The sequence below is a fragment of the Nicotiana tabacum genome, chromosome 1, assembly GCF_000715075.1.
Source record: "Nicotiana tabacum cultivar K326 chromosome 1, ASM71507v2, whole genome shotgun sequence".
Classification (NCBI taxonomy): Eukaryota; Viridiplantae; Streptophyta; class Magnoliopsida; order Solanales; family Solanaceae; genus Nicotiana; species Nicotiana tabacum.
In genome coordinates, this window is record NC_134080.1 from 2,824,129 (window position 1) to 2,884,793 (window position 60,665).

Genomic DNA, 60,665 nt, shown 5'->3' on the forward strand with positions numbered 1-60,665 from the left:
TACCTTTTTATCGTTAGCCTCATTTTTCTTTTCTCCTGGTTTGATCCGTTTAGTGAGCTCCTCGAGCATTTTCATAATGGTGGGGTCAGTTCCTGATTCGTTATCATTTGATTTGTCCGGTATACGCTCGACCCTATGAATCACTTCTTGTGATGCATCAAGTTCGATTCTGCTTGGCGCTCGATCTGATTTTGGAGCTGCGCTATCGCAGCTTGCTGAGTCTGCAACATTTCAAATTATTCGAAGGCTAATCCCGCCTTCTTCACCACTTTGTGCATTCTGATTGGCTGGCCGGGCGTTTATGTGGACACTATTTTCAGGGTCAGCGCCTAAATTTTCATGAATTGCAACACGAGAATTGACAACAACTGGATCTACAGTCTGTGGTCCATCGGGATTAATTGACTGGAGGTACTCCGTTTCCTGGGGCGACTATATGCTCGTTTTCACCATGAAGTCCAAGGTCGGTGTCTGTGTGGGTAGGCACTGCTTGAGAGTTTGACATGTTGATTCCTGAAATCAAAGATACTCGAGAACAAGTGTAAAAACAATGTGTTTATGAGGATTAATACTAGGCAATCACTATTATCCTTAGCCCCATGGTTGGCGCCAAACCGTTTACCCTAAAAATTGGATAACAATTAAACTTATAATGTGATTTTAAGGATATGCGATTTCACCTAATACCAATTGATAAACGTAAAGATAAGTGATGCAAATTGACAATAATATAAAGCAAACCAGCGTTCGGACAGAGCTTTGAGCTCGAACACCCTCAAGCTAATTATGCAAGGATAATTAAAGACACAATAAGCTGATGAACAAGAATGTAAGCTAAAAAATGTTGTATTACTTTTATATTCGTGAATGTAAGGTGTCTACAAATGATGAGACTCCTCTTTATATAGTAGAGAATCCTAATTATGGTAAAATTCTAATTACAAAAGTAAATCACATGATTAGGCTAAACAATCGCCTTTGATATGATCTGTTCCTGAATTTCCGCCGTGATCTTCGATCGGTTACGGATATCTCGCCTTTCCGTTATTGCGCTTCGCTCAAAGTCTTTCATATGTGGTCCCGATCGCTGTTGGCCTTGATCTCGACGAGCACCTCGATTCTCGAGCTTGATACTTTATCTTCGTGTTCTGGCCTGTTCCATTACGAGATCGACCCTCGACGTGATTCCCTGGTCTCGATAAAACGACAAAATGGGGCAAGCCAACCGAATACAGAATTCAAGAAATCATTCAAAACCACTCAATAACGGGTTCATCAAAACACAGGTACAAAAAGTTTTGCTACACCATCCTACCAAAAAAAAAAAAAAGGAGAAAAGAAAAGAAATCCAACATAATAAACAAGATAAAATCCATTAAAAAAACAAAGTTCAAGATAAATCTCTCAATCTTACGTTAAAGAACAGATTTAGCACTTCTCCGAGCTTGCCTTGTACGATGGGATCTCTTCTTTTTAAGTCGAGAATGGACCCTTTTTATCCCATTTTATAGGCACTGTTTATTATTCGATCAATTAATTCCAATTAGATGACCACTTGTATATAAAATCAAATATGATCAAAGGACGTGGTGCAGTGGATTGAGCTGCTCTTGGCCTCTGGTTCGAGCCTTGAGTATGAAAAAATTCTTGGTAGGGAGCGTTACCCTCGAATGGAGCCCTACCAGCGCGAATCCGGCTATAATCGGTATCCAATGCGGGTACCGAATACCGAGTGGAAAACCCAAAAAAGAAAAACCATAAGACTTCGAGGGGTAGTCAAGTCATTGAAGAATAAAATATAATAATCAATTATAATAAATTTGAACTTCAATATAGATGATATTAAGTGAATTCTTTTCATTGGCGCATATTCTATAGGAATTAAATATATATGATAAAATAATATATGAACTGAATCTTGCGATGTTAGGGAGTTACTTTTGATGTCTTAATGCAGTGGATAATATGAAGTTCATAACAAAGATGAGTTTTTGGGTTCTATATCAAAGATGCAGTCAAATCTATTGCATAAAGATTGTTTCCTTGTCTATCCTCATAAATAACAAAAGAAAAAAGGTCCTTAGTGTAAATATTTTTTTCCCTTATGTGTATTTATAAGAAAGTAAAGAGATTAAGATGTAACAATAATAAGTTACCTTTCGTTTCAAAAAGATTAAAAGTATAATATTAAAACCGGGTTGTTAGTGGCCCGGCCCGGCCCGATTAACACTTATTAGTGGCGCAAATACCCTTCCATAAAAACAATAAAAGAAATTAGAAAAAGCTTCGAATTGAAATCTACATCTTTTTTTGTCCCTTTTTATTTTCCCGCCTAAATTTCGCACCAAAAGGTCACTAATTCTCCCCAAGTTTCTAGAACCATCCGCAGTATTACGAGGAAAAATCGCCGATTTGCTATCTGCTCGGCGACAATGGGAGATGTGAAGAAATGGAGCGTGACGTACACGAAGCATCTCAAGCAGAAGCGAAAAGTTTATCACGATGGCTTCTTAGAGCTTCAATCCTCAAACCACAAGGTATATTTTCATATATCCGTACTTAGGTATTCTATTTTCTCCATTTTCTCGTTTATACAGCTCGAAATATCATGTTTCAAGTGACTTGAAGGAAAAAAAAGCGTAAATTAGTTTAGGTGTTAATAGATGATTCAATTTGACTTGAGATCAGGAGGCTGATTTAGGATTTGAAGTTAGTGAATCCGATTAGCACTGTGCTTACTGCTCCTTTTTGACTATGAGTCTGGGCTTATTATATATTCCTACATACACATATTATATGTATGTGTGTGTATGTGCGCACAGACTGTTCCAGGATTTAAGATTGATAGGTTGAACCTTAAAGGTTTTTAGCATTGAACCCATTATATTTTTAAAATTCTAGATTTAGACTTTAGATATAGTATTTGTTGCAATTTAGTGAAATTTTATATAAATTCTTGTTCAACATCTAACGTACTGGGTTTAGATGAACCCGGTGTCGGAAGATTACATCCGACCTTGTATGTGCGTATGTGTGTGGGGGCTTGGTGCACATACAGACATAGAAGGGCGGATACACATGGTTACAAGCGGTGTCACGTGGCACCGCTTCAACAATAACAACAACGACCCGGTAAAATCCTACAAAGTGGGGTCTGAGAAGAGTAGTGTGTACGTTGACCTTACCCTTACCCCGATAGGACAGAGAGGCTGTTTCCAATAGACCCTCGGCTCAGGAAGATAGAAATAAAATAAGAAGAGACAATTCATCAGTATCGTCAACATTAACCATAGAAATAGTGACAACATCCTAAAAAATCATAAAGTAGAGGACATGCAATAACAATAACCAGCAAATAAGGTCCGGAGCTATATAACCAGCAATTCATCACGTGACACCGCTTCGCGGCTTCGCGGAAAAAAAATTCACTAAATATATCTATAATGATAAAAAAACTGAATAACGCTTAAATGCTATTACAGTGACACCACTTGAACAAGTGTGGTGTTCCAGTCCAATGGTAACATAGTTCAGTTATGTTGGTGAGTGTTGTGGGTTCGAATCTCTGCACATGCTGAGTTTTAGGCACATTTCTTACCTTTTTGTTATAATTAAGAAGAGTCCTAATCCTAGTGACATGTGATTAAGAAGAGTCCCTTGGACATGCAGACGCATTTTAGTGGAAATCCAAGACAAAATTAAGAAGAAAAAAAGAGACAAATTACAATAGTGACTCTAAAAAATTCAATATTAAGGATAAAATATTAAAAATAAAAAAATCTGTTTTTAAATAAATTCTTAACAAATATTCTAATACGTCAAAGGTTTCCCCAAGACATAGTTTATCCTCTGAGTTTGGTATTATAGTAATAAAAGTTTATTTGTTCACTTTAAGTGTGACACCGCTTATACAAAATTCAGCGTACGCCACTGCATACATACATATATACATACATGCAGGGGCGGATCTACAGTGTAAATTGGGGTTCACGTGAACCTATGGTCTTCCCAGCAAATCAGTTTTTCCATGTACATAATTTAAAGAAAGGGTCTAATATTAACTTTGGGAGCCCATGCTCTATAAAGCTAAGTGGTTCACTGGTTGTCTGGTTGTTTTACTTTCCCAACAACAAGGGATCGAATCCCTCTTGGGATTTTCTCATCTTGCTGTTCTCTATTTGTTTTTTCCTTTCTTTCATTTGTTTTTCCCCCTAAAATCTATTAGTCTTCCTACTCCGAATTTATGCTAACCTCTATCTTAATTGCTTAGTCTTCCTACTCCGAATTTATGCTAACCTCGATCTTAATTGCAGTCTCTCGATTAATTTTCTCTTTACCCTTTTTGCTTTTTACTGAATATTAAATTACACAATAACTTGCTTGAATATTTTTGTTTCAATAATTTTTTTGGACTTTTGTCTATAATGTTTTATTGCAACATATAGTTTATTTTGTAAGTAATTCACATATATAGAATTAGTAATATGTTAAGATTTTTTGGTGTTTCTTTTTGCACTAAAATTTGCACAAGTTTTAAATTTTACGGTATTAAATTGTTATTAGCATTTTATTTTTCCTCTTTATTTTGAATTTTGATGGTAAGAACTGAATGGTTTAAGAAGTGTATAAGTTATCTCTTTAAATAATATTTAAAATTTACAATAAGTCATAAAACACTAAATGTTTCCATATCTATTGACATTGTTGACCAAAAATAAAAAAATAAAAAAATTGACACTATTTACAAGTATCAAATTTGGTTAAAGCCGGTAGTGCACCCATGGACTTAAAAACCTGGATTTGCCTCTTCATACATGTAAAGTGTGTGTGTATCAAATTGATCTCTAATCTTAAGGTAGAAGGCTTGCAGTCAAGCAAACTCTTGTTATCTTGTGCACTTTTATCTAGAGATTTATGGGTCAATCTTCATAGACATTAGCGGCATGAGAATATGTATTAACTTTTATGAGCTGCTTGTAAATAAAGCCTCAGTAAGACAATGCCAGCCTCTCTAGCAAGGCAGATCCAATTAGCAGTGGGTGCACAATCTTTATAGAGCATGTCCTGTATAAGCTGCCTGAGTTCTGTTAGTGCCGCTATAAAGGAGTCCACTGATACACAAACAGATATGTTTGGAAGGGGGTTTGCGGACTAGTTTTGACTGTTGAATAGAAAAGGGCTTTCATGTTCTGCAGTGAATACATTGTCAAGAAATTAGGTATAACATCAAAATATTCTGGTTCTTTACAGGCCATGCTCTATGATGATTGTGAGAAGCTGTTAGGCATCAAGATTTTGAAGAACGATGATGATGTCAAAACAGGCGAAACACTGCCATTTGATTCTTACCTTGTTGATATTGGTGATCCTCACGGCGATTACAAACCTATACCCAAATTAAATACTAAACTGATGAATAAGAAAGTTCCGGTGGAATCTGGGTTACTGCATTCTGGGAAAAGTTCAGCTGCTGTTGGTACCACTCAACTTTCTTTCTTTTGTTCTTGGCAGTTGTTTATAATTTGATGTTGTTCTTCCTTTTTGTAGTTTGCACATGATTATTATTTTTCTTCTTTACTTTTCAGATAATAGGAAATCTAATCTGGGGAAAAGGAAAGCAACACCAAGTAATCTAAGCCCATCACAAAAGATTATTAGAGGTTAGTCAGATGATTCCTGTCCTGCTTTTTCCGTGAAGTACAGTAATGGGTTATTTTTTCTTGCTTTTATTAGAGGTTCTGACATTATGGGATTCACCGCATGAGTTCATGAGGGACTGTACAAAGATATGATGTCCATTGGTTGTCTCTGATTGTGAGATTATGGTCCTTATGGGTCTAATATGAGTCTGAAAGTTCAAGCGAACCTTTAGTAACCTAATTTATGTCTTTTCTCTGTTACTGTTACAAGGGTGAAATATATCAATAACTAATTTCAACTTGCAGAATTCAAGAAAAGTGAAGTTTGCAAATATGGTTCTTCTCCAGGCTATCTCGATACAACAAAGTCTAGCACAGAAGGTAGATAAGTACTTTGTGCAGCGATATAATTTTCTTGTTTCAACTTTAGAAGCTTCTATATTTTTTCTGCATCTAGTCTAAATTTAGTAGATCTAATTTCTCTTTTGGTTCATCCAATTTCCTGAACTGAACTGCTTAAACGCTTTCAAAGCATTTATCTAGTACTTTCTCTTGGTACCCCACTGCCTGTGGAAGTAAGAGGACATTTGGAGCTATAAAGTCAAAACAAGAAAATCACTTTAGAGTGGTTCTTTTGTTCACTTTATCATCTTATGGTCACTCTTCATAATCTTATGTTCACTCTTTCAGAAGGGCTGCATCCCTCCCATTTCATTTTCAAACCATTGCATTGCTGGATGTTTCTTTATATACCTGCACACAACCAGTCTTTCATAGAGACACCTTCTTTTGTAAAGAGATGAGCTTGTTCATCTTTTCATTGGGTTATGAAGAGGTGGGATTCTATGTTTCTCTCCTTCATGTGTTCACCTTTTGGATTTTGAGATACAGAGAGATGTTGGCGACACTTCTCTCTCTCTCCCCCTCCCACCTCTAGGTGATTTTATTTTAAAAATTGCAGTAAAGTCATCCAAATTTGAGGTGTTTTATTTGAGGTGTGACATATTCTAAACAAAAGTCCTTTCTCATATCTGAACTATAATCTGGACCAATCTCTATCCGCAAATTACTATTAAAAACATTCTGTCATCTTCTTCTCTTAGTTAAATAAACCGGCTAAATAGAGATGATAATGCAAGTGCTGCTGGCTATCATGTTTCCACTTCTGCATTTGAAAAACCAGTTCTCCTAGATTGCATTTCCTCTCCATTTTCTGTATTTTGTGAGAATGAGTTTGTATTTTGATTGTTAATTCAGAATGGCAGGTATTGTACACCACACAAATAACTCAAAAGGCAAAGAAGTTCCATGATGGGTATTTGCGACTTGTGATGTTTGGCTCACATGGCAAGCAGGTTGCTTTCTGCATTATTTCTTGTCTAACTTGCATGGGGAACACCTTCACTGTTCAGCATCATCTTGTCATTAACATCTGTGTGCTTGGACCTTCTCAAAGTATGATGTTGCTCCAGTTTTTTTTGTCTAATTTAAAATCTGTGTTAGAATTATTTCACCAATCTTGCGCTCCCCCTCCCCAGGCCAAAGCAAAAAGCTTGCTGTTGCTTGCGTATGAGAGCAATATAAAAAATTAACCTGTTGAGCCAATGTAATTCCTTTATACAGTCTCGCTAATGCAAGAGTCAATGCTGTATTCTGAATATTTGAGAACTTACTAGCTTACACGTATTTGATAGCAACACTGGATATTGCCTCCGTATATCTGGAGAGTTTCAACCTTGAAGGTGAATATGACCTCACGCTTCATACTTCTGGTCAAGGCATGAATTAGAAGAATAACATTTTTGATCTTTAACGAAAATTTATTACTCCTATCTGTTCACTGTTGAACTTCCAAATAAGGAGGCATGCCAAGAGCCAAGAAGGTATTGCCAGGGAACTAGATGTGGAGCAAAAGGAAGGGGGAATGAGAAAGAGAAGAATAATATATGTTAGAGTTGGCTGTTATGAGGAGGTTACAAAGAAGACAAGTTTGAGCTAAAATATGAAGGATAGTAAACAAGCAGTAGGCCATCTCCTTTATATTTTCATGTTCTGTTGTCCCAAAGTCTCACACGTTAATCTCACAGCTCTCACACCTGAAGCCAGGTCTAAGTAAGTTGCTTTCAGTAGCTTGAATGCATCTAGTTCTTAAGATTGAAAACATTGGATGATAGTAGAGAGGATTCCCAGATTTGGATGGCCAGTAGAGATAAGAAATACTACGTTAAAAGCTGCTATAATCTTCTTCAACAACAAACTGGGCAGCGGGAGGAATCATGGCCATGGAAGATGCTTTGTGTCACGACCCTAAACCCGAACCCGGTCGTGATGGCGCCTCTCGTGAAGACAAGGCCAGCCAACTAAACCCAATTTACTTGTTAAACCAGTTAAACAATATAAAAGCAGTCTAAAACATGCTTTACTGATAATAAGTAGCGGAAATACAACCCGACATAGCCCTAACCGGGGTGTCACAAGTCACGAGCATCTAACAATATTGAAACCTCAAATGTAACTACAAAGTTTTGAATACTGAACTAAGAACATAAAGGAAATAGATAGGGAGGAGCTCCAGGTTGCGAACGCCAACAACTACCTAAAGACTCCTCGAAGATCCGCCTGAAGCTGGAATGAATCAGCACTCGGGAGCGGGACTAGCTACGCCTGAATCTGCACACGGGGTGCAGGGAGTAAAGTGAGTACTCCAACTCAGTGAGTAACAAATGTAAATAACGACTGAAAGTAAGAAAACACGTAGGGCACAAGACATTCTATAATGAAGCAGAAAAATCATTTAAAAACAGTAAACCAGTGAAAAATAAAGTAAAATCCTCTTTCAACAAGTAAACAAGTAATTGACATGTAATTAATGTAAGGTAAACAAATAGAAGTTCGCCCCTCGGGCACAATATCAACAAATCTACCCCTCGGGCAACATCTTAGAACAATACCAGCCCCTCGGGCTCAATCTCACATCACAATGGGTACCCGCGCTCACTGGGAGTGTGCAGACTCCTGGAGGGCCCCCTTACGGCCCAAACACAATAACAAGCCATCTCGTGGCATCAAATCTAGGCCTTCGGCCTCATATCAATCAAGCTACCTCGTGACGTACATATCTCAGGCCCTCGGCCTCAAATCAGTATTAGTGTTTCCTCACAATATAGGCCCCCGGCCTTACTCAGTCAAAAATCATCACAAGCCTCTCGGGCAATAGTAAAACAGTGTTTCTCAGCCCAAACATCATTTAAAATATCATTTAAGCCCTAAAAAAACTGAGTAAACATGGCTGAATAGTAAAACAGTGGAAATTAACATGACCGAGTTCAAGTATAAAGTGAACGAAGCCCAAATATGGCATTCAACCCAAATAATGATGATAGCAAATAGTTTTCAGTCAAATACGCGGTAAAATCATCAACCGGGACGGACCAAGTCACAATCCCCAATAGTATACGACCCCACGCTCGTCATCAAGCGTGTGTCTCACCTCAACATAGCACTACGATGTGTAATCCGGGGTTTCAAACCCTCAGAACATCATTTACAATCATTACTCACCTCAAACCGGCTAAATCTCTAGCTCGCGACGCCTTTGCCCCTCGAATCGGCCTCCACGCGCGTCGAATCTACCCAAAATCCAGAACGAGGACGTCAAAATGGCTAAGGGAACGAAGCCCAAGCGAAAACAATCAATAAAGGGCACAAATCCCGAAATTACCAAAACCCGACCCCGGGCCCACTTCTCGAAATTCAGAAATTTTTACATCAATGGGTTCCTCATCTCCCCACGAGTTTATGCATATCAAGAACACTAAAATTAGAGTCCAAATGACCCCTCAAATCCTCCTTTAAAGGCCTCTTAAACTCAAGCCCTAATCCTCCATTTTTTAGCCCTTTAATTCCTTTAATTACAGCCTTAACCCATGAAATACTACCATAAAAATGTGTTTTAGGTCCAAAATCCTTACCTTAACGAAGTTTCCTTGATTTCTCTCTTCAAAATCGCCCAAAGCTCCCGAATCCGTGTTCAAAAATGGTGAAAACCTTCAAAAATCGCGAAGGAAGACTTATATACCTTCTGCCCAGGGATACCCGCATCTGCGGTCCAAAACCTGCTTCTGCGGAATTCACTTAAGAGCCCAACTCGCATCTGCGATACGCCTTCCGCATCTGCGACTCCGTTGATGCGGCCAACCTGACCGCTTCTGCGGCCATCCCTCGCACATGCGGCGCCGCACCTGCGGTCCCCAAACCCTGCTGCAATAATATTTCAACTTCTCCGTTAACCATCCGAAATCACCCCGAGGCCCCCGGGGCCTCAACCAAAAGTACAAACATAACCCAATATCTTATTCAAACTTGCTCCAATCATCAAAACACCTCAAATAACATCAATTCAACCAAAACACCTCGGATTCAAGCATAAGTTTAAAAAATCTTCCGAATTCCGCTTTTGATCAAAAACCCAACCAAACCACGTCCGAATGACCTGAAAATTTGCACACACATCCCAAATGACACCACGGAGCTATTGCAACTCTCGGAATTCCATTCCGACCCCTATATCAAAATCTCGCCTATCAACCGGAAATCGCCAAAATATCAACTTCGCCAATTCAAGCCTAAAACTACTCCAACCCTCCAAAACCCATTCCGATCACACTCCTAAGCCATAAATCACCTCCCAAAGCTAACCGAACCATCGGAACTCGCATCCGAGCCCTCTAATACATAAGTCAACATTCGGTTGACTTTTCCAACTTAAACTTCCTTAAAAGAGACTAAGTGTCTCAAACCTTACCAAAATCATTCCGGACTCGATCCGACCAACCCGATACCATAAAACACGGATAACGAAGCATAAAGAAGCAGAAATGGGGGAAACGGAACGGTAACTCATGAGACGACTGGCCGGGTCGTCACACTTTGGAAGACCAAAGCACCAACAAAAGTTGCTGGATTTGGATGGACTGTAGCCTGGAATAGATGTCTTACCCAAGATATGCTGCAAAGAAGAGTTTTTGCCTTATGCAATAGATGTTTTTTCTGTGAAGAAAGCCTGGAGTCTGTAAATCATTTGTTCCTTCATTGCCGGCAGACCAGACAGATTTGGGACCTATTCCTTAACATCTATGGTGTGAAGTGGGCAATGCCAAACAGTGTTAGAAGCCTGCTGGAAAGTTGGCAGGGTCAATCAGTAGGCAAAAGGAAGAAAAAGATGTGGATGACCATTCCCTTATGCATCATGTGGACCATCTGGCTAGAAAGGAATAAAAGATGCTTTGAAGATCAGAGGACCCAGATTCCTATGCTGAAAAATAATTGTTTGCAGAATCTATATTTTTGGTGTAAGGAAAGGGTAGTAGGAGACTTGGTGCAGCTGTTAGATTTTATGGAATTGTAGAATCTTTATTTGTAGTTTTTTCCTATGATGTTTTGCTTGTACTTTGAAAGTACCCCCTTGGTACTTTTTTGAAGCTTCTTAATAAAAATTACCTTACCTGATCAAAAAGGTTATGCTCAATATTATGTTCTTATATTGCTGATTTCTCGTTTGAATAAAAAGTTTTGCTGATTATTTCCAGATCATGCTGTATGATGCAACCAGGAGACTCCTAGATAATAGGTTTCTGAAAAAGGATGAAAGAATCATGTCTGGCCAATCGGTAACATTTGATGGTCACTTGGTGGAGATAGGAGAATCTGAGGAAGATCAAAAGCCTCCAAAGGACATTAGACCTCAAGGAAAGCATATCACAGACATTGAAACAAGAGAGCCAGTACACGGGGATGTCGGTGTCCATAACAAGTTTCCAGCTGGTTGTCTAAATAAAATTCAGTTAGGTAAAGATCGTATTATAGTATTTGATGCTTGTATAGGAAGTCTTCCTTACAATATATGATTCTTTTTTGTTTTATGACTATCTAGTTTGTCACGTCCTATTATATTGGACTTACAAATGAAGAAGGTCTTGGTTGGTTGGGCCTTAAAATTTCACAAAATAATGCAATGTTTGGTTTGCAACGTTAAACTTTGGTGTAATCTTTGCTTCACCAGTGAAATGCTTGGTTTTCTGTACAAAACTTATGCAACATGTTTAAACTCAACATTACTAATATTGGCATTAACTTGTGCGGGAATGTTTGCATTATTTATGTGGGATAAAATGTGAAATAAGAATACGTTCATAGCAATAGCTGGATAAGAGCATCTAATGACAAAAATGCCATTACAATAGGCAATTCTGCTCGACAATCCCTATAATATTACTATCATATGACAATAACTACAGTATCCTTCACTGCATTACTGGTCCATGAATCAAACAACCCTAAAGGTTTTGCAATGTGGTAACAATCCTAATTTCATTTGTGACATATGCATATCTTTGCGACTTAGTGCATCAAAACAGGAATTGTCAATCATTGTTCTAAGCTCATATCTTGGTCTCATGTTCTATTTCCCTAACACTCCTTTGCTTTTGTTAATGGGCGTACCCTTTGTTATTAAATTGAATTTTCAGAAATTCTTTGTGGGACAGAAGCTGTTCAGGAGTACTTTGTAAAATGCTGTATATTGCTTTGTCAGATGGTTTAGGGTCGTGGCATCCTTAACCTAAAATATTTTGAATCAAGTAGAACTAACTACTCTGAAGATCTGAAGCTTTTCATGCGAATCTAATTATTTGAAGTGACCTTCAAGTTAAAAAACACATGTAAATTGTAGGAAAGCTATGCGGATTCTTCTACGCTGACAAGCTTGGGGAACCTTTTTCCTCCATATTTTCTAGCAATTGCTTCTGAATTTCCCGCACAAATTTGAAATTTCATGTCTTCAGTTTTGGATAAGCCAGGTTATGTGAATCTAGATTGTGTTTCCGAAGTTTTTTTTTTGTATGTCTGGAATTTGACAATCATGGTTCACTCGTTAGGGCTTTGTAACAAGTTGTCCACCATCTTAAAATGGATTTATTATGAGTCTCAAGCTAACCTTTATTAATCTTTCTAATGGCTTTTGTCTGTTACTGTTCTGGGGGTGAAGTATAGCAATTACAACTTTCAACTTGCAGAGTTCAAGAAGAGTGAAGTTCGCAAATATAGTTCTTCACCGGGTTCCCTTGACATGACAAAATCAAGCACAGAAGGTAGGAACGTACTTTTGCAGCAACTTTGCTAACTATTATTTTTGTGCATTTATTGTAAATTATTTTCATGTTTCTAGTTTAACTTTTTTTTTTGTATTTTTACTCCCTCTAGTCTAAATTTAGTAGGCCTAATTTCTCTTTTTGTACATCCAACTTCCTAAACTGACTTGTAGAACCTCTTTCTAATTGTGTATTGTCTTCAGCATTTTCCCATTGCTTTTTCTTGGTTCACTCGCTACCTGTGGAAGTAAGAGGACATCTGAAGCTTGATAAGTTGCAACTACCATCTCATAAAAGTAAAGCAAAACAAGAAAGTCACATCAGCATGGTCTTTTGTTCACTTTAAAATCTTATGTTCACTCTTTGAGAAGGTCTATGCCCCTCCCATTTCATTTTCAACCATTGCATAGTGAATATTCCTTCATGTACCCGCACATAACTGGTCTTCTTAGAGACTCATCTTGTAAAAAGATGAGGTTGTTGATCTTTTCATTAGGTTATGAAGAGGTCGGATTCTATGTTCATCTCCTTCATGTATTTATTTTTTGGGTTTTGAGAATATACAGGGGGACGTTTGTCAAACCCCTCACTTTCTCTAGATGGATTTATAAGAATTGCAGTAAAGTAATTCAACCTTAAATTGCTTTGTCGTGGTGTTACATACTTTTAACATAATCCATGCTTTCTCATATCTGAACTACAATTTGAACAGATCTCTAACACAGACTACTATTAGAAATGTAAGAGTACCTTTTTTCCTACAATGCGGTCTAGTCAAATGAAAACCGATTAAATTGAGATGACAAGACAAGTAAGCTGGCTATCATTTTTCCGTTAGTGGATTTGAAAGATCAGTTTTCACAGATTGCAATTCTTGACATCTCTATGTATTTTCTGAGAATGAGTTTCTACTTTATTTCTAAATTCAGAATGGCAGGTACTGTACACCACACAAATAACTCAAAAAGCAAAGAAGTTCCATGATGGGATTTTGCGACTGGTGATGTCTGGCTCACATGGCAAGCAGGTTGGTTTCTGCTATTATTTCTTGTCTAACTTATAAATAGTCAACATCTTCCACTGTTCAGCATCAGCTTGTCATTAACAATTGTGAGCTTGGACCTTCTCAAAATCTGATGTTGATCCTTTCTTTTTGTCTAATTTTACTGTGTTTGAACTGCATCACCTACCTAATCTGCTCCCTCCCCAGGCCAAAATCAAAAAGCTTGCTGTTGCCTGCTTGTGAGAGAAATATAAAAGATTAACCCGTTTAAGCTAATGTAATTCCTTTGTAAGTCTTGCTAGCGCAAGAGCCAGGGCTGCATGCTGAATTTGAGAACTTTTTAGCTTACATCTATTGATAGCAACATCAGATTTAGTATCTGTGGCTCTGGATAGTTTAAACTCGGATGGGGAATATGACCTTATGTTCATACTTCTCATCAGGCATGCATTGGAAGAGAACCCCCCCTTTTTTTTTAATAATCTTTACCAAGAATTTATTATCTGTCAACTTTTGAACTTCCAAAGAGGGAACATACCGAGAGCCAAGAAGGTATTGCCAGGGAATTAGGGGTGGAGCAAGAGAAGGGGGAATGAGAAAGAGAAGAATGATAGATTTTAGAGCCCATTGTAATAGGGAGACAGCTACCTTTGAGCTAAAATATGAAGAATAGTAAATCAGCAGTAAAGCACCTCTTTTCTGTTTTCATATTCTTTTGACCCAACGTCCCACACGTTAACACATAACTCTCTGACCCAACGCCTAAGTAAGTTGCTTTCAGCAGCTAGGATGCATCTTGTTCTTAAGATTGAAGACATTGGTTTCTATGCTTAGCTTATATGAACGGTAGCTGTACAACTTTTGTGAAAGAACAGTTCCTATCTTTTTCTAAGTATTCAAATAAAGTGCATAGTTATGCTAAATATTATGTCCATATATTGTTTGCTTCTTGCTTGATAAAAAGTTTTGCTGATTGTTTCCAGATCATGCTGTATGATGCGACCAGGAGACTCCTAGTTAGCAGGTTTCTGAAAAAGAATGAGAGCATCGGTTCTGGTGAATCGGTAACATTTGATGGTTACTTGGTGGATATTGGAGAATGTGAGGGAGACCAAAAGCCTCTAAAGGATATTAGTCCTCGAGAAAAGCATATCAAGGAACTTGGAAAAAGAGGACCGGTACAGGGGGAAGTTGCTGTCCTCAATAAGTTGCTTGCTGGTACGCCTGACTTTGCCTAAAAAAAACTCTAGTATGGTAATGGTAGTATTATGGTGCTTGATGCTCTTGTAGGAAGTCCGCCTTACCATAGATGATTCTTTTATTTTTTTTATGACTATCCAGTTTGTCACGTCCTTTAATTTTGGACTTATAACTGATGAGCTTGTTGGGTTGACCCGTAAAATTCTACATAATTATACAATGTTTAGTTTGCAACACAAAACTTTGCATTACTAGTATAATTTTTGCATAACGAATGATATGTTTGATTTTTCATATAAAACTCTGCATTATGCAACATGTTGTTTCTGACTAAAATTAACCGGCACAATTTTTTTGAGAATTTGTGTATTCTTCTATGTTGGTTAGAACATGAAATAAGAATATGCATGTTTGCAATCTCTGGATAAGAGCATCTAAAGACAAAAATGCCATTAATGTAGGTGATTCCTGCATAAATATCCCTCTAATATTACTCATCATATAAGAATCCAGTATTATTTAAGACATAACAATTCTTACATTATTATTCATTGAATAACTAGTCCATGAATCAAATGAACCCTAAGGTTTTTGTAGTTTGGGATCCTAAATTCATCTATAACATCTATATAGGTCTGTGGCTGAATTACCAAATCATTCTTCTAAGCTGATATAGCTTTGTGGCTTAGAGCTTCAAATCAGGAATAACCAATCATTATTTTAAGCTCATAACCTCTGTCGGGTAGTTATTGGGCATCCTCTCGGACTTGTTCATAAACTACTATTATTGTACTTCGATTACAGAATGGGATGCCATGTATACAACTCAGATAACTCAGAAAGCAAAAAAATACAATAATGGAATCCTTAGACTTTCATCCTTTGGTTCCCACCAATCTCAGGTTAGTTCTATGTCCATCCATTCCATGCTACTGTAGTTCAGTTCATCGTTGTCGAGTTTGCCAAGGATTTGGTTGATAGAAATGATTGTGCTTATCTTAGCAGTTTATCTGCCTAGTATTTCTATGATTGCAAAGATTTTCAGAAGCTAATCATTCAGGTATTTAGATGGTTGCATCAATAATTGATTCAGACTTTCAACAGTAACTGACTGGCTTTGTTTTGATTTTCCTAATTTGGATTATTCCAAATATTTTAGTTGGTGATATTACAGATCTCAAACTTATGATTTGGTTCTAACATAAACTCACTCCATAAACAAGTCAGGTTACTCTACTTACAGAAGAAGGAAACATACTATGCCGAAAGTTCCTCAAGTTATCAGAACATGTCACAACTGGAACTACATTGAATCTGTCAAATTATTTGGTTGAAGTTGGTGACATGAGGACAAGTCCAGAAGGTAATTTCTACACCACATGGCTAATATTCCTGCTTTCTTCAATCAGTAAGGTAAGGTTGATCATTTAGCTATCACATGCTTTCATTGTCTTGACATAAGCTTAGTTTGAGAAATTCTAAATGCTCTTATGGACTGGATTTCATTATGTGCAGGAAAACCTCAAACTGGTGCTTCTTCCCGAGAGCATGCACAATCTGATTTTAAAATATCTGGACTCGACCATATCAAATTAAGTAGGAGAATCTCCTCTGACAAGCCACTTCCTAATAGTAAGTCTGTTGGCAATTTAGTGTATAGAATAACGTTTGATTTCTAGAAACAAAACAGTCTTGCCTTTCCTTTCCTTAGTTCATCTTTATGTGCACTTTTGTTTTGTTTGTGGCATCAAAATTTCTTGCTTTTAACAAGTATATAAATCTAGATATATTTCGCCCTTCTAGTTTTTATAGCCTGTTGTAACGTAGCATCACACACGACTACAGCATCAGAAAGAATTATTAGCACTCAAGATCTTACTTCCTACATCCAGAACCTTCATTACGTTTCTCTTTTCCTGCTCCCAATTGGTGTTGCTTAACAGGTGAACCTCAAAATGTAGCTTTTTCGGTGGAACATATGGACTCAAAGACTGCAAGCTGTTCTGTTGACAAAACAATGAATTGTAGGATTTCCAGAACAAACTCTGTTCGTGCAGGTAAGCTGTCAGCCTTTTCCTTATTTAAGCAGCAGAATTTTACTTTTCTCCAGACGATCTTGTCGAGATCATTCAATTGTGAATTTCATTCGTTGTTCGTAATCAGTGGAACTCTTAACTCTTAATTAAGACAATAAATTGTAATATTTCAACCATATTGAGTTGTATGTGTCACAGTACTTAGGCTGGAACAAAAGAGGCTTTCAAAGGGTAAACCTATGCGGAACTTCTGAAGGCTCTTGGTTTTGTTCCTTCACCAACTCAACAAGCACCTGTACTCGAGTTTGTGGAAATAGATTTTGTTTTAAAGCTGCTGAGCCTCCTTTCCTAAGATAATGCATAGATTAGTTTCTGAAAATCTAACAGTACACGTGGGGAACTGGCTAATTGTTTGCATAACTTTAGAAGTGTTTTTTCTATTCGAAAAGGTGGACATGCAGGTTACAAGAAAATTCATTATGATTAACTTCTAAAATAAGTTCTCTAATTTCTTTCAGTTACGTCTGCTTCTGTTCCATTAGCCTTAGTCGTTCAGTCAAAAGCCGTACATATGCCCCTTTCTAATCGTTCTATCATTCGATAAGTGAAGAAAACAGAATGAAATGTTAAACTACATATGGGTTTAGGACAAAAGTGGGGGAGAGACGGAGCAAACAAAGAAAAAGGAACAAGATGAGCAAAAAAGAATGTGGGGGTAAAAAGTGGCAGTGAAGTTAAAAACATTACTGTGTAAATCATATGTGATGTTTGATTGGGGTAAAAAAGGAATGGTGGGACGGGGGAAGAAAATAAGGATTACCAATTGTTTCTCTCGTTGGTTAAGGATGTAAAAATGGAGGGATTTGAAATTTGGATACTCCGAAGAAAAATTTTAGGGGTTGAATTTCTGGACACTTAGAAATACAAGTGCAGGGGTTTGAATCCGTTATATTAGCTTTTTCAACCCCTCCAAAAAATTGGATGGAAGGAGGAAGCTTATCTCTTTTACTTCCTTTAAGTCGCATCGGTAAACTGCAATGTATTGCTTTTCACTAAGCAAGTCATAAGGTTATTTCGCGGAACAAATTTGATAGGATGTTGTCAAAATGTAATAACAAAGCTGATATCCTTCCATAAACTAAGGATAGATAAATATAATCAGATATGACATGCTATCTTTCTTCTTATGCAAATGAACATGTTAAAGATAATACTCTGTTTTAGCTTCAACAAAGAAGCCAGGCAAAATGTTTTTTCCTTCCGGTGTTGTATGTTTGTATTGTTGAAACCCGTTGTCCTAACGGTGGTCAATTGACCACTCTTTGTTAAAAAATTACATTGTATATATAGGTAAAACATTAGGTTTTAGAAGTATATAACATATATTGAACACCCTTTGTCAGTGAATTTTTTCACTTCTTTCAAGTTTGAACACCGTTGGGGAAATTCCTGGCTTCGCCACTGGTTGAAACTATATGAGTTTCATCGATTTTCTTGGGAATGGGGCTGCCTTTGGCTTAATGTTAGTGTATGAGGCCACTTAGCTTGATTTTTAAATCAGCCATTGATCTCCAAGTCCATAATTTGTAAAGATAAATATCAAGGACTGCAAATGCTATACATCAAGTTAGTTAAACTTGGAATTACACGAAACTTTAGTTTTCTTCTTCTTTTTGGCAATGTAAGGTCCATAGAGTTTTCTTTTCGCTAATCTAGTCAATTGCTAAATATATCTATTAATTTCTGATGCTATTTCCCTCATGACAGCCCATGAAATCTTGTCCATTCTTAAAAAACCTATCACTTCGAAAGGCGCTAGCACAGTAAGGGACATCACATTTGCAGAGGAATGCCAAGTATTGCAGTCATCAAGTCTTGTTTGCAGTGACATTAAGAGTCAAACAGAGGAACATCTCTTGCAAGACTTCAATGTTAAAGGTAGTTCACCACTGCATAGGGAAGAACAAACTACCATGACGCATAGCAGTGGCAGGAACATTTCAGAAATAAAAGTTACTGATGCATCCCATTTGGATGACATTTCCCAGTCTTCGGATTGCACCGGCCAAAGAGTATCTCATACTCAGTCATTAAGCTTGTCTACAGTGTATGTATTGACTTCATGCCATGAATAAAAAATGAAAACATAACTGCTAAGCACACTTCCATTTGTCAGCTTTATCTGTTGGCTTATTGGGTAAAACACACCTAAAAGTGGCTTATATATGTGATTATTCTTTGACTGTGTAACTAGTATTTGGCAAATTATATTTGGTTTGAATTAATTCTTTCCAGATTAGGAGAGATGGATATATGCTTGCGTGATGTAGAATGCATTGTCACAGAGAGGCCTCCAACTGCAAAGCTGAAGCATTTGGTTATTCCTGAGTCAGACTATAAGATTCAAGCAGTTGAAACACTCTGCCACGACAGGTCTAATAAAATTTCAGAAACTGAGGATGCATCTGAATCTGTCTCCCAGCAAGGCAAGCATCCTCTAGAACACTTACCAGCATATCAATTTTGCTATTAACTACATTTACTGTCATTTGCTTCTACTTGTGCAGATAATCCTAGTGGCTCAGTGGCTCCATTAACTGATGTCTGCACCTTGACTCATGCATCCAACAAGGTAAGACATTAAACTCTATTTCTTTTTTGAGCTTTCCGTTTATATTATGATATTACCCACCCTCATATGGTGAATGTATTGAGTCAAATATGAAGAGGAAAACGTCGTTTCCTTCTCCCATGTAACACAGGAGAAAAAAGAAAAAAGAAGCCAAGAGGGAATAGGGGATGAAAACTAGGGGAAGTAAAGGGTTTCTGGAAGAAAGCAGGGGAGAGGAACATTGAAGTTAGAATTTTTTTTATGGAAGTTATTATGAAAATTATATGCATGCCAATCAGCTGAAACAGTAGAAGATTGGAATATCAATTTATCATCCACTATTTACTCAAAATCCATTATCTAATGCCGATTATAACATTACTGTACGACTTTGCCACCAAAACTTGTATTTCATGATGAAAATTACTGTATGACTGCCCCCAGTACTTGTTTTCTGACAGTATCTGCTGTTTTCTTTAGCCTGCTGCAGATAATAAGCAGATGGATACTCAATGGCAAGAGGGATTTTCTGGTGTCATCGCAGATGCTTCAAATGACTTCCTTCCACAGTTCCTTTGCCACTCAACTGAGATGAATTCTGTGCATGATATCAGTACATACAAAATGGACGATTTACCTAGTTTTGATCTTGGATTTTAGACAAGGATTATTGTCATGTTGTATTGTTCTTTTCCACGCAACAGTAAAGTACAGTCACTGAGGCTTTTTCCCCCTAGATGTTCGCAAACTTGCCAATTGTGGGCATGCTCAGAGAAGAATGGATCATAGTGGTTCTAGTTCATTCATACTTACTGTTGAGTGGAAGGATAAATGGTGAAGTACTGACAATAGAAGCTAACAATTTTTGTATGAACTGGAAGAGGACATGTGCCAGGCATATGCATATTATGGAATAGTAAGACCTCAAAATATATTTTTCATTTCGAGTTCAAAATGCTGTTGTTCATTAAATTACACTATTTTGCTTGAGCCGAGGGTCTATCGGGACAACCTCTCTACCTTCCAGGTAGGGGTAAGGTCCGTGTACACACTACCGTCCCCAGATCCCACTTGTGAGATTACACTAGGTTTGTTGTTGTTGATAGACTGTATGTTTTATAATGTACTACACAGTTTCTACAGGGATATACTTATTTGACAGGATCATCACAATATTAAACGGAAAATTGATGTATTTGCTAGACAATAATATTGGAGACATAATAATGGGTATGAACTTACAAATTACATGTACAAGAGAAGTTCCAATTTGTATGGTTACAAGACGAAGGCAATGAACTCTCAATTACATTGCTCTTACTTCATTCAAATATTCTTTGATTAAGCACCGTTGTACATTCAGTCTTTTGTTTTTCTTTCTCTTTATTCAAATGATTTAATCTCATTTCTGAAAGGAGATGTTGGCATTACCCTGCAAATGGCATAGTAGTTTACATTTTACACAGTTTTTGAACTTTCTTTTATTGGGATTTTCATTTCTTTGCCATGAAGTAAGCCAGTTCCTATTTCCATGATTCCATCCTCATTTCCCATGCTTATTCATGCTTAACCATCTATTGATCAAAGCATTGCCTTTTAGCTGTAGAAGAAGGCTAACACACCCTTTATGCATCCAAAATTCCAAATTACTTGAATATATCTTTATTTTCTGATTTCATCATCTGTCGTCGTGGTATCTGGAAGGTATATTTCCCTTTCTTGATCCATGACTATGAAGGCTGAGGAATGCTGTAAGTAACTTTTTACTCTTTCTACTGTAGTCTTGAACATCCTTTGCACCATTTCTTTCTGGATTTATTGATAATGAAACTGCCCGCCGCGGCTCAGATGGACACTGTAATATTATCCAAGAACATATAATACAATCATTTAGTATAAACAGACACAACCTTTCTTTGCCACAAACATAATGTACTTAGTTGCATGCTAAAAGTCCTTACCCTCACTTTATTACTGGAAGTGCTGGGAGAAATTGATCTACTGATGACGGATCCAAAACGCATGAGAGGAGAAACTGATCTATTGACAGATCCAGAGCGCTTGAGAGCAAATTTAAGTGGTGAAACTGGTCTTTTCCCTGTTTCATTATTGAATGTGTTAATTGAGTGCACTACGCTCCCGATATGCGCGAAGTTCGGGGAAGGACTGGACCACAAGGATCTAATATACGCAGCCTTACCCTGCATTTCTGCAAGAGGCAGTTTCCACGGCTCGAACGTGTGACCTCCTGGTCACATGGCAGCAACTTTACCAGTTACGCCAAGACTCCCATTCTTGAGCTGTACTGTGTATAACTAGAATTTAATTTGGTACTTACCAACTTCTTTGGTGGATGCAACCCTTGTGAACGAGAAGTTGAGAGAATTTGGAGAAGCATCTGTCCATGAAATCTTGGAATGCCTTTTCCTGTGGCAATGTGTTATATGAAAAGGCAAACTAACAAAAAAAAACTTATCAAGAGTATCCTCATTTATCCAAAACTTACATGTACTGTGGTTTAGATGGATGAGGCTTTGATGGTAGAGCTTGAAAAGGATGAGGAAAACAATCACCTAATGGCAGAGAGAAGAATCAAAGAAAGTTAAGAAGAAAAAGAACTACAAAAGCAAAGGTTAAAAGAACTTGGTAAATTACATGACTATCTTATCTAAAAGCTTAAGCTGTTTGAGAGATCACACATTAATTAGTTAATTACGTTATGTTTTAACCCACCCCTTGTTAAATTGTATGATCATCTTATATAAAAGTTTAGGTTGTTAAAGATATAATTAAGTGAATAAAAAGTGTATTCTCGCTAATGGCTTAAACTTTTTGATGAGATGGTTATACAATTCAACAGAGTTCAAAGGCACGAAATGAACAAGAATATGTCAAATAAGGTACCTTGCTTAGGCAGCCGCAAGTCATCTTGAGGACACAGGTTTTGTTCCTTATGTCTTTGTCGAGGTTTTATAACTGCAGGTTGTGTCTCTGCAGCTGCAAAATGTGAACACTTAGAGAGTAAAATTGAAGCAAAACACATTTATTTGTGTTATTAAAGTATTGAATATAAAAATAATACTCTTTCCGTTTTAAAAAGATTATCTTAGTACACAAATTTTAATAAAGGGAAGACTTTTAAGATATGTGGTCTTCAATAAACAATTACATTTGTGTGGTTGTAAAACTTTTGGTTTGAAATCTGCCTTAGCATTTATGTGTCTATTAAGGAAATACTAAAAGGTACTATGAATCTTTTTAGAACAAACGAATAAAGAAATAGTGCCAATCTTTTTGAAACAAAGGAATACTGAAGAGGAGGGAAAAAGATCATTACCTGAAATCATGTACCGCTTATGTTGCTTTGGAGTCAGAACTACAAAGGATTGTTGCCAAGAGGCCACTGCGATCAACAACTTCTTGGCATGTTTGCAATTTCTAATTAAGAGTAACCAAATGGAAAATGGTAAGACAGGAGACTCATGATTTTTACTCTACAAATATTCATTTCATTAATTTTTTTTCCACAAGATATGAGGTGAAAGTAACACAATTCTGTAAATTGTATTAAACTATAAGGAAAAAAAGGGGACTTAGTGCCTAAGGCAATCTCAAAAACTAACACGTGAAGTGAGGATTGTCCACAGCTATACAAGGAGACAACAACTCATTCCCTCGACCTATGTGATACTCTAACACCCCCTACCCCTCCCTACATGCCCATGGCTAGACATTAGGATGTGGACAACATAGCATGACGGCCCGACTAGAGGCTGATCCAAGATTTTAAGTTTATGAGTTCCTGTATGATCTCATATTAATATATAATAATAATTGGACCAATGAACTGGCTTCCAAGCTAAATATTCTTATAGAATTATATAGACTTTTTAATACGAGAATAGAATATTGTTAAAAATTACTAAGTTCACGCGAACCCATATCTATCGCACTAGATCCGCCCCTGGGCCCAACACTCAGTACACCAAGAACATGGATAAACATGACTTGAAAGCATGTAAACAAATTTACTTCCGGCCTGTGAGGTGAAGATTGCTAAGACCATATAAAATGATAACAATACATTTTCTCAAACATTGCGAGATACTCAAACGTAAATGAACTAGACAAGAGGGGTTGCTCTGATGGTAAACAACCTCCACTTCCAACCAAGAAGTTGTGAATTCGAGTCACCCCAAGAGCAAAGTGGGAAGTTTTTGGAGGGAAGGATACCGGGGGTCTATTTGGAAACAGCCTCTCTAACCCAGGGTAGGGGTAAGGTCTGCGTACACACTACCCTCCCTAGACCCCACTAGTGAGATTATACTGAGTTGTTGTTGTTGTTGTTGTATTATAAAATAAACCAGCTATGTTTTCTAGTGTGTGTGTGTAGAGGGGAGGGGATGGGGAGGGGAAGATTGGTAAATGTTACCTGTTCCATGCATGAAAAACGAAGCTTGGTTGTAGAAAATTCATCAACTTTTTCATCCAAGAAGCTATTTAATTTACATGCCACAGATCCCAAATGATCCACACTGCTAACTAGAGCATTACTCACATAATCTTTCAAAGTCTCTATCACTCTGTACCACATATTTTCAAACAAAGAATTAGAAAAATTCCAATGAGTTAAAAAAGATTTTCCACCAAAAAATTAAATAAGAAAGGGAATGACTTTAGACTTACAATGTTTTGTGCTCATTTTCCCCATAAGAAGACTCAAAGTACTCTGCAGCTGAATACAACTGTTTCCTTAAATTCTTCAAGTCCTAATCGCCAAAAACCAAAGAGTTTATGTATTCTATACACTGATATTCTACGCGATAAAATTGATCTACAATAATAGGTAACTCTCCGTATAAGTAAACTAGATAATAGAATGAGAACCTGTTATAACCAGTAAAATTGCACAGATAGTGTAAAATTTATGTACTGTCATACAGGACAACAACAATAAATCCGGTGTAATCCCTCGGGTAGTGTATGGGGAGTATAGTGTGTACGCACACCTTACTCCTAGCTTGTGTGAAGGTAGAGAGGCGGTTTCCGATAGATCCTCGGCTCAGGTGATCGTATATAGGAGAAAGCCAAAATTTCATATCTTATCAGATGAAAGCATAGAATTTGTAATGGAGAAATTAAAGCATCTACCTTTAAACTATCAGAGAACTGCAAACTATGCTGCATGAATATTTCATCATAGTTGGTACTTTTTTGAGGACCATTTGCTGTTGAAAATGATGGAAAATCATTTCTCATTGTTAGATAAAAAAACTGAATTTTTTTTCAAACCTGTCACCAATGAAAATTACCAATGTTAGTACTACTAATATTTTTCACTTTTCAGGAGTAAACGTGCAACTTTTTACTCAATAAAAGCAAGGACACAAAAAACATGTGATAGCTTTAAATATATCTTGATTCTTGACAATAACTCAAAAGAACAGAGCATACCCCTGAACTTATCTGAGCAAAACTGCAATATAAAGGATAAAAAAGTTTATGACCCTCTTATATTGTGACACCTCGGGCAAATCCCACATCGACAAAACACGGGAGGGATGCTGGGTATATAAGTAAACAAGCTTTAGATTCTAGTGACGCATATTAAAACCCTGCAAGCTTAGGTCCAAAGCGGATAACATGACTAGTGAGCTGAGCTATTACATATGTGACACCCCGAGCGAATCCATCATCGACAAAACACGGGAGAGATGCTAGTTATATAAGTAAACAATCTTCAGAGCTGAGCTATACATAATACATATGTATCCTATAATCCCACAAAAAGTAAAATAAAGATTCAAACTTTTTGTTCAAACCTGCTATTCGAGAATGAAATGTTGTAACTGGGAAACTAAGGAGAAGAAGAAAGTGACAAACACTGTAAATAGAGAGCAGAAAAGGGACAAAAAATCAATAATACAAGTGGTGTGGGAGACAGGATTGTGGGGTATCAAGAATCTAAATTCTAAAAGGAATGGGTCATTATATATACATATAGTGAAATCTGAAAAGTGAGGCAAGAACCATTATCCTCCAATACGCTTTTAACATTTAGTGCCAAAATTCATGGTTGGAAATGTTTTACCTTGTTGTCAGGGTAGCTTATTTTTCTTTTTCTCTTTTCCACCCCACACAAAAGAATAGTGATTTATCGTCAACGTATGTATTGTTCACTTTTGCACAATGGGGCATATAGATTTGCCTCTTGAGCTACTTCACATTACCGTGCGTACCATGTAAATTTGTGTTTTCGTATATAACACCTCATTTTATTCCTAAAATATCATATTTACTTATTCTTTAAAAACTTATCGGTAGTACTCTACTAACAGTGGCGGAGACAAAGTTTTCGCTAAGGGGATTAAAAAAAAGTTAAAAAAGATTGTAGATAGTAGGAATTGAACAAATGACCTTACAAAGATTTTGTAAGGCCATATAAAACGCTAAACTATTTTTGGGCTATATCAAGTGGATTCAAAACATAATATATAGAGGTAAAAACTAGATTTTGCCTTGTATATACAGTATAAGTTTTCGACGAAGGGGTTCAGATGAAACCCCTTCCGCCCCTTAATCCGTCCCTGTCTACTGATCCTACTTTACCTGCCTTTATTAGCTCACCCTCCATCATGAGCGTCACATACACCCTCCTTCTCCTCATTGATTTAGCATCCGCGCTGAGATTTGCTCCTGTCCGACTATTATCTTTGGGTAGCTTTTCTTTGAACTAGACACAATGCTCAACTAACATGATTTTGTTGTGATAGGATTAATCAAGCAAAGTTCATTTCTTAAGCTTTATTTACTTGAATTTTTCAGTTTAACAACATTGGGATGTTGTGGACATTTTGTATTTAGTTTAGTATAATCATACAACAATAACAACAACAACATACCCAATATTATCCCACACCGTTAGGTTTGATGAGGGTAGTGTGAACGCAACAGACCTTATCCCTACGTCTAAGGATAAAGAGACTATTTCTAATAGACCCTCGGCTCAGGAAAGCCGGTGTATACACTAAACTTTCTTCTATTTAGGTTTTGAGTTCTTTTTGGAACAGTTTAATATTGATGACGGATTTTGTGGTAATTAGTAAGGAAATAATATCTCCACTTATTACATGAGAAATTTGTTTTTTTTTTCTTTATGCTTTTTGTCTTTACTTTCTTAAAGAAGAAAATTTGCTGTCTAATTTGTCCATTTTGGAGGAAAAGTTCCAAAAAAGCTACGTAGGCTATGCTATCATTTGACATGTTTAAAATTTGTGGTTAGGTACGAAAATTTAAAATATATAATTATAGCATAATTATTATTATCTGGAGCTGCTCTTTAATTTAGCATAGAGGGAATGTTGGCTAATTAAAGTCCATAATTGATTCTATAACTACTACACCAAAATAATTGGGAAAAAAGCAGACTTTCATTAAAGGTTAAGCTGCTAAGGTTACAAGAATATAAATATAACATTAAATTACGTAGAAATAAGTCAATAATTCAGATGTGGAATTAAAGAGTATTGCTTTCTTATACTTTTTTTTTTATTTCCCATAGAGTGAATAGTACTGTGCCTACAAGGAAATGAAAGATTACGTATTAAATGGTATAACTCCAAACCTAACATAACCATAAGATAAAAGAGATTTTTACGCAAATAGCCGATCATATTTATTGTTCACTTTTTCTAATCATATACATAAATCATGCATTGATTATACACAACTATACATATATGATACATAAACTATACATATATTATACCTTCACCGGCTATTTTTAGTTTAATCGGTTGGATAGTCGATCGGCTATTTGGAAGAATTAACCCAAATAGCCATTCACTCAACCACTTAAATTAAAAATAGTCAGTGGAGGTATAATATCTGCAGAATTTATGTATTATATATGTATAATTGTGTATAATTAATGTATAAACTATGTATATGGCTAAAAAAATCCGGCTATTTGTGTACATAAGAGGAGAAATAAATATAAAGTGTTAGGAGTGGATCTAGCCTTCATTACTTGTTTAAATCTATTAGTCATGGCGAAACCAACAATTTTCTCAATGGTGTTCAAATTTGAAAGGAGCGGAAAAAATTCTCCGACAAAGAGTGTTCAATATATGTTATATACCTCTAAAACATAATATTTTACCTACATACGCAGTGTAATTTTATGACGAAAGATGATCGGTTGACCACCTTTAAGACATGTAATTTTGTCCCTGCACCAGTCATTTCAGACTATATATGTCAAAAAATAAAGGTGGTCACGGACTCACATACCTCAACGAAAAGGACAATGATACTATGATAGGATATGATTAGGTAATTGCAATTATTTGCAGCTGAGAATTCTTTAACGTATTGTTGTTATAGCTGTAAATATTTATTTATTAAAAAAAATTAATGTTTTCGTCGCGGCTAATAAGTGCATTTCAAATTTTCAATCCCCCTATTAAAGGCAATCTACAAATTTCCATGTTGAATAAGTCAAGTTTCTTTTTGGATTCATTTTCATATTATCTTCTTTGTGCTGCAATATTGACTAATTTGGCTAGTGATCGTATTACACTTAAATACGAAACCGACCGCACGTCAAAGAAAATCACGATTCTTAGTAGCTCAATTAATTGGCTGCTTAACTTTTACCTTGTGCCTAGAATTAGTAAAAATGGTACGGGCTAGCCAGTTTTCGGATCGGTCATTGAAAAATAATCACTATTTTGCTGCAACACGAAAAATTCCAGCATAATATACTGGAGATTGATGTACATGTATATGAACTTCCAGCATATTATGCTGGAGCTCCAACACGCGAAAAGTTACAGCATAATATACTAGAAATTGGAACACCTATATATGAACTTCCAACATATTAAACTGGAAGTCCGATATATTATATTAGAACTCCAGTATCATATACTGGAGTTCCAGTATATTATGCTGGAATATTTTTCGGAGTTTGTATTTTCGTTCAGATTTATCTTTACATAAAAAGTGGCTAAATTTCGATTACTTTTGGAACTATAGCTATTTTTCAACGACCACTTGTAAATCTGGCTATTTTTTAATTTCTCCCCTAGATTTAGTCAACCACAAATACAATGACTAATTCTTCTCAAATATTAGGAAAATGATGCAACTTATACTCCTGTAGCAGTTGTTGCACATAAATCACCACTCCCGGCAGGAATGCAAATTCTGAAAAGGAAAAACACACAGAAATGTTGCAGTGACCCACGGCCGTATACGAGAGCAACAAATATATGCAGACACTGAAACTTCCTTATGAAGCAGGCAAAATGTTTTTCACTAAATGTGGAATGAAACAAGTAACAGATTTAGATATATCTGACTTCAAAATGCAGATTAAATACCAAAAAGAAAGGTGCACAATCAGTTAAGATACAAAAACTGGTCCCCGTAACACATCCTTTTCGTTATCATTAACTCGTAATGGAGGTTAAAGGCAATGAATTCAACCAGAGCAACGAAATGTCAACTACTAAGAGTTGAATATATGAAATGTTGAAGTGACAAAGGGAACAGAGAGGCATATCCTCTCAGACAATGCGCTCCAACTCCCTTGCATAGCTGAGTGTTTGAGTGATAAGCTGAAGGGATGGTATTTCCTTGCAAGGCACAGAATCTTTTACTTTTTGGAAGACGATAAACCCATCTTTGATCTCCCACTCAGGATGCTCCTGCACAACACCCTCTGATCAGATGATTTCAAGAAAAGGAAAACAAGCAGTGCTCATATTGATCAGCCTTACAGGCAAAGAAGAAATGGTTAAACTAGTTTAAGAAGCAGACTAGTGAGATATTAATATTAACAGAGAAGGATTCTAAGGCAAATAAGGCGCCATTTATCTACCGGTAGCTACACATCCAGAATATAAATATCTGATTAAACAAGCATGAGGCACCCAGCTTTTATTGCTTTGGTACTCAAAAAGGAAGGATCAGTGCATCACCAATATCAAAGATTTAACGCTTATTATCTTAGTAAATGCAACACCACTACCAAGCTACTATACTACAAAATGCTGAATAGTATTCTTGCACTATTTTTTCGTTTGAAATGCTGCCCAGTTTTTACTGGAATGGTATACTGCCCTTCCTCTTACTTTTATATCCTTTATTCTTAGTTCTTATTGCCCTTCCCTTCAGTATTTATTTTAATATTTTTCTTTTAAATTCCGCTTCACTTCAAAAAAGCGAGCGCTTCGCTTCTCGCTTTAAGCCAAAAGGGGGTTGTCGCTTTTCCTCGCTTCACGCTATTCACAACACTGGTAATGATAGGCCTTTTATGGTATAAGAGGTTCACGGCAAGAGGATCCCCTTTATCCCTGTGCATTTCACAGTTGTCCTTGAGGGATTGAGTAGGATAAGAAGGCCAAGGATAGGTAGGGGCTATCAGTGGCTTAAAGGAGAAGGGTGGTGGGGACAAATACACAGAAACTTAAGAAATACTCCAACTTTCAAGCAATCCTAAAATGAGGTTTGATCTTTAGATTATGAAAACTATTTTTCATTGAGGGGTAATTATATCGAGAGTTCATCACAGTTTATGGCTGCAAATTTAGTCAGTTCCCTACAACCATTTGGAGATGCCATTGTGGGCACGATAAAATGGTCTTTTTGTCGTAATATTAAAATATTCTAAAAAGGATTAGCATGATTGCAGACACAGTACTCATCAGAGGGGTATACTTATCCAACGTACTTCATCTACTCTCAGTCTACTAGCTGTCCTAGCTCCTTGTACACCACCTATTGCAGACATAATGGAGATGCAACACCAAAGGTACTTTGTGCTGGGCAAGAGAGCTATGAAAAAAATTCCATTGCATACATTGGTTTAACTGTTACTTCTCCAACTTTTTTTTTTGGGGGGGGGGGGGGGTGTTCACGAGTGCTTTCAGCAGACTTGAGGATTGTTCGTGGGTTGGACAAGCTTAGCCAATGAGATCTTCTTGGAAGCTATTTTAACAAAATTTGCTTCAATTACCAAAAAACTAAAGAACGGAGAGAGGGAGACAAGGGGACACAGTTTACCTCCCTAACATATTCAAGAAGTTCTTGATCCGAGGAGAACAGCAACATTTGCCGAGCATCACTAGTTGAAAGACGATCATAAGCTTTCTCACTGCATCCAGCTATCTCATCCCTACGAATGACAGGAGGAGTTGCACCATTTCAATCTAAAGACTAACATGTAACATGGCAATACATTTTGGTACAATAAGATTTATAAGGTGATTGGTTATTAATACACATTCAGAGAACACAGATATGCATATACTTTTGATGAGTACATACAATACATACGCGCGCGCGCACACACACACAGAGATATATATATACACAAAGCCAGAGTTTCTTGACAATGCAGTAAAAAATTAAACAATACATGGGATTTTAGGAGGCTTTAATATGGTTGTACTTTCAATATGTCCAGCTTCAAGCAGCCAGACTAACCGCTTTCTATTTGGTTTAAAACAAACTAGGCTTAAACCAGTTACTGTACCTTACTATAGGTAAAAATAAAAGTGCAGTTACGAAACAATATGTATGAATGTGTGTGTGCCTGCTCGCATGCATATCCCCAATAATATAAAATTTCAAATAAATAGAATAAATATCAGTGAAATTATCAATTAATGACAGTAAGTTAAAGATGTAATCAGAATTTCAATTCAGGCGGATTTCTTTTTCTCAACTTAGGATTTTCACTTTAACTAAGTAGTGCAAGGAATAAGGCAAATCCGGGAGGAGGAGAAAGATGAATTTCTATTCTTAATTAAGAGTCGTATATTTCTAACTTTCTTTATGTTGTTTGGAATTGAATAATTTCTTCAGAAAGTATTTCTGGTAGATCTAATTAATCTTTGAAAGATCTCACTTCATTAATCAAGCAATAAGTGACCCCTCTAACATGATTGCAGCTACACCAATGAACATATAAATATTAAGCTTAGGCAACAGTCCAACAAAATGTTCTCCCAAAAACTTCCAATCACCAGAGAGCAAAAATTGCAGTCATTATCTACAGCCTGTTCTGCCAAGTGCTACTATTAGTATAGAATGTGGGTGAAACGAATTAATTTACCTCACAGTCTTTGCAAGCAGATCCATGAAATAAGCATAGTTTGCATCTGGCACAGTCTGCCTTGCACTCAACACCCGGTGGTAGGCCCCTTCCATGAAAGATTGCTCCAATTCCACAGCATGCTTTATACATGGATTGTTCAAAGCATTTTGAGAAAGCAACTCAAGTTCAGTGTGGAATTCAGCAATCCTATTTTGTACAAGGAGTCTCAGAAGGTTGAGACCTAAGATTGGGTATTCCTGCGGGGAAGGTGGAAGACGACCACTGCATCATCACAAGAAAGAGAAGACGATAAGCACCTTCTTTTCAGTTCAATTGCTATGCATCTATAAAACAGACTCAACCAGCAGGTCTTAATATGACAAAAACAAAGATGTGACAAGAATAACTAGACCGCTACTAACATACACCAACCCAACTATGCTCTAAGGCATTTACCCCCCTTGTCCTAAAGCATATCCTAGTTGAAATCAGGGATTCAAACTAGCAGAAAAGCAATTTAAATATCTAACTCAGCCACCTCAGTTGATATATGTATTGCTCCCTTTTGTCAAACAAGCACAGAAGAATGAAATGGTATCTGGATCTAAAGCTTGAGTACATAGATACCGTGCATCTGTGTAATAAGACTTTAGCTGAAAAAAGTCCCTCTCAAAAGCATCTTGGTCCTCCATCTTCACAGATAAAACAACTGCATGCTCGTAAATATCTCCTGTGAATTGTTATACCATCGAATTCTATTAGTGTAGACAATTGAGAAAACCATAAAATTTCACCAAGCTCCAAATACACATGGCTGAAACTCAGGTAAATCACATAGTATTAGTAAGCCAAAAACAATCTCAACAATAAGCAAAACAGAAGAGTATAACAAGCTGAAATCACAGGCAATAAAGTTTTGCAATGTATTCCCGAGCATGAACTTGGTCACCCTTCACTTAAATTAACATTTCCATCTGAGAAAGAAACATAGTATTTAACTTTTCAAACAATAGTTGGTCTTTGGTTAAATTATAACTACAACGATAATGATACTAATAATAATCACAAGCAAACAACTTTCTGCCTTTCCTAGACTTCCAGACATGATCAGAAATAGCGATTCACCAAGCAAGGAGAAAAGCACTCTACATTCGGACGGCCTCATGGAATACATGCCCTGCATACTTTTTTGAAAAAGGTAGCTGATTTCATATATATATAAAAGAACTCAAGCATGCCTTGCATGCTTGGAGGACATTTTCTATTTAATTTTAATAAAGTAATAACTGTAACAAATTGTTCGGAGACACTGCTGCTCCTTCTCCTAGTGTGCTTTTTTATTTTTCAAACGGTTGGACTACATAACATTACACTTTCAATTTTAGAGCATATCACATAGTGGTGAAAGAATGTCGAAAAAGGGAAGGAAAAAAAACAAAATAGTGTCATCCTTGCGCAGGGGCCATGCTAATCTTCTATGTATCGTTCCAATTTTATCGGATGTCCCCGAAGGAGAATAACAGAACATTGTATCTCCAAAATAATGTACTTATAATCCATAGATACACAATCAACAACCAGACACCAGCATCTATAGAAGCAATTAGGCGAACATAATAAACAAAATAAGATGAAGAAGAGTGCAGAACATTACTTGCAATTGTCAACTCATGGATGGCATTAGGTGTTTCTTGGAATAGGGGAGGTAGGCTTTTGAATTCGGTCAACAGAACCTAAAACATCAATAAGAAAAATCATAGTTAGCGGGAAAAAAGTGTTTACTAAAACTGATTTCAACAAGGTAAAGAAGTCCTTTATATTTTAAAAAACAACAAAACAAAGGTAAGAGAAGTCATTGCTAATATCTAGAATCGCACAAAAACAATATATATTTGGTACCTTATCTCCTCAATTGACCAACTATGCCCCAATCATAAACTAGTCGAGGTTGGCTATTATGACTCCCCTATGTAAATTCAGCTCTGTTTGGTGCATCTCATTCCAAATAGTCCATTCAGGATTTCCCTAAAACTAGAGGTTCTCTAAATCTCACACTTATCAGTGGATCAGTCTTTTGCCTAGAAGTGCTGGTTGTATCCAGCTCGTGACGATGGACTAAGTTACCGAATATCTCTAAGCCACCATTTCTCCCTTTTTAAATGTTCATTGGAAAATACGGGACAGAATGGACTGTGTAAGTTGATATGTCTCTCATTTGAAGCTTTTTTAGGTCCAAACATTCTATTTGAGATATTGCTACCTAATCTCCTATCAAAATAAACCTTGAAGCATAGTATCCTATGCTCTTTCACATTAATTGCATGTTAGACAGCTAAAAAACATGACACGATCATCAAAGCACAAACTAGAATATCATAAAGAAGATTATCTTAACAGAAGATTCTTTTTATAAGCAAGAAATTTCCTATGAGTTAGCTGGCCCACCCCTGTTGTGGCACAAGGTTCTGAAACTCGGGGTAGTATGTGCCCGTCTCTGTATTCCCCTCCCACTTAAATACCAGGATTTGGCCTCAACATGGTTCGGACTCGTAAAGTGCGCCTACCATACATTCGGGGCTATCATAAAGATACGTCTTCTAAGGCAACAGAATAGGAAGTGTTCAAGAACAAGAGCTAAATTATGACAACTACAGCTAAGGTTCTGTATGAGTTTGAGCTGCGGTAGTGATATCCACTACCTTGAGCTGAAAGATATCCTCTTGCAAGTATCAAAATCGTTCCTAACAGAAGTGTGGAATTTCACAATAAATGCAATCACAAAGAGAAGATTTTTAAGGCAGCATAAAAGTAAAATCTAAAAATAGCACATTTCATAAGAGGAGTAATATTATTACAAAAATAAAAGCTAGGGTCTTAGACGAGTTTGACTGCAAGCATCAAAATCGTTCCGCATAAAATCGGCATATATAATTATAATTATCACCACAAAGATAAGCATTTTAAGCTAATTGAAGAGAATACTTCTAATCATCGTACATTTCAGAAATTGAGCAAAATTATGAACAAAAAAGCTAGGGTTTTGAACGAGTTTAAGCAGTGGTAATGAATGATTGAAGCGATTACCTTGAGCTGAGAGAGTAGGGTGGTACAAACGCCGAAATCGTTACGCACAAAAGCGGCTTTGAATCGCTCGAAAAATTGTGAAACTTCCTTTAGCTTTGGATCCATCTCTGATCGGAGCTTTTCGAATGTAGATTTGGTTCTTCTGTAAAAGGATTCTCTTCTTTCTCTACAAGTAAACGGAAGAACAGGAAGGGACGATTTTTGCGAGTATTTATAAAAGGGGCCTCATAGCCCACGGGAGAAGAGTTTGTGGGCTGATCAATCTAATGGATATTGGGCCCAATAGGTTCTCCCCAGTCTTGTATTGACTTTTGAAGAATTAACCTAAATAGCTGATCCAATTGTTTAAATTAAAGGGCATACAAAGTCCATTGTGGATAAATAAAAAGTGAACGGATGAAATATTATAATAATAAAAATTTAAAAAGGCAAAGGTTGATAAATTAAAGGGTAAAATAGATACTTGGCCATTAAAGGTTTGACAATTCTGTTGAGTGATCTTTTGAGCGCGTTATAGTCATAGTTAAGTGCTTTTTTCTGTTACAAGAAAAAAATAGTTTTACTAAGTAAATTCGGATAGTTAAATAATTATTTGATTAATTGACTCATCATTCGTAGATATACTTTCAGAAAATTATCATTCGTATCTATATTTACATTTTATAGCAAATTCACCTGCAATCCAGAAATAAGAGATCAATTGTTTTAAACTGAAACAAGAGAACAACAAGCTCTCGTAGCCCAGTTGGTTAGAGCAGTCGCAAGCGGAGGTCTTCACTTTGACTCTCGACGAGAGCATTTTATTTATTTGTATGTGTGGCCAATGGTGGTTAATTGAACACTATTTGCCTAAACATTATAATGTGTATAAGGTAATATATTACTTCTTTTTTTTAAAAAAAAAATAGACTTTGATCACCCTTGCATAGCCCACTAGCAAAAGGCTTTATATATCAATGTATAATCTGATATATATTGGCTAGGAAAAGTAAATAGTAAATTCGGTCAGCTATTTTTGTGAAGATACATTGACTTTTTCATCCATCTTTGTATAACTATTGTTTACTTCTAATTGCAATTACATGGATTTTTACCTAGCTATACTATATTAGAAACTTATTTACCTATGTTCTCTATATTTTTAGAGTTTTTAATAAGTATCTAAGTTTTTCTTACAAATAATATATATTACTTCTCAAAAGGCTCTTACCCCATTATTAGTGCCTTCAATTAAGAGATTCAATTATATCATTTCTTTTTTTTTTCCTCTCCTCTTCTCTCTCTCTCTCTTTTTTTTACATCAAAATCCCTTAATCTACGCCTATAATCTCCATCTTCTCTCTTCCCACCATTTTTGACAACTTTTATATTATTAAAAAATATTCAGAAATTGTATGATAATTATATCATAACTGTATTCATAATTGTATTTGAATTATATCATATACATCAATGCCTAAAATATAAATGTATCATACTTGTATCATAATTGTATCTAATACATTAATACCCAAAATAATTCTTGATACAATACTAATAAAGTAATATACAATTATCATATTTGTAATAGAAACTGTAAAATTCGTCACGAACTCACAACAACTCGTAACAATATACAGTAAATATACTGTTATCATACATATGTAATATAATTCCTGCAAAAATAATGATACATATACAATTATAATACAATCGGGATACATTTCTGAAAAATTGTGATACAATTATGATCTTCACCTTCTTCAAGTTTCAATCACAACTCTACACTAAAAATTTAATATAATCGTAATATAATTATATTAGTATTATATCGAGTATTGTTTTAGGTATTGATGTATTATATACAAGTTAAATATAATAAAAATTTTAGAAAGAAAGAAAACAAAATTCAAAATTTACCCACAACTTGATTCTAGAGTAATATTTCGAATTTCATCTGCATTGTATCAATAAGAAATAGAGATTTTGGGTGATTAGTAAGAAAGAGAGAAATTGAATTTCAAAAGCTTTGAAAGAGGAAAAAAATCTACAATTTTGGGGGGATAACACTGGGTAAGCGAAATTTCTTACTGTGGGTAAGAACAATTTTGGGTAATTGCTAAGAAAGAGAAAAAATGTTTTTATAATCCTTTGGAAAAGGAAAGAGTCTTAAATGTATGGGGAATTATTGGAAATGGGGGTTGGGTGTCATGTAACTGATAGGCTAGAGTTAAGGGATCTTGAATTCTTCTTTCTTATGGTTTTGTATATAACTAGTAAATATAGATATACAAAATAATTAATAAGAAACTTAAATAAAGGTGGTAAACAGGTTTCTATTATAGTATAGCTAGGTAAAAATTTCCATATTATATAGAGTTTCATTTATGGGTGTTCATAAATACCCGAAAAATCGAACCAAATCGAAAATCAAACCAATCCAACCAAAAAAATCGATACTTTTTTGCTTTGATTTGGTTTTGGTTTTGAATTTTAAAACCCGATAAAATTTGGTTTGTTTTTGGTTTTAATAAAAAATAACTTAAAAAATCAAACCATACCGACTATAGAAGTTATTCAAAATCTATCATTACACCTTTATATATGTACTATTTTATACAATGTTTCTAAACTTTTATGGTACATAGTCACGCCCAACTATGCATTATAAAAAGGACACGCGGACGTTGCAAATATAATCCGGTTTATAAGTCTGGAGTCGAACCCACAAGGAATTAACCTACCAATTACTCTTATCAGACTCATAAATTCTATGTAATCAATTTCCCAAATATTTTGAATAACAATTGAGGATATTTTTACTAACTATGATGGACTACAATTATGTAAGTAAAGACTAAGTATGATTAAGTTGTAAACAATTAAGAGAAGGATCTAAGATTATGGTTTCCCCTATTGATGGAATCACTTCCGGTTATGTTTCACGTAGATTCACCTAATTGTCTCTATCAATCATGAACACTCTTACCATAAATCTCTCCCGAGTAATCACGACTATTTACTAGACGCATTCTTCCAAGTTACGCTAGCTGGCTTTTGATACAGCTCACTTCAGATCGCACCCAAGGCTTCGTTATCCCTAATCCCGCCTTTAAACCCTCGGTTATTGATCCCTCATATACTCTGGGAGTGGTGTTGTTCAACAATTACCTAAATATGCACTCTCTCCCGAGTTATGCACACTAAATAGGCACAGCTAATTGAGAGCTCTTCAATTAACTACAATAAGAACGTAGTTGAACAAATAGAGATTATATCAGGCAAACTATATTAACATAACAAGAAGTTCATCTTTCAGTAGGTTCCGTCAAAACCCTAGACTAAATATTTAGCTACTCATAACAGTGTTCATAATTTCCCAAATAAATTGCATAATTAAATTACAAAGCAAAGATGAAGGAATGAAGAATTTGATGCCAATCTCCTCCGAAAATTTCTACAAACGTTTTCTCCATTCCTCAATAGCCTCCCTAGGTCTAAGATATGGCAAAAGTCTTCAAAATGACATTTTTACATGTATTTATACCAAGTAAAGTCGGGACCAGACGAAAAAACCCTTTCCTGCGCGAACTAGGAACTAGCGCTGTAAAATTTGAATAGCCGCGCCGCAGGCTGCGCCGCGGTAGTGCATTTTATCTGCAGCCTCATATTTTCGAATCAGGCTCAATTTTACACTGCTGCGCCGCGCCTTGCGGCTCCCCATGCGGCGCAACACTGTAATTTTCTCAAAGTGAACTTTTTTCGTCCTCTTTTAACATCCAGACTTAGTACACGACCTCCAAACACGATCCCGGCTTAATGCATTGGGTTTTTACTCAGACTTCAAAGCTCCAAATTGATCAATTTAGCTCCAAATTAACTTTTGAGCTCCAGATCGCTTCCTGCAAAGCATAAAACACGTACTAAGTGTAATTCACTATCATTTGAGCTCAAATGCATATAAAAATGCAATCATTGGAATGTAATACCACGGCTAAAATACGAGTTTCTAGCCTAACATCAACACCCCACACTTAGACAATTGCTCGTCCTCGAGATTTGAACTACACTGTACCTAGGGATAACCTTTCATCAAACAACTTCCCTGATACATCATGCCAAGAATAATTAAAGTAGACTGAGCACCTTATCATAACATCCCATCCTCAAGAGTCGACTCAAAAGTACCATGCATTAGTCACTCACCCACTTACTCTAACATAGAGGTCAATGACATTATCTCTCCTTCCTGAATCAAGTGCCCTCACACAACAAAAGAGAGTAGTCCCACACAATAAAATTTAAGAATATTTAGGAACTCGAGATAGAAAGAATTCACTCACTCTCAGAAATAACATTCATATGCCACAAAAGATGCATCATAGGCTTTCCCGTAGTGTACTACTCTACTAATCAAGCTCATTCAGTCTAAGATCAAGTAGGACTTTAATTGGTTGTAATGTAGGCTGCGGGACGGGTAGGATACATTTAGATTTAAGAGTGACTACACCTCCCTAAGCACTTTAATACATATACTTTAACCTTCAAACCCCACTTATGTCAAACCAAAACTCCACTTTCACATCAATCTAGATTAACTCCCTACATCTTTAAGCACAAGTATGTCAAGAGCCACCACTATCAAATAATGTATATATGCCTGTATTATTTTCTTCTTAATACTTTGCAAAAAAATATAACTATATTTTTTTCTTTCTCTTTCAACTCAAGTGGCTCTTGCTCTTTCAAAACAATGCACCTTTTCTCCTTATTTCAATAATTCCACTCAGAAGCCAAACCCACCACCTCACACTTTAACTTTTACAAAGTTCATAGCAATTCAAGTGCTCATGAGAAGTGAAAAGGTTCAAATATATGATCAATTAAAACAATTTGGTAAGGCTTATAATGTGGTTGCCAAAGAAACATGATTATAGGCTCAAAGAGGATAACTACGATACATCACAATTAGGCGGGTAAAATATGTATATATGGCTCAACAAAGAAATGCCTATATCACTTTCAAGACTGAACAAAACTACTATTTTTCTTTGCAAACACACGGGGCAAGTTCTAGGCATTAAATCACTGCACAGAATAACACAAAACCTTACACATACATGGCACATAACTCACTCAGGATTGGACTAATCAAGACACTCTTAGTCAAAGCAGTTAAGCACAGTTTTAATCATACGATTTAAGGCACTAATTTAAGAGTCAAGAATTGAGCCTAAGTGTCACAACTAAGGCCCTTACCACTCTCAAGGCATATACAATCAAGGAAAATTTATCCTTCAACTTAGCTTCCTAATTCAAGATTCTTAATTCCTACAAAAAAATAAAAAGATTTAACTACACCCGATTTAAGCAAAACCCTTGAAAAAGAACCGCGGCACAAAGAAAAACCAAGAGGGAATTATTATACTACCTAAAAGAAAGAAAGAAAAAAAAGGACATATTTTTGGATTTTTTTTCTTTCGACTCATTTCCCTCAAGAAATCAGTCGACAATATCCATCGTCGGGAAGAGTCAAACTACATAATTGATTACTAACTATTACAGGCCCGATAGAATTCAGAATTATAGTTTACAGACTAATTGTCTAAGAAAGCAAGAAACAAACAAAGAGAAGTACAAATACAATCAATTAGGAGCACCCTACCCCACACTTAAGAGATTGCATTGTCCCCAATGCAAAGCAGTAAAATCAAGAGTGAAAAGGGTACTCCCTAAGGCCCAAGGCCTAATCACCAGCACCCTCGAAGGTGCGCAAATACTCCTCATCATCTGAGGGAATGGAGTTCACATCTTCATCGGGTGGCAGATGTCCTCCTCTCGCCAACCCCAATCACTGCTGAGTGATAGCAGAAAGGGGGTGATCTTGCTGCAACTCTTCCAAATCAGCCTCCCCCGATCAGCCCGAAGGTGCAAGTCAGAAAATAGTAGTTGTAGAGTCTCCTCAATGCGGACCATCCTCTGGTCCGAATTAACAGCTGCAGTAGGGGGGTCGATCACTGACGTAACATCAAAGAGCCTAATAGGGTAAGACACTGGAATAGTCCTGTCATAGTGGTACTCCTCCTCCACAAGGTGTGCTCGCAACAATCGAGTGATCATACTCGGGTAATGTAGATGGCGAGCCCCAAGTGGTCTCACTTTAGCTATATGCTCAAGCATGATTTTACCAAGGTCGAACTGCATCCAAGTCAACAGGGCATAAATCAAACACACCTTCAGGCGGGGTACATCAGTGTCACTTCCAGTCGGCGTGATCTTGGCATTAATCAACTGCAATAGAACCCTGGTTGGCCGCTGGAAAGTTGCCTTCTTCATATCTTTGTGGAATTCATTGGCATCTCGTGTCCATGCGGCAGAAAAGTCAGCACCGCATAACAGGCGGCAAATAGGCGGATAGTCTGGTCGGCGGAGAAACCTCTGAAAGAGCTTTTGGGAGCTCTATGAATCCCATAATCCGATTGATCACCTGGGAGGAGAATGGAATCACTTTACCCCTTACATGTACTTCGTAAACAGCATCCAGGCTGGCTTCAGGTTGCCAGTTAGCATAAAATTCTTTCACTAGGTTCACATTTACCGCATCACCCAGACGGACCAGACTGTCGAAACCTAAAGCCCGAATATTGTTGTAAATTTCACCATATTTACGGGCCAACTTCCCATCGTCAATAGCAATCTCAGGATCCGGGTTGACTAACAGGACAAATGTCTGAAACCGGCGTCGAGCATGGGCGGGGATAACCCGTATACCATATTTGCATGCTGGCACCACATCTGCATCAGGGTCAATGTGCTCCTCTTCCTCTACTACTGGGGCGGGGGGAGGTGCCCGTCTCCTACCACGACGGCTGCTAGAAGCAACCTCAGACGAACCAGTGTTATAGCGTTTGCTCGGGCGGCGTGACATTCTACCTGCACAAGACGAATAATATTAGCCACAACACGAAAACCCAAAACAAAACCAAACGAGGTAACCACCCCACACTTATGTTATTGACATGTTCACAAGTAAAATGTATATCAGGGACCCAGACTACCCCGCTGGAAGTGCGCCATAAGCAATCAACAATCCCCCCAACCACCATCATAATAGTACAACTCCAAAATCACGGGCTATACTAGTTAAACATACAAAATTAAGAAGCTAATCTAGTAACTACGAAGAGAAATAAAAGAAGTTATACTAATGCGCTACTAACAAACTTCACAAAATAAAACACACCACTACACAAGCACAAAACATGAATCGAATATACCAATTAGCACCTAACACACATTTTCTCATAGCAATTATGCTCCACTAAGCTACAATGTCACTTTCAATGTCATTGAGGTATTTAGACAAACACATGACATTCACCAAAATTACCTCAAAATTTCAACTTTAATTCTTCCTATATTACTACACAACCATACCAATCAACCATCCTACCATCAACACAATGTAACAATGGCACAAAGTGCTCCAAATTTGCACAAATACACCACTAATTTTCGGCCTTTAAGGCACCTCCACACAACTTTACCATAAAATTTTTTTTAGGCCTCAAGACATGCTCAAAATCTTCCACAAGTATAAGCACAATGGAAACCCAACAAGTTAAGCACCAATCATGGCCAAAATAAGCAATTAATTTGAAAAAAAATTAAAAAAATTAATTAGCATCAATACACTACCTAGGGTTTAGTTGAAATTAATTATACTACTCATGACACTAAATTACCTCAAGAAAAGAGAAGAATATAGAGAACTTGCCTTGAGGATGAATGGAAGGGATGAAAGGTGTGTGTGGAAGAGAAATTGGAGAAGAAAAGAGAATGGGGGATTTAGGGGAAGGGTTGTAGCATTTGGAATGAAATAGATAAAAAGAACAAGGGGTTAGGGGGAGGGGGGGCGGACAGAGAGTGTTAAGTTTGTGTTTTTTTTAATATTTGCACTGTCGCATCGCAGGGTGCGGCGCCCCATGTGGTGCGGTAGTGGAAAACATCAGAAACCCTTTCTTTTTGTCTTTCAGCCCGGTTTGGTCTGGCGCAGCACCCCATGCGGCGCGGTAGGCCATTTTTCACAGAGTTCGATTTATTTTCTACATTTAGTTTTCGGGTTGCACCCCGACTCTATTATGTACTTATTTTATGTCCAATTCATACTTGTACTTGTCCAATCAAGTCTTATAACTCCTAAATTCTAATAATCCTAAACTACAATTATGGGTTAGTGAGGTTAACAATTGGGTTGCCTCCCAATAAGCACCTGATTTAACGTCGCGACATGACGCAGATAAGCGCATTTAAGGCTCGCTCGACCTCTGAGGTTTAGTCAGGAGGATCTTAGACACTTCTTTTGGTTCATTCATGCCCACATATAGTTTCAATCTTTGCCCATTGACTCTAAATGTACGAGAGTCTTTCTTTGCGGCAATATCTACAGCACCAGAAGGGAATACTTCGACCACTCGAAATGGGCCAGACCAACGTGACCTGAGTTTACCCGGAAATAGCCTTAATCGTGAGTTATAAAGCAACACCATATCTCCAGGCTTGAAATTTCGCTCTACAATGTTCTTGTCGTGCAACCTCTTCATTCTTTCCTTGTACAACCTTGTGCTATCAAAAGCAAGATGTCTGAACTAGTCGAGCTCATGTAATTCTGTTATCCTTGTTGTGCCTGCAGCTCTATATCTAAGTTCAGCTGTTTCAACGCCTATCACATTTTATGTCCAAGTTTCACTAGCAAGTAGCAGGCCTTTCCAAACACCAACTTGTATGGTGACATACCAATTGGAGTTTTAAAAGCAGTTTTATAGGCCCAGAGTGCATCATCTAGCTTTTTCGCCCAATCAGTTCTTGTGGCGTTCAGTCTTGGTTAGCACACTCTTTATCTCTTTGTTGGACACTTTAACCTGCCCACTAGTTTGCGGGTGATAAGGGGTAGCCACCTTTTAGCATACATCATACTTTGCAAGCAACTTCTCGAAAGCTCTATTACAGAAGTGAGTGCCTCCGTCACTAATAATCTCTCTTGGTGTCCCAAATCTGGTGAATATGTTCTTCTTCAAAAATCCCACCACCACTCTTGTATCATTAGTGGGCAACGCTGCAGCTTCTACCCATTTAGACACGTAATCCACAGCAACAAGTATGTACTTATTGCCATAGGAGCTGACGAAGGGACCCATGAAGCCAATCCCCCAGACATCAAACACTTCTACGTCTTGAATTGGGTTCATGGGCATCTCATGGCGACGAGAAATGTTCCCAGTCCGCTGACATTCATTGCAGCCCTTCACCCATTGTTGCGCATCTTTAAACACTGTGGGCCAAAAGAATCCGGCCTCAAGCACTTTCGCAGCTGTCCTGACCCCTCCAAAATGTTCTTCATACGCCGATGCATGACAAGCCTGCAAAACAGAAGATTGTTCTATCTCGGGGACACACCTCCAAATCATATTGTCAACACATATTCTAAACAGGTAAGGCTCATACCAATAATACATACGGCAGTCACGATAAAACTTTTTTCTTTTGTACAGATGAAAGGTCATAGGGAACTATACCGCAGGCCAGGTAATTTGCAAAGTTTGCATACCATGGCGCTTCCTCAAGACTAGTAGCGAGAAACTGCTCGTCTGGAAAGGTTTCCAGAATATTCTCAACCTCAACTGCATTTTCAACTCCCTCAAGTCGTGATAGATGATCAGCGACTTGGTTCTCTGTGCCCTTACGGTCACGAATTTCAAGGTCGAATTCTTGCAGCAGTAACACCCAACGAATCAGGCACGGCTTAGACTCCTTCTTCTCAATCAAGTACCTGAGAGCTGCATGATCAGTGTATACAATTACCTTAGAACCAATCAGATATGATCTGAACTTGTCGAAAGCAAACACCACAGCCAACATCTCCTTCTCAGTCACAGTATAGTTCGGCTGGGCTCCACTCAGCGTTCTACTAGCATAGTAGATTGGATGCATCATCTTGTCCTTCCTCTGTCCCAACACTGCCCCCACTGCGTAGTCACTAGCATCACACATGAGTTCGAATGGCTGCTCCCAGTCAGGGGCAACTATGATAGGTGCTGAGACCAGCCTCCTTTTTAGCTCCTCGAATTCTACCCTACAATCATCAGAAAACAAGAAAGGGTGATCTTTTTCTAACAACTTACATAAAGGGTTGGTCATTTTTTAGAAGTCTTTTATGAATCTCCGGTAGAAATCGGCATGTCCGAGGAAGCTCCTGATTGCTTTGACTGAAGTTGGAGGGGGTAGATTTGCTATCACATCCACTTTAGCACGATCTACCTCAATTCCTTTGCTTGACACCCGTTGCCCCAAGACTATGCCCTCTTGTACCATGAAATGGCACTTCTCCCAATTCAGAACCAGATTAGTCTCGATACACCGTTTCAGCACACGAGTCAGATTTATCAGGCACTCATCAAATGAGTTCCCCACCACTGAGAAGTCATCCATGAACACCTACATTATATCCTCTACCATGTCAGTGAAGATGGTCATCATGCACCGTTGGAATGTGGCAGGTGCATTGTATAGGCCAAAGGGCATCCTCCGAAAGGCATAAATGCCATACGGGCAAGTGAAAGAGGTCTTCTCTCTGTCCTCCGGTGCAATAGAGATCTGGTTGTCCCCTGAGTACCCATCCAGAAAATAGAAGTGTGACCTCCCTGCCAATATGTCTATCATCTGATCAATGAAGGGAAGTGGGAAGTGGTCTTTCCGGGTGGCTAGATTTAACTTTCTATAATCCATGCAAATTCTCCAGCCCGTGACGGATCTTGTAGAGATCAATTCATTGTTGTCATTCTTAACTACCGTCATGCCACCCTTCTTAGGTGCACATTGAACTAGGCTAACCCAGCTGCTGTCAGAGATTGGGAAAATAACTCCCGCATCTAACCACTTTATTACTTCATTCTTCACCACTTCCTTCATGTTAGGATTCAGCCTTCTTTGGTGTTCCCTGGAAGGTTTGTGTCCCTTTTCCAGTAGAATTTTGTGCATACAGTAGGCGGGGCTGATCCCCTTTATGTCTGCCATGGTCCACCCAATGGCAGTCTTGCACTCCTTAAGTACCTGCAAGAGTTGTTGAGCCTGCACATCTAACAAACTAGATGAGATAATAACAGCTAATGTGGAGTCAGGTCGAAGGAATTCATACCTGAGATGGGCGGGCAATGGCTTTAACTCTAGCTTTGGTAGTTCTTCGATGGATGACTTGGCTGGAGGAGTCTCTCAATTTTCCAAGTGCAAGGACTCAAATTTTAGAGTTCTATCCCAGAACCCTCTACCCTCTAATGCCAACACCCATTCCGCCAGTTCCTCTCCATTCACCTCATCCAAATTCATCAAACATGCAGCAAGGGGGGCCTCAATGGTCAGCATCTCATCATCAGCCTCTACAATTACATCCACGGCATCAATAAGAGAGAAATTGTCCAATTCACTTGGTCGCCTCATAGATTTCTACACATTGAATGTTATCTCCTCATCGTTCAATCTCATCTTGAGCTCCCCGATTTCACAATCAATGAGAGTTCTCCCCGTGGCCAAGAATGGTCTTCCCAAAATTATGGAAATCTCTTCATCCACTTTGCAGTCTAAGATCACAAAATCTGCTGGAAACACAAATTTCCCTACCTGAATTAGCACATCATCCAGGATTCCAGAGGGTCGTTTCACAATCCTGTTAGCCAGCTGCAACAATATAGAGGTGGGTCTAGCTCTTCCAATGCCCAGCCTCTTATAAATTGCCAGGGGCATAAGATTGATGCTAGCCCCTAGATCACACAGTGCTTTAGCAAAAGTAAAATTACCAATAGTGCATGGAATTGTAAAGCTCCCTGGGTCAGACAACTTTTCTGCAATTGGTCTAGTCACCACTGCACTACAAGTCTGAGTAAGAGTAACTGTGGCCAAGACTTGGAAATCAAACTTTCAAGACATCAAGTCCTTCATCATTTCTGCATACCCAGGCATCTCCTTCAAAGCTTCATTACCTGGATTTGTTTCAGCATTTCGAAGAACTTCTTGTATTACTCCTCCTTTTGGTACTTAGCCAGTCTCTAAGGGAAAGGTGCAGGAGGTCTCTTCTTCCTAATCAATTGGGATTGATCCTTATCAACTGCTACATCAACTACTGTTCCTGGACTGTCTCAACTTCTTTCTCGGTCTCATTCTGAATGCTATTTTCTTCCTGGGCAGGCTGGATTGTCACCTCTATCAGTTTCGTTGACTTATCCAGCTCAATGGGCACTGGTATAAGTATTTAAGCCTGTCTAGTTTCTCGAGCCCTATCTTGCTCTACATCCAGATCTCTGCCATTACGTAGACTCACCGCCATCAACTGTTTTGGGCCTTGATCTTTTGGATTTATCTGGGTGTCTGCAGGTAGTGTCCCATGAGGACGATTGTTCAGAGACATAGAAATTTGGCCCACCTGCACTTCAATATTCTTGATTGTTGCATCATGTGCATCTACTCTCTCATTAATCTTTGCATTAGACCCAATAACTTGTTGCATCATTGCCTCAAGTCTAGCAAACCCATCTTCCTGCCTTCCACCGTGCTGCTGCTGAGGAGGGTGATACCCCTGTTGCTGATTCTGATTATTATATCCCTGTGGCCTTGGGTAAGGTGCCATATTGTTAGGAGGTCTCATACCTCCCATGTTCCCATTGTTGAACTGTGGCTGGACTGACCTGTATGGCTGATTTTGCTGGCCCCAATTCTAACCACCCTGTCTCTGGCCTCCATAATTAGACACATAGTTCATGTCTTCAGGGTAGTAATGATGATCATGTTCTGCATTCCACTGGTTACCAATTGACTGACTAATGCAAGATGTGCACAAGCCCCCATTGGTAGTATCTACAATGTGTACCTGCTGCTTCTGCCCTGACTCTTCCACATTTTTGGTTAGGATACTCATCTGTGTCAATAAGGTGGCCATATTTTCAGCCATATAGTTGGATGGATCTAAGGGCACTGAGTGAACCACTGAAGTGATAGGTGCATTCCTGGTTGACTATCCTGAATTTTGTGTCATCTTGTCAAGCAGACTCTGGCCATCTCTCCATGTTTTGCTCAAAAATGCCCCACCAGCTGAGGCATCCACAATATTCTTCACGCTATCTGACAATCCCATGTAAAATCGTTGCCCCAACGTCTGGTCTGGAATACCATGGTGCAGACATATAACCAACATTCCTTTAAAACGCTCCCATATCTCATGCAGTGTCTCCATTGGTTTCTGTTTAAAGCTTAAAATTTCATCAATTTATTGAGCAATTTTGTTGGGTGGGTGGAACTTGTTATGGAATTGTTTGACTAACTCATCCCAAGTTGTTATAGAATTTATGAGAAGTGAGTTTATCCAAGTCTGGGCAGCTCCTGTCACTGAGAATGGAAACAATAACAACTTGATTGCTTCCGAAGTTACGTTGGGCTGCCTTTGGGTTTTGCAGATAGACAGGAAATTCTTCAAGTGCTGCTGAGGATCTTCGACTTGTGACCCTGAAAATAGTCCCTTGTTCTGCAACAAGTGCAATATGTTATTCGTGATTTGGAATGACTCAGCCTGTATCTGCGGGACTACAATTGTTGTGGACAAATTTTCAGCTGTGGGTTGTGTCTAGTCATAGGGAGCAGCCTTTGGCACTATTGGTACCACTTGGTTTTCCTCGTAATCTCCCATGACTGTTTCGAATTGTGCAGTTGTTGGTTTTTTTTTTCCGGTTGGCCCGATTCAAGGCCTTGAAAACTTTCTCGGGATTTGATAATGCTTCAAATACTTCACCAGATCTCGATGAGTTTCTAGGCATGCACCTGTGTAACCAAGTCAACAAACGTTAAAATTTCAATGTAAAAATTGGGTATAGAGAAAAATGACTACAATAAGAATTTTTGTATTTCTTTCAATTATAATTGATAACACCGTTAATTCCCCGACAACGATGCCAAAATTGGTCATGCCCAACTATGCCTGATAAAAAGGACACGCGGACGTTGCAAATATAATCCGGTTTACAAGTCCAGAATCGAACCCACAAGGAATTAACCTACCAATTACTCTTATCAGACTCACTAAATTCTACTTAATCAACTTCCCAAATGTTTTGAATAACAATTGAGGATATTTTTACTAACTATGATGGACTACAATTATGTAAGTAAAGACTAACTATGATTAAGTTGTAAACAATTAAGAGAAGGATCTAAGGTTATGGTTTCCCCTATTGATGGAATCCCTTCCGGTTATGTTTCACATAGATTCACCTAATTGTCTATATCAATCATGAACACTCTTATTACCATAAATCTCTCCCGAGTAATCACGACAAGTTACTAGACGCATTCTTCCGAGTTACGCTAGCTGGCTTTGTTTATTACAGCTTACATTAGATTGCACCCAAGGCTTCGTTATCCCTAATCCCGTTTTTAAACCCTCGGTTATTGATCCCTCATATACTCTGGGAGTGGTGTTGTTCAACAATTATCTAAATATGCACTCTATCCCGAGTTATGCACACTAAATAGGCACAGCTAATTGAGGATCCTATCAATTAACTACAACAAGAACATAATTGAACAAATAGAGATTAAACTAGGCAAACTACATTAACATAACAAGAAGTTCATCTTTCAATAGGCTCCATCAAAACCCTAGACTAAATATTTAGCTACTCATAACCGTGTTCATAATTTCCCAAATAAATTGTATAATTAAATTACAAAGCAAAGATGAAGGAATGAAGAATTTGATGTCAATCTCCTCCGAAAATTTCTCCAAATGTTTTCTCCCTTCCGCAATAGCCTCCCTAGGTCTAAGATATGTCAAAAGTCTTCAAAATGACATTTTTACATGTATTTATACCAAGTAAGGTCGGGCCCAGACGAAAAAACCCTTTCCTGTGCGAACTAGGAACTAGCTCTATAAAATTTGAACAGTCGCGCCGCACCATGCGGCGCGGTAGTGCATTTTATCTGCAGCCTCATATTTTCGAGTCAGGCTCAATTTTACACTGCTGCGTCGTGCCTTGCGGTGCCCCATGCGGCGCAACAGTGCAATTTTCTCAGAGTGAACTTTTTCGTCCTCTTTTAACATCCATACTTGGTACATGACCTCCAAACACGATCTCGGCTTAATGCATTGGGCTTTTACTCAGACTTCAAAGCTCCAGATTGATCAATTTAGCTCCAAAATAACTTTTGAGCTCTGGATCGCGTCCTGCAAAGCATAAAACACGTACTAAGTGTAATTCACTATCATTTGAGCTCAAACGCACATAAAAATGCAATCATTGGAATGTATATCACGGCTAAAACACGAGTTTCTAGCCTAACATCAGTACATGTTAATCACTATTATAATAATCTAGTTTTTTGCCTTTATATTTTAGTTTGATTGGTAGTTTTATTTACTAATTACAGGAATATATTTCATGTTAAAAATAATCTATTTTTAATTGAGTCCTTAAATTATTCATTACTATTTGATTCAATTATCATCAATATATGGTAAATGATGGATTTTTCAAAGAGCAATTGATTTGGTAGCGTTACGTTGAAAATGTAGTCGCTGAAATATGTGTTTGGTAATGTGTGTCTCATATTTAAGAAAAAAATTAGAAAAATTACCTAAAAAATCAACAAAAACCGAATCAATAAAAAACCGACTTATTTGATTGGGTTTCTTTTTAGGAAAAAAATCGATCAAAGCCGAACCTTGGACACCTCTAGTTTCATTATGTTGTAGAAGGTAAATCTTCTTGGCTAGTACTTCTCTATTTTCAGATTCCTATACTAGAGCAATTTTCTAACTAACACCTCTTTAATTATAACTTCCAATGCTCTTTTGATAATGGGTTTTTTGAAGAATTACTAATTGATTGTAGTAACGTGGTTGCTTTTTAGAATCTTATGGTTTATTATTTATGAGGAATTTGTCATGTAGCGATATAAAAAAGTGTCACTTTTCGCCCAAAAATTGTACTACACAAATAGGGCAAAAACAAATTCGTTTAGTTATATATAAACTGTCGAATCCCTTTGACATAATAGAAAATTCTAGTGTAGTAACAAAAGGGTTCCAAAATTACTTTAGTTCATAGGTTCAAATCAGAGGCATAACACTCAGATATTTTTTTGAATCCCGTTATATAAATTACTGGTTCTGCCACTAATTATTTGTATTTACCTCTATGATTTGGCACTACACTTTAATGAGCTAGAATGAACCTTCTATGTTTGGTGAATAATTGAAAAAAATAAAAAATTATTTGGGTAGCGAGTTTTTCTTGGAATTAACTCCTTTGCTGATATTATATCTTTATGTTTTGAAACAAAAGTAAGATTGATATATACTCATTATGATGATTTTTCGAACTGTAACAAATAACATTTGTGCTTAATAATCATCGCTTTTGACTTCTGCATATTCGATTATACCAAGTTCATGTAATACTTAGATTGAAAGTTGTACCATAATGGTTTTGCTATAATATTATCCCATTCCCTATTGATGTATCAGACTGTAAATGGCTAGCTGTGTCACGACCCTAAACTCGAACCCGGTCGTGATGACGCCTTTCGTGAAGACAAGGCCAGCCGACACTTCCTATTTCAGTTTTAAGCAATCAGACAATAAGAATTTAAGTCTAAAACATGATAATTAATCCAAAAGTGAACAGTTAACAGTACAGTTGCGGAAGATAAACCCAACACAGCCCGATACGGGGTGTCACTAGTCATGAGCATCTAACCATACGCTACAAGTCTGAAATACCTACTAAACTATTACAAAACAACTGATAAAGAGATAGAAATGAGATAAAGGGGAAGAAACATGGGACTGCGGATGCCAAGCAGCTACCTCGTGGACTCCGAAGTCTACTGGGAGCTCTCAACTCGCACTAGTTGGATCAACAACGCCTGAATCTGCACACGGGGTGCAGGGAGTTAAGTGAGTACTTCAACTCATTGAGTAATAATCATAAATAAACGACTGAGAGATATGAAAACACGTAAGGCACATTACTGGTTATAATGAAGCAGTAGAACTGGTAAAAACAGCGAATCAGTAAAGATATGTGAAATCATTTAAGTTCAGTTAAAACTTCATGAAATGCCTTTTCAACAATTAAACAGATAAATGACAGGCAAATAAGAACAATAAACACATAAAGGTTCGCCTCTCGGGCACAATGTCAACAAATCTGCCCCTCCGGCAATATCTCAGAACAATACCAGCCCCTCGGGCTATATCTTACATCACAATAGGTACCCGCGCTCACTAGGGGTGTGCAGACTCCTGGAGGGGCCCCTTACGGCCCAAGCACAATATCCAGCCATCTCATGGCATCATCACTAGGCTCTCGGCCTCATATCAACAAGTCACATCGTGGCGTACAAATCTCAGGCCCTCGGCCTCATAATCATAATCAATGTATCATCACTGCGACGTGTAGCCCGAATCAAAAGTATCCTCACAACACAGGCCCTTGGCCTTACTCAGTCAAAATCACATAAGCCACTCGGGGCAACAGTGAAACATGATGCTCAACCCAAAATATTATTTGAAATATCATTTAGTATGTTAAAAAAGAGTAAACATGGCCGAGTTATGAAAACAGTAGATTATAGCAGGACTGAGTACAAGTATAAAGTCAAAACAATGAGGAAATATCAAAAACAATCCCCTAAGGGTTCAAATAGTTGGCACGAGGCCCAAATACGTCATTCAGCCCAAAACATGATGATAACAAATAGTTTTCAGTCAAATACGCGGTAAAATAGTCATTCGGAACGGACTAAGTCACAATTCCCAATAGTGCACGATCCCACGCTCGTCATCAAGCGTGTGCGTCACCTCAATATAGCACAACGATGTGCAAATCTGGGGTTTCATACCCTTAGGACATCATTTACAATCATTACTTACCTCGATCCAGTCAAAACTCTAGCACACGATGCCTTTGCCCTCACAAACCGACCTCCGAATGCTCCAAATCTAGCCACAATCAGTACATAACCATTAAAATATGCTAAGGGAATAAAGCTCACTCGAAAATATCCAATTTACATCAAAAATCCCGAAATTGCTCAAACTCGGCCCCTGGGCCCACGTCTCAGAATCCGACAAAATTAACATCAATAGAATCCTCATCCTCCCACGAGTCTATACATATCAAGAAGATCAAAATCGAACCTCAAATGGCCCCTCAAATCCCCACTCAAAGGTCTCTTAATCTCAAGCCCTAATTACCCACTTTTGCACTGATTTTCCCATAGATTTCAAGCTTACAATGTTAAAATTCATCATAGAAACAAGTTTAGGGTCCAAAAAAGTTCCTCCACGAAACCCTCTTGAATCCCCTCTTCAATTAGCTCTCCAAAGCCTTCTCCCGAATGAAATATAGTGAAAACCCACTCAAAATCGCGAAGGGAACCTTTTATACTTTCTGACCCAGGCATTTTCGCACCTGCGGTCCATTTTTCACTTCTGCGACCAGATCCACCGCATCTGCAATTTTTCATTAAATTGCTAATTTTCGCATCTGCGGTTAAAAACTCGCACATGCGCTACCGCAGGTGCGCCCACGACACCGCTTATGCGGTTCCTGAAGGACTTCACATTGGCCGCATCTGCGGCTGCCTTACGCTTCTGCAATCATCGCACCTGCGGCCTCCCAACCGCAGGTGCGGTTATGACAGAAACCAAATGCTTCAGTTGCAAAAACTCAATTCCAAATTCTTTCGTTACCCATTCGGAATCACCAAGAGGCCCCCGAGACCTCAACCAAGAGCACAAACAAGTCACATACCACCATTCAAACTTGTACCAATCTTCAAAACACCTCAAACAACATCAAATCACCCAAAACACATCGGATTCAAGCCGAAGCTTCCAAAATCTTTTGAATTATGCTTTCGATCAAAAAATATACCAAACCACGTCTGAATGACCTGAAATTTTGCACACTCATCCCAAATGCCACAAAGGAACTATTACAACTTCCGGAATTCCATTCCGACCCATATATCAAAATCTCACATATCAATCGGAAAACGCCAAAATCTTAATTTCGCCAATTCAAGCCTAAACCTTCCATGGACCTCCAAAATGCATTTCGATCATGCTCATAAGTCCCAAATAACCTAACGGAGCTAACCAAATCATAAAAATTCCGATCCAAGATCATATACCAATAAGTCAAATCTTGGTCAAACCTTTCAAATTTCAAGCTTCAAACTGAGAACTGTTTCTTCAAAATTCATTCCGGTTACCCTGAAAACCAAAACCGACGATTTACATAAGTCATAATATATCACACGGGGCAAGTCATGCCCGAGAACTGGTGAGCAAGGTGCAAAAGCTCAAAATGACCGGTCGGGTCGTTACATCCTCCCCCACTTAAACACACGTTCATCCTCGAACGTGCCCACAGTTGTTCCAAAAACCATCAAATCGCTGTGTAACCTTACCATGCACATACCCGAGGGTGATCCCACGTCACCCTATCTCATATAGGTTCGATAACACAATGTAACTGAAATTTCACAATCCATCCTAGCCCATAAACCTTAGAACCACATTTCTACTTTCGAAATCATCCACCGGATCAGAATCTCACATCTATACTCTGAATAAGCCCGAACAAGCTGTAATAACCCATACCTGCAACCTCAGGTGAAATCACATGATATACCACATAACTCAAACACGTGTAGTGATAACTTCTAATCACGGCAGCTGCACACAACACCCGAATACCGATAGAAAATCTCTTATCAACTAAAGTCTCATTCCAACACTTTTATATACTGCCAATGATAAATGAAACATGTAGTAAGACATAACTAGTTCTCAAATCAACCATTCGCGAAGCCACCTCTCTTTTGGCAAAGACCATAGCAACTTTCCGAGTCGAACCTCGATGTTATCCTTCCAACATGCTGAAATCGAATCTGTTCGTATTCATTAAAGGTACCAATGATATCATCTAATCCAACACAACTACTCTGGTGACATGACACCTCAATACAGACTAAAGCCACAACTTGCGCAATTCGCGCACCAATAGGCAACAATCCGAACATACTCAAATCATGAAAATGACTCAAATGAAAGAGTTGTACTTCAAGCTCACCAGTACCACCTCAACACAATGCTGAGAACCCGTCACACGTCGTAGAAACAGAACACATGAATCCAATCCGCAGGATCATACCTCCACATAGCTTCGCTCCAATGTGTGACCCTATCCAATCACTGGTCCACACGAAACACCTCAAGTCACTCTGCTCGAAATTGACAACCACGTGCAATTGATGTCTAGAACCAAAGCAAATCGTCATAACCACGGTGAAGCAAATACATAACACCACACAAACCCGAAAGGACATAACTTATATGCCATTTGCCGAGCAATACCCAATACTCTTTCCGCTCGACTTTCACTATGAATCCCTAATGGAACCGCACTATATGTGCCTATAACCAACAAATCATAATGCCTCGCAACCTAGGAAAGTAACTCATATAACACCTTAGAACGCTAATTGCTCAATAACAACTGAATCAACACATCCCTCAACAATACGACTCGGAGCCAGCCAAACCGACTCTAGTTATAACACATATCCACATAGGCCTGCCAACGAACCCCTTATCAAGGAACCCTGAAGCTGCTCCTTCAACTCCTTTAACTTTTCCGGTGCCATATGATACAATGCCAAGCCTCAAATCAATATTGAAATCGACAACCTTGCCAGGTGACATGCCCGACCACTAGAAACACGTCTGAAAAGTCCATCATCACTAGAACTGGACCAATAGTAGGAATCTCTGCACTGACATCTATCACGAAAGCCAAATAATAAAAATAATCCTTCCCAGCCATCCACTGGGTCTTCGAAATATAAAACCACCCTACTAAAACATAATTCGTCGAACCTCGCCACTCAATCCGTGGCATTCCCGGCATAGCCAACATAGCCACCATAGTGCAATAGTCCAGAATAATACGACACGGAGACAACCAGTCTATCCCCAGTATCATAACAAATCCTAACTTACCAAGCAGCAAAAGATCCACCCGAATCTCCAAACCCCGATAGTCACTATACAGTGCCGATACGCGCGACCCACAACCACAATATAACCTGAATATGGGAACTCCCAGTCTCCAACTCCATATAGCACACGAGTCTCTATAACCGATCCCAATTCCGTCGTCTGAATATACAACACACCTCTAATACCTAATCTTTCCACGAGATATACTCTAAAATTCTTCTATGCCACCAATCAAACTCGAATATCAGCAGTCGATCCAACAAGAGAGTGCCGCAATACTACCAAAGTACCATCAACTTAATCACATTGCCTTTTTCTGAAACATATACCCTCGTCAAATCACCCCAATTAGCAATACCATTTCCTTAATCATCTGAATATTATTTCCCTAATCATCTGAAGCCATTTCTCTAATTATCTGAAGCTCATTTCTCTAATTATCTGAAGCTGTCGCTGCCTAAGGATGTTATGATCTTCCTTTCAGAACTGAACCGAGACCTTACACATGTAAATCTCAAGCCTACACTATATACCGCATATACCATACCATCCTAGGATAACATGAGAGCTTCATATCCCTTCCGAGCCACAAACAACTATGTACTCAACCAACCAAGAACTTTCCATTGAGCCTATCTAGAAGAAAATCACTATACATCCCACGCTCCTCATGCCAGTAGAAAATACACACCTCTAATCCATGGTAGAAATCATCAAGAACTCTCCGAGTTCCCTTTTGCACAAAACCAAATCTGTCAGGACTGAATCTTTCTAACTCAACCAAGTTGCGCAGGCCACCACAACCCAAGAGCATTACCACGAAACACCTGTAGAAACTCATTACCTCGTAAGCACCCAAGGAACTAATCATATCCTTACCTTACTGATCCGGTCTACTACCAAGCTATCCCATCTATCCAAGTTCCTTCTGATTTACCTTCAACTTGATACTCCTTCTTGCTATAACACCACAATTCCTCAACCCAGATTCACCACACGAGACCCAAACATAAAACCACACCGTCTAAGACTCATAAGCTACTGATTACTCTCTTAAATATTCCCAAAAGCACCACATTCAAAATACTTTACTCTGAAGAGACTTCCTGCGAATCTAAATCTGTTGCCTTCACCTTCCTGATACTGATATATAGAATCCCATAATTGATGTAGAAATGCCACAAGTCTTGATACCCTCCAAATGCAAACCTCAGTTTCTAGCCAGAAGTATAACTTGAAAATTTCCAATTATTACATGTAAAATCTTGAACACATTAGAACCATCTTCAAGAGTCATCCACTCTACTCAAACTACAATTAGCCTGCTCAAACGAACCAAATAACCTGTGCCTCATTAGCACTCCGACACCGCATAATGTAACCTTACATTAATGCAACCAAGCAACTTCCTATTCTATGCACTGCACACCCTTACCAATAAACACTCAAAACATTCCGTGATTCTCATACACCTATGAAGCATAATATAACCTTTGTCAAAATTCTCTTTTACTCGAGCCATCATCAGTCTTAATCTTCGTAAGCCATAACTAACTCACCCGCATGCCTCAAACTGGAACCAACATAGCACCTAACTGTGCAATCACCTAATCAATAGCAGACTCCCCCACTTGGCTCAAAGCCATAGACCAAAATACACACAATAACTCATAACGCATATACTCTGTTGCTGCCATAATACCATAGTGAGATTAAACTCAATCCTTCATAAGTTCGTGAAACACAGACCATCTGGTACCTTAAATCTTCTGCAAATCTCGTATTCACCCTCGTAACAGTCAAGCCCACTCTCTTAAGCGACCCAAATTCAAATTGCAGCACATACATTTCACTGGTAAAAGAGATCTTCCAACACACAACGTAAGGATCACACAACTTCAGACCACTCCGCAGGAGATAACCTACCTGCTTCGCCTCAAACTAACATCTCTTTATACCCTTCCACTGTCATAAACATTACGCAGTCACTTAATCTTCCTGAGTCTGAACTCATATCACAACGTGAAATCTACTTCACTTCCCAACTAGGCAATCATGAAAAGATCCTTCAACACACCCACAACTCGGGGCTATACATCAAATCACGATGGAAATCAAGCACCAGATAGTTTTTGCTACCCCCAAGCAACCTTTCTCGTCTCATTCAATTCATATGAACACATCTCGCATTCACATCACACTCATCACGGAACTATCCAGTCATCACTTCCATTAATAAGGGCACTATTGAACATATAAATCTCGCGCAATCAACAGCTCAGGGATCAAGCTACAGGCAAGGCCCGACCTCTAGTCCTCTAGACTGGCCCAATATCAACACACATAGATCACATCTCGCCCCTCGATCAGGGAATCACAAGCCATCGATGCACATCTGATACCGAGCGCTCATGCGCTGTGAACGTGTGGAAAGAATTCAAAGAATTACTTTTCAAGCTGAATCAAGGACGCACAATAAGAAATCAAGAATGTGAAGTTTTTCCTAAAGGTTCTGCAACCTCCCGAGGATAAGTATAGACGTCTCCATACCGATCCGCGAAACTCTACTAAACCTGCTCACGACTCGTGAGACCTATGTAACCTAGGCTCTGATACCAACTTGTCAAAACCCTAAACCCAAACCCGGTCGTGATGGCACCTCTCGTGAAGATAAGGCCAACTGACACTTCCCATTTCAATTTTAAGCAATCAAACAATAAGAATTTAAGTCTAAAACATGATAATTAATCCAACAGTGAACATTTAACAGTACAGTTGCGGAAGATAAACCCAGCACAGCCCGATAAGGGGTGTCACTAATCATGAACATCTAACCATACACTACAAGTCTGAAATGCCTACTAAACTATTACAGAACAACTGATAAAGAGATAGAAATGAGATAAAGGGGAAGAAACACGGGACTGCGGACGCCAAACAGCTACCCCGTGGACTCCGAAGTCTGTTGGGAGCTCTCAACTCGCGCTAGCAAATCAGCAATGCCTGAATCTGCACACGATGTGCAGGGAGTAAAGTGAGTACTCCAACTCAGTGAGTAATAATCATAAATAAACGACTGAGAGGTATGAAAACACGTAAGGAACATTACTGGCTATAATGAAGCAGTAAAACCGGTAAAAACAACGAATCAGTAAAGATATGTGAATCATTTAAGTTCAGTTTAAACTTCATAAAATGCCTTTTCAACAATTAAACAGATAAATGATAGGCAAATAAGAACAATAAACACGTAAAGGTTCGCCCCTTGGGCACAGTGTCAACAAATCCGCTCCTTGGGCAATATCTCAGAACAATACCAGCCCCTCGGGCTATATCTCACATCACAATGGGTACCCGCACTCACTGGGGGTGTGCAGACTCCTGGAGGGGCCCCTTACGGTCCAAACGCAATATCAAGCCATCTCGTGGCATCATCACTAGGCTCTCAGCCTCATATCAACAAGCTACCTCGTGGTGTACAAATCTCAGGCCCTCGACCTCATAATCATAATCAGTGTATCACCGCTGCGGTGTGCAACCTGACCCAAAAGTATCCTCACAACACAGGCCCTCGGCCTTACTCAGTCAAAATCACATAAGCCACTCGGGCAACAGTAAAACATGAATATTATTTGAAATATCATTTAGTATGTTAAAACAGAGTAAACATGGTTGAGTTATGAAAATAGTAGATTATAACATGACTGAGTACAAGTATAAAGTCAAAACAGTGAGGAAATATAAAAAACAATCCCCTAAGGGTTCAAATAGTTGGCACGAGGCCCAAATATGTCATTCAACCCAAAACATGATGATAACAAATAGTTTTAAGTCAAATACGCGGTAAAATAGTCATTCGGGACAGACTAAGTCACAATCCCCAAATAGTGCACGACCCCACGCTCGTCACCAAGCATGTGCGTCACCTTAATATAGCACAACGATGTGCAAATCCGGGGTTTCATACCCTCAGGACATCATTTGCAATCATTACTCACCTCGATCCGGTCCAAACTCTAGCCCGCGATGCCTTTGCCCTCACGAACTGACCTCCGGATGCTCCAAATCAAGCTACAATTAGTACATAACCATTAAAATATGCTAAAGGAACAAAGCCCACTCGAAAATATCCAATTTACATAAAAATCCCGAAATTGCTCAAACTCGGCCCCCGAGCCCACATCTCAGAATCCGAAAAAATTAACATCAGTAGAATCCTCATCCTCTCACGAGTCTATACATATCAAGAATAACAAAATTGGACCTCAAATGGCCCCTCAAATCCCCACTTAAAGGTCTCTTAATCTCAAACCCTAATTACGCACTTTTGCATTGATTTTTCCATAGATTTCAAGCTTACAATATTAAAATTCATCATAGAAACAAGTTTAGGGTCCAAAAATCTTACCTCCATGAAACCCTCTTGAATTCCTTCTTCAATTAGCTCTCCAAAGCCTTCTCTCGAATGAAATATGGTGAAAACCCACTCAAAATAGCGAAGGGAACCTTTTATACTTTTTGACCCAGACATTTTCGCACCTACGGTCCATTTTCTGCTTCTGCGACCAGATCCACTGCATCTGCGGTTTTTCATTAAATTACTAATTTCTGCATCTGCAGTTAAAAACACGCACCTGCGCTACCGCAGGTGCGCCCACGACACCGCTTCTGCGATTCCTGAAGGACTTCATATTGGCCGCATCTACGACTGCCTTACGCTTCTACGATCATCGCACCTGCGGCCTCC

General features: G+C 38.1%; 3 protein-coding genes and 1 non-coding gene across 7 annotated transcripts; 1 reads left to right on the forward strand and 3 right to left on the reverse strand.

The window, feature by feature from the left end:
- Nucleotides 1-2,351: 2,351 nt before the first annotated feature.
- Nucleotides 2,352-20,592, forward strand: LOC107792351 (uncharacterized). 4 transcript variants are annotated; one of them, XM_016614560.2, is made up of 17 exons: nucleotides 2,352-2,537; nucleotides 5,251-5,476; nucleotides 5,586-5,660; nucleotides 5,946-6,020; nucleotides 6,897-6,994; nucleotides 11,228-11,486; nucleotides 12,713-12,787; nucleotides 13,717-13,814; nucleotides 14,774-15,008; nucleotides 15,795-15,892; nucleotides 16,218-16,353; nucleotides 16,506-16,622; nucleotides 16,952-17,047; nucleotides 18,794-19,133; nucleotides 19,322-19,512; nucleotides 19,594-19,658; nucleotides 20,118-20,592. In XM_016614560.2, the coding sequence occupies exons 1-17, from the start codon at nucleotides 2,433-2,435 to the stop codon at nucleotides 20,295-20,297; spliced, it is 2,469 nt and encodes an 822-aa protein (XP_016470046.1). In that variant the 5' UTR covers nucleotides 2,352-2,432; the 3' UTR covers nucleotides 20,298-20,592. The 4 variants fall into 4 exon arrangements, with proteins under 4 accessions (XP_016470046.1, XP_016470045.1, XP_016470047.1 ...); XM_016614559.2 differs by having other exon boundaries at nucleotides 2,354-2,537; nucleotides 16,934-17,047; XM_016614561.2 differs by lacking the exon at nucleotides 2,352-2,537 and having other exon boundaries at nucleotides 5,334-5,472; nucleotides 6,905-6,994; nucleotides 16,934-17,047.
- Nucleotides 20,593-20,851: 259 nt separating this feature from the next.
- Nucleotides 20,852-25,594, reverse strand: LOC107792353 (protein ABIL2). Its single transcript, XM_075227616.1, is given in 11 exon segments — nucleotides 20,852-21,492; nucleotides 21,599-21,735; nucleotides 21,976-22,064; nucleotides 22,144-22,210; nucleotides 22,542-22,634; nucleotides 22,975-23,029; nucleotides 23,031-23,075; nucleotides 24,070-24,220; nucleotides 24,324-24,406; nucleotides 24,789-24,929; nucleotides 25,460-25,594. Coding segments are annotated over 10 exon segments (1,005 nt in total). The 5' UTR covers nucleotides 24,897-24,929; nucleotides 25,460-25,594; the 3' UTR covers nucleotides 20,852-21,315.
- A 3,344-nt stretch (nucleotides 25,595-28,938) lies between these two features.
- Nucleotides 28,939-35,016, reverse strand: LOC107813385 (26S proteasome non-ATPase regulatory subunit 8 homolog A-like). The gene is made up of 6 exons (XM_075227619.1): nucleotides 34,828-35,016; nucleotides 33,398-33,476; nucleotides 32,371-32,473; nucleotides 31,762-32,025; nucleotides 30,708-30,819; nucleotides 28,939-29,350 (listed from the first exon to the last, which is right to left on the reverse strand). Exons 1-6 carry the CDS (start codon nucleotides 34,930-34,932, stop codon nucleotides 29,210-29,212), a joined length of 804 nt encoding a protein of 267 aa, XP_075083720.1. The 5' UTR covers nucleotides 34,933-35,016; the 3' UTR covers nucleotides 28,939-29,209.
- On the reverse strand, nucleotides 33,158-33,260 carry LOC142165001 (U6 spliceosomal RNA). The gene has a single exon (XR_012696057.1). It is a non-coding gene; the product is annotated as a U6 spliceosomal RNA (small nuclear RNA).
- Nucleotides 35,017-60,665: the final 25,649 nt, after the last annotated feature.

Excerpts from the sequence above, each read along its gene's own strand:
- LOC107792351 (XM_016614559.2), top strand. The coding sequence starts at position 2,433 with ATGGGAGATGTGAAGAAATGGAGCGTGACGTACACGAAGCATCTCAAG. Across the intron at positions 16,623-16,933 it reads TGACAAGCCACTTCCTAATA|GTGAACCTCAAAATGTAGCT; the intron begins GTAAGTCTGTTG and ends GTTGCTTAACAG. Across the intron at positions 19,134-19,321 it reads TCATTAAGCTTGTCTACAGT|ATTAGGAGAGATGGATATAT; the intron begins GTATGTATTGAC and ends AATTCTTTCCAG.
- LOC107813385 (XM_075227619.1), bottom strand. The coding sequence starts at position 34,932 with ATGGATCCAAAGCTAAAGGAAGTTTCACAATTTTTCGAGCGATTCAAA. Across the intron at positions 32,026-32,370 it reads TCTTATTACACAGATGCACG|TGGTCGTCTTCCACCTTCCC; the intron begins GTATCTATGTAC and ends GTGATGATGCAG. Across the intron at positions 29,351-30,707 it reads TTCTTGAATATGTTAGGGAG|GAGCATCCTGAGTGGGAGAT; the intron begins GTAAACTGTGTC and ends GGTGTTGTGCAG.